The sequence below is a fragment of the Ruditapes philippinarum genome, unplaced genomic scaffold (assembly GCF_026571515.1).
Source record: "Ruditapes philippinarum isolate M1 unplaced genomic scaffold, ASM2657151v2 ctg6274_1_1_1_1, whole genome shotgun sequence".
Taxonomy (NCBI): domain Eukaryota; kingdom Metazoa; phylum Mollusca; class Bivalvia; order Venerida; family Veneridae; genus Ruditapes; species Ruditapes philippinarum.
In genome coordinates, this window is record NW_026863885.1 from 630 (window position 1) to 61577 (window position 60948).

At 33.9% G+C, this 60948-nt stretch overlaps 3 protein-coding genes across 3 annotated transcripts; 1 reads left to right on the top strand and 2 right to left on the bottom strand.

The window, feature by feature from the left end:
- Positions 1 to 5893: 5893 nt before the first annotated feature.
- Positions 5894 to 7552, top strand: LOC132723650 (uncharacterized). Its single transcript, XM_060708410.1, has 3 exons — positions 5894 to 6375; positions 6859 to 6865; positions 7209 to 7552. The coding sequence occupies exons 1-3, from the start codon at positions 6067 to 6069 to the stop codon at positions 7301 to 7303; spliced, it is 411 nt and encodes a 136-aa protein (XP_060564393.1). The 5' UTR covers positions 5894 to 6066; the 3' UTR covers positions 7304 to 7552.
- Positions 7553 to 22799: 15247 nt separating this feature from the next.
- On the bottom strand, positions 22800 to 37729 carry LOC132723651 (uncharacterized). The gene is made up of 3 exons (XM_060708411.1): positions 37436 to 37729; positions 32515 to 32622; positions 22800 to 27983 (listed from the first exon to the last, which is right to left on the bottom strand). Exon 3 carries the CDS (start codon positions 27831 to 27833, stop codon positions 26076 to 26078), a length of 1758 nt encoding a protein of 585 aa, XP_060564394.1. The 5' UTR covers positions 27834 to 27983; positions 32515 to 32622; positions 37436 to 37729; the 3' UTR covers positions 22800 to 26075.
- A 13231-nt stretch (positions 37730 to 50960) lies between these two features.
- Positions 50961 to 59544, bottom strand: LOC132723654 (eukaryotic translation initiation factor 5B-like). Its single transcript, XM_060708415.1, has 8 exons — positions 59403 to 59544; positions 55987 to 56088; positions 55338 to 55449; positions 54105 to 54205; positions 53267 to 53423; positions 52850 to 52966; positions 51763 to 51913; positions 50961 to 51113 (listed from the first exon to the last, which is right to left on the bottom strand). The coding sequence occupies exons 1-8, from the start codon at positions 59438 to 59440 to the stop codon at positions 51007 to 51009; spliced, it is 885 nt and encodes a 294-aa protein (XP_060564398.1). The 5' UTR covers positions 59441 to 59544; the 3' UTR covers positions 50961 to 51006.
- Positions 59545 to 60948: the final 1404 nt, after the last annotated feature.

Genomic DNA, 60948 nt, shown 5'->3' on the forward strand with positions numbered 1-60948 from the left:
ACATCGTCTTAATATGGTGATAATTTCTGTGAAAATAGAGTTTTAAAATCTGACTTCAAATAAAGAAGTTATGGACCGGACACGATTTTGATGCAAGGTCATGCTGTGACCTTGACCTTTCAAGGTAGTGACCAAATGTTGCGCGCGACACGTCGTCTCAATATGGTGATCATTTCTGTGAATAGTTTTAAAAAAATCCGATTCAAATAAAGAAGTTATGGACGGGACACGATTTTGATGCAGGTCATGCTGTGACCATTTGACCTTCAAGGTAGCGACCCAAATTTGCGCGCCAACCGTCGTCTCAAATGGTCGATCATTTCTGTGAAATAGTTTTAAAATCCGACTTCAAATAACTAAGTTATGGGCCAGACACGAGATGGGACGTACGGACAGATGGACGTACCAACTTTTGATATTTAAGAGGTAAATCAGCTCATAAACTACACCTGGACCAAAGTCCATAAGCAAAATCAGCTCATAAAATCAAAAAAATAGCTCTTAATTTGAATTTTATGAGCTTTTGTTCTTTATTTAACTACGGAATGAAGCTCATAAATATCAAATGTTTGCTCGGACGGACGGACGGACGGACGGACAACCCGACGACTATATGCTCCCCCGAAATTTTTCGGGGAGGATAAAAAAACTTTTTAATGATACAGATGAGGATACTATTTACCACAGTTTCAAGTTTTATTTACCACAGAGTTGTACATTATGGCCTAAAAGCACTATATTTTTCAGGCAACCAAACCAGTGCTCAACCAGGTGGTTTTATCTCTATCAGAACTTTTAATTTTGAAAAACAATATGACTTTTTATGTTTAACAATTCAATTTAAACAAATATTTTGAAACATTTATGTTTTAACGTGGATAGATGCAAATATGAGAGTAAATATGATAAAAAGGAAATGTTATACATTGACAAATATAGTGTTTATCAGAGAATAGGAATTTACAGTTACTAGGGAGTTTGAGATTATAATATTATTTATTATCATATCTTTTAAATAAAATAACTCTGCAAACATAGTTAAGTGTGATATTGATGTAATAACAGTTGGTCTAAGCTTTTAGTGGTGTGTTCCCTATTTGTTACCTGACAGCTGCCATATGAGCCGTGTCATGACAAAACCAACATAATGGGTTTGCGACCAGAATGGATCCAGACCAGCTTGCGCATCCACGCAGTCTGATCAGGATCCACGCTGTTCGCTATCAGTTTCTCTACTTGTAATAGGGTTTGTAAGCCAACAGCATGGATCCTGATCAGACTGCGCGGATGTGCAGGCTGGTCTGGATCCATGCTGGTCGCAAACGCACTCTGTTGGTTTTGTCGTGACACGGCTCATATTTGTTTACATGTTCATAGCCCTTGCCGTGTATGGAAAGCCTGGTTTTGATAATTTTTGCGTGCCTTTCCTATGGAAATCAATTGGAAGCATAAGAGTAAAGGCAATTTAACAAAGTATTGTCCAAATTTGCCCTAGATTATCATTATTTCAGTGCTTTAAATAGTTTTTACTACTACTTTTATTACAGAAGTGTAGGTTTGTACTGATTAATATCGTCTGCAAAATGGCCAAGCTTCTACCAAACTTGAAGGAAATTGTACGCAAATAGAAGTAGAGAGCCTATTGCCGTATTGGTCAACCACTAGTCTGTTCGAGCACAGGTACGGGCGGCAGAGATGTAGATCATTAAAAAATAGACAATATTGCCATTTGGATTGGAATGTAAACTACCCTGTAGCACAGAATTTACCATGTCATGTTAAACAGACCGTTTACTGGGGTCTGTTAAAGGCTATGGATGCAAGTGGAGTTCTTAAAACAAAGGGGAAGAACTCGCGATGTATCACTTCAAAACCTTAAATGAAATCTTTATGACAGTTTATAATTTAAAGAGCCTACACTTAATTAATATTAGTTACTCAACTTACTGTACTGCATGGCAGATATTTTTAAATTTTTAAGGTATGCACACTTTCAGCCGAAGTTTCTCATGTAAGGTATACGTGTATAACATTATGACCTCTCTTTATCCAAAGAAATTTGCAAGATCCTGACAGGGCCAAAGATCGATCAAATACAGTCTTTATTTATATAGGCCTATGTTTTAGTTATTAAATTCCAAAACGACATACTATAAGTGATTAGCTAATCTCTTATATAAACATGAAAATCAACTGATAACAGGGGTAGAGAACAAGTTATGATGTAAGTTATGGAACGTCAAACTGATATAAATTCAAATATTTGAACCTATCTCTTTGCGAAACGAAGTCCAGCTCGTGCATCTATATAAATAGTTAAATAACGGAGCTGAGATTAAAACAATTAAGGGGGTGCGATGGGATGTAAATTCACAAACAGCTTAACGAATATGTTTTTAACGAACATTTAAATTTTACACATTGGCAGTATTAATAATTTCAGAGTGGCCAAAATTCGATAATTTTTCAAGGAGCCTTAAAATTCTGCACTCGGTAGCTACAATAATGTTTCCGAACGCAATTAATGAGACAGTGATGTTATCTAATAGAAACCCACCATCATTTAATTCATTTGTATTTTAAGTCGAAGACTTTGCAAATAATGCTCGATTTCTTTTTTTTATTTTACCTATATTTAGTTATATCTCTTTTAAATTTAAAGTGACATTATGTCATGGTGGGGTGAAAGGGTCAAAGTTAAAAAAAAAACTTGAGATTTTTCCATTATAAGTTTCAATTTTAATGTAGATAATAGTCCAAGTGTATAATCAATAACCCACATGAATCACAATAAATTCGAAAGATATCCTTCAGAATATTCGTTACGTTAAAGTTACATTTCATAAATTTCATAAAAAACTAAATAGCAACATTTCATTAATAAATTGGGTTTTATATCGACTCCAGGTCTTATTTTGGTGTCCAAACAACAAAAATGAGTTTTATTAGCATAGAAATAGGTAACCTCATTGTGGCGAAATGGGAAATACAATTTCTGTTTGCATGAGAAACTCCGCCTTCGGATCATCCGTACATCAATATTAAATCAACAAACATGACTATAAGTGACAGTCCTAATTTAACGGTATATTTCCGCATTGTAACGGATATTTTCATACAAATTTAATCTTTTTACGAGATTATTACTTTTACTGAACCCCAGGTTGAGTGCACCGTGAAGCTTAAACGGTTAAAGTGTGTTTGCACAAGAAAATATCACATTTGCTGTGTTCCGGATAGCAACTATAAAACTGTGACGTAGCGCATACACGAGCTCATTATAGTCTTCATTTGCATGTTAAAATTCGTATACGAACTTTAGTGGTACCGTGGGGTTTCCCGTTTAAAATCCTATTTTATGAACAATATTTGATGGGATTTACAACAATACTATTAAACAGGTTAATGAAACTGTAGAATGTTTGATTTTTAGGCCGACGGCAAAATATTTTACATATTTATTTAATGTAACTTTAAGGTCCCTTTGATTAAAAGAGTGGAGCAAGCCTTTTATATTTCAGGCAATTTATCATATTTATCCTTGACATTTTTCATAATCATTATTGTTCAATCGCCTTTATAATAGTCAATCTTTTTAAATATTTAGTCAATTAAACTCAACACCACAGCGAAAATAATGAGCATTATGTAACTTTAAAACAGCGAAGAGTGAAATAATAAATTTCTGCGCATAAATTTCTGCGCAAACTATTTAATTTTCAGACACGCGCAAGTACGTATATAGAGAGGGAGCCCAGTTTGAATATCTCTCCAATTTATTTATTTCAGATTCTATTGAAAATAACCACTGTTGTACAGCGTTCACCGGAAATAGCCCCAAACGAAAGTAAAAAGGTGAACGTCGAGTTCACTTGAGGTAATGTTTCAACTTATTTCTCCATCATAACTTAATCATTTTTTTCCAAACAAAATACTTTTGTGAAGCTGAATATATCTGGTTTTAGAGCAGTATTTGCTTTTTTCTGCAAATTGAATACTTTTTATTAAATTGGCGATATATAAATTGTTGCGTATTTGTTGACAATAGCAAATGATGTTGATATTTACAACTAAATCAAGCCCAATTAAAACGCATTTTCTGTATAAAAATCCGTCTGTAAAACAAAATGAGCCGTGTCACGACAAAACCAACATAATGGGTTTGCGATCAGCATGGATCCAGACTAGCCTGCGCATCCGCGCAGTCTGATCAGGATCCATGCTGTTCGCTTACAAACCCTATTACAAGTAGAGAAACTGATTAGTCATGACACGGCTCAAATATAAATTTACCTCTACTTGTATTTGAGTGGTCACCCATCAACTCGAGCTGCTTTTGGCAAAATTTGCGGAAAACAGTTTTGCCTCGTGTACAGAGTCTAGCAAGAAAAACAAACTTAAATGAACGGGTGTAATATTTTAATGTACAGGGTTAAGTAGATAGATAGAGTGTGTACGGTGTCTGGCAGTCACATAATTTTAAAGTTTATAGTCTTTGATGAGCCTCCAATCATTCTGATGAAAGGAATGACACAAGGTCATGAATGTTAACTTAAATAATAACTTATATTCATACTATAACACGAGAATGTGTCATTCCATGTAGCCACTTGCTTTCTTACAAAAACAGTAATCAAATCTAGTGAATTCATGTATTTTTCATAATGTGTTTTTTTTTATATTATATTATATTTGTGAGTGGAGGCTAGCAAATAACTTGAGATTTGACACTTCCAGTGGAACACAAACGTATGTCTTCATATTATTACCTAACAAATTAAACCTGACCAATATGAGTCAACACAATGCTGGACAAACTAAAGCCAATAATTACGGTGATAACACAACACCCTTATAACACAGCACCCTTATAACACCCCCTTATGAGCCATAAAATATAGACACGCTCACACCAATGTCCTTCTTATAAAGAAAAATAGTCTTATGAGTTAGTATCTCAAGATATCTGTGGAGAATGATATATAGGAGGAAGTCAGGCCAACTATGGATCTGTTCAATATCATTTGCTGAATCTAACACTCTAACTTTTTAAACGTAATTTGTTGTAATGTGTATTATATCTTTTTATTTGGAAAATAAAGGCAAATCGCCAGCAAAATTGCTCTTAGGGTGGATCGTGTTTGAAGTGTACTGACATGCACAGCTCTTAGACTATACTTATCATTGTTTAAGACAAATTATACAAACCTACTGTAAAGTTCTACCAATCTGTAATATAATAAGGTCTACTGAGTTTTATATTTTCCTATAAACTCAAAGTCTCATATAAAAAGTTGGCGAGCGCAAGAAAACGGCTTACTTGCTTACGTATATTTAATTAAATGTTTCTTTTTTATCCTTTGAAAAATATTAAAAAAATTCACTTTCCGATCCTGCTCCCTACATCGATTGTTATTCCTTCATCAACGTACGTGCATTTTCATTCATTTACCTACTACAACCCGTACACTCGCTAGCAGATTTCCATCTACACCATGTACACAACCGTGCTAGGTAAGACTGTTTTTCAAAAGCAGCTCGAGTTGATGGGTGGTCGCTCAAATACAAGTAGAGGGAAGTCTTTATTTTGTACCAAAGACAGATTTTGACAGAGAAAATGCGTTTTGGGCTTGATTTAGTGTTAAATATCGACATCGTTCGCAAATGTCAACAAATACGCTAGAATTTATCGCCAATTTAACAAAAAATATTCAATTTGCAGAAAAATTGCATATTCGATCAGCTTCACAAAATTGTTTGGTTTGGTTTGGAAAAATCGATTAAATTATGATAGGGAAATAATATAAAACATTAACACGTACACATTTTTACTTTGTTTTCGATGTTTTGAGGGGCTATTTCCGGTGAACGCTGTACAACAGTGATAACTGTAGAGTAGTTCAAGTAGTTTAAGTAAATACACATTAGGCGTTCCATAAACACAGGCCACTTTAGGTGTCCAGCGTAGATTAAGTTCTGATTATTGAACCGTTTAACTGACAACGATATTACAGGAATTTAGTTAACATTAGTTTATCGGGACTGGAAAATACAAACTGACAAAAAATGGCGAACACAAAGGCAATCGTTGAAGGTAAAATCGCTGGGAAGAAAGTGATGGTGTTTTCAAAATCGTATTGCCCATACTGCAAGCTTGGAAAGAAAACACTCGAGGCTTACTTGGGAAAGGAGTTAAATTCAGATGATTATGAAGTATGGGAGATTGAGAATGAAAGTAATTGTGGAGAAATACAGAGTGTACTTGGTAGCATTACCGGAGGCCAAACTGTGAGTATAGCCGCTTTCCTTTATTTCCTTATGTTGGTTCGAAGTATTTCTTTATTAGTATTTTTTGGTATTGGTATTTTTTTATTAGTATTTTTGTAAGCGGTATTACGCTGACTTTAAAAACGTAAATTATTCTGCATACCACTTCATTTATGGATTTAGAAAATGCATGGGGGTGCATATGGAAAGACGAAAACTTAAATAAGACGGTTCAGAAATTAAATTAACTTGTTGCATTATGCGTGAATATGAATATTAATTCTGGTGTGTCAAACCAAATGTACATTTGAGCCGTGTCACGACAAAACCAACATAATGGCTTTGCGACCAGAATGGATCCAGACCAGCCTGCGCATCCGCGCAGTCTGATCAGGATCCATGCTGTTCGCTATCAGTTTCTCTACTTGTAATAGAATTGGTAAGCGAACAGCATGGATCCTGATCAGACTGCGCGGATGCGCAGGCTGGTCTGGATCCATGCTGGTCGCAAACCCATTATGTTGTTTTGTCGTGACGTGTCTCATTTGTATTTGTAAGATTGTACATTTCATATACATTACTTACATAAAGAAAAAATGTTACAATTCCTTTGTGCAAATTAACATGCTTTGACCAACTACATGTGATCTTCTACCAGACATAATTGTTGATGAAATTATATTATATTTAGATTATTTTAATTTTACAATTTCGTGTTTCATGACACTTTCAACGCTGGATAACTTAATTTAGTTCGGTGGTAACGACGAAACTAAAATAACCGACTTTAACAAAATTGATACTGAATTTATTGACATAAACATCTTAAATACAAGTGTAAGAAGGTTATAAAATATTGTAATCGGATTATATATGTGCTTGTAAAGGTTAGGATTAGAACACTTATTGATTGTACGTTAAAATCTATTTTTTAAACACAGGTGCCCGGATTTTCATTAACGGCAAATTTGTTGGCGGCGGATCAGAGGTTCAAGCTTTGGATCAAAGTGGGGGACTACGAAAACTGTTGTCATAGTAACAGATGGGCAACGTGCAAAGTCAAGGGGAGAAACAGAAATAATAGAACTTTCGAAAATGAACTGTTAAAAGTGTGTAATTGTAGTTAGATAAATGTATTTATATGTACGTATGTGTTAAACAAATTATAATTGCAATTGTCATTTTTTATTTAGTTACTTTAGCATTTATTTGTTCCAAAATGTTATCTCTTGATTATGTTTTATTTCATTTCATTATTTCACATAAATTAAAATGATGCAGTATATTTGTTTGGACTTTTGAAAGAGCCATTTTCCTCTATATATAAATGCATTCCTATACTCGTACATGTATGTATGCGTGAAGTTACTAGGTATATTGTATTTGAATGATTGACACTCTTTTTTTGCAATGAATAATGCGGTTTCATTATAACTACAGGATGTATAATTTGAGACCAAATGATACCCTAAATCACCAGCGATTTTCCAAATTTAGTAACGAATGCTTTTTCTTGCCTATGGGACTGAAGCTTGTATAAGCCATGGAGCTTGTAAGCCACGAACCTTGTAAGCCACGAACCTGTAAGTCCTGAAACTTGTAAGCCATTAAATTGTAAGCCATTAAACTTGTAAGCCATGAAGCGTGTAAGCCATGAAGCTTTTAAGCTTGAACCTTGAAAGCCCTTTAACTTGTAAGCCATGAAACTTGTAAACCATGAAGCGTGTAAGCCATGAAGCTTTTAAGCTTGAACCTTGAAAGCCCTTTAACTTGTAAGCCATGAAGCGTGTAAGCCATGGAGCTTTTAAGCTTGAACTTTGAAAGCCCTTTAACTTGTAAGCCACGAAACTTAGGAACCATGAAGCGTGTAAGCCATGACGCTTAAAAGCCATGGAACTTGTCAGCCATGACACTTTTGAAAGCCATGAAGCTTCAATGCCATACTTTCTTCCTGTTAAATGTTGTGCAGATTCCTAATAATAGTTTTTGGCCAAATTTCGGGTTATCGGCGAGGTGTTCCGAAATCAAAATAGCATTCAACGATCAAATAAATATTTACTTAATCAATTGCTCTTGCATGCTATATGTGATAAAGATTAAACTTTACCCATTTAAATGTAAGGTCAGTTTTCACAATGTTATATCTTGTTTTACAGATAATTTTGCATAGTATCCTTCTATCCATATACACAGTGATAGAGGTACAAATATAAAAATAATGAGAGGCTTCTGATTTGAAATAAAATCTACGCGGGTATTTGCTGATTGATGGCATCTGGTTTTCACCTTTAACCTGCTTAAATAATTTTATTATGATATATATATATAATAATGGATTTGTTTTGTTTATAATTTTGAATAGCCCTTTAAAAATTTAAGAGGTATTATTATCAAAATACAAAAAATGAACTGCCAAAACAATCTTTATTTTTGTCAAACTGTCTGGACTAGCTATATAGCGTTGGCAACGACTTTAGGGTTAAGTGCACAAATTAACGTCCTTAATTACGGGAATCAGTCGAGTACTGGTTAGTCCAGAAATGGTATATATAAGCTTACAGTAATCATTACTATTAGCTAAAGATTAATTGAGCCGTGTCACGACAAAACCAACATAATGCGTTTGCGACCAGCATGGATCCAGACTAGCTTGCGCATCCGCGCAGTCTGATCAGGATCCATGCTGTTCGCTATCAGTTTCTCTACTAGTTGTAATAGGGTTGGTAAGCGAACAGCATGGATCCTGATCAGACTGCGCGGATGCGCAGGTTGGTCTGAATCCATGCTGGTCGTAAACGCACTACGTTGGTTTTGTCGTGACACGGCTCAATTAATTTAATCTCAAACTGGAATCAAAATGTATCTTTAGATCTAAATATCTTGTTCTAGCACGTGCAAGAACGTCCAATTCTTAAATATCATCATCATTGTTAATCCTAACTGAGAGGCTAATCGTAAAATAACAAAAAAATATATGAGCTAGCTTAAAAAGTAGGACCTAAGATTTTAAGAAGAATAAGATAGCAAAGCCTAATATTTCATGCGTACGTCATGGTATACAATAATGGTAATGGTAATACATTAACCTGGTACCAGCCACATATGTGACCTCTGTCTATTATAAAGGTGACACGTTTGGGGTTTTTAAATGTAATCGTACAGTGATTCTGTATTTCGTAAAAACTTTCTACACAACATGCCTTATTTTTAGCAGAATCTATCATACATATGTTGATACTTTAAAATCGCGTTAGCTTTAATGCCATATTTCAGAAATAATATATCCCAAACAGTGATTTTATCGCTCAATAAAATCACTGTTTGGAGTTCGGATGCGAGGGCTGTGCAGTTAAATACCAGATGGTATTTGGAACGATCATAAAGAATGGGTTACACCTTCACATACTTGTTCGCTATGATTATCTAACATGATAAGAACAGGTCCAATAACTCTGAGTTACCCTTTTAATAGATGGAGTTATGCCCCTTTCTAATTGTCAAGCAGAGAATAGTCGAGCGTGATGTCTTACGGACAGCTCTTGTTGATTACTCAAGGTTGTCAAAAATCGAGGAATAAATGTACAATGTTTGATCAAATACATAATGTAATGTAGCAAAACAAAACAAAATACTAGAACATTTTCAATACAACTTTGTTTAAACTATTAACGCAATATACCCGTGTGTTACAACAAAACTTTCGGTATATACTCACCACATGCTATAATTCCTATTACATAGATCAGATCTTTACATTTTAATTCCATCATATAGAGAATAAAGATGTATTTGTTTTCACCATAAACAGTAATGGTAGTTTCTCATTACATAATGATATATAATATATACATGCGAAATACCAGTTACAGCATTTTGACCGCGACAAACTTAAATCCAGTACAATTTTCTTTAATCATTTGTGAGGCCAGGTTGAACCAAAGTAAATAAATACAAATATTTATATTGTTTTTAACGGATTATTCATTTTTCCATATTTTTAAATAGCAATGGCAGGGTATGAAAATATGACGATATTTTTCTGTTTCTGATTAAAATGTAGATTTAATGTTAAGGGGTAAAAGTGAAAAGGAAATATATGTTTTGCACAAAAGTGACCCCCTATCCAATCCTCAATTCAAATTTTATCACATATAAGATAATGTTTATATACATGACGAAGTACGTACCCATACCGGCTTGTACATTATATGATAACAGAATTTACCTTAAATACTACCATTTCTTTTGGATTTGAGATTATGATAATTATCGAGTCCTCTTAATCATGTACACACTGTATCATGTTGTACGAATAAAGGCGTGTTACATATAATTGTGTCTTGCTCACGAGTTTATCATAATAAAAAAAATAATTTCATGATCACCTTTGTTAATGAAAAAATTTTCCTCTTAAGATTTTTTGTTGTTGATATTTTGATAAATTTGTTGAAGCAAAACCAGAACGAATGGGAGATAACCCGCACTTGAATGCTCCTGAGAAAAAAAAACTTACTGAACATCTCTTGACATGATTTAGCAAAATTCAAAAAGAATATGACCCACTTTTGAACGCCTTTGAAATCACACATACAAAAACTTTGACACACATATATTATATATATATATATATATATATATATATATATATATATATATATATATATATATATATATATATATATATATATATATATATATATTTGAAAACTGGATGTTAGACACCAATCTGAAGTAAATCTGGCCAGTATACATGTAGTTTCAGTGAAGATGAATGTTGATGGAAGGGAAACAATGATGGAGCATCCCATACTTATAGCTTTCCCTGAACCGTTGGTACTCAGGTAAACTAAGAATTATGGAGGAATAAGGATTATACTACACTGTAAAACAAGAGGGCCATGATGGCCCTGAGGTCGCTCACCTGTATATAGGCCCCCGGAGCGAGGCCAGTTTAAAAACCAGGGCTTTTATTTGAACAAACTTGGAAGACACCCATTAGAAGATGTTTCATGATGTTAAATTTTTACTACACACATATAATGAAAAACCCCGGCAGGGCCAATTTTAACCCAAGGGCTTTTATTTGTACAAACTTGGTAGACAACTATAAGAAGATGTTTCATGCTTAACATCAAAGCTCTAGCTCATTGGTTTTTTTTAAGAACATGTTTACACATATAGTTAAAAACAATGATACCCCTGGGGCGGGGCCAGTTTTGACCCCAGGGCTTTTATTTGAACAAACTTTGTAGACACTTACTAGAAGATGTTTCGTGCTTAATATCTAAACTGTAGCTAGTTGGGTTTTATCAAAGAAGATTTTTAAATTTTTGCTATACACGTATAAGGAAAATTAAAGACCCCCGGAGCGGGGCCAATTTTGACCCCAGGGCTTTTATTTGAACAAACTTTGTAGACACTCACTAGAAGATGTTTCACGCTTAATATCTAAACTCTAGCTATTTGAGTTCTTTTCAAAGAAGATTTTTTTAAGTTTTTGCTATACACATATAAGGAAAATCAATGACCACGGGGCGGGGCCAATTTTGACCCAAGGGCTTTTATTTGAACAAACTTGGTAGACACCCATTAGAACATGTTTCATGCTAAATATCTTCGCTCTAGCTCTTTGAGTTCTTTAAAAGAAGATTTTTTAAGTTTTAACCATATGCATATAGGGGAAATCAATGACCCCCTGGGGCGGGGCCAATTTTGACCCCAGGGCTTTAATTTGAACAAACTTGGTAGACACTCACTAGAAGATGTTTCATGCTAAATATCTAAGCTCTAGCCTTTTTGGTTCTTTAAAAGAAGATCTTTTAAGTTTTTACTATATGCATATTGAGAATTCAATTACCCCCTGGGGCGGGGTCAATTTTGACCCCAGGGCTTTTATTTGAACAAACTTGGTAGACACTCACTTGAAGATGTTTCATGCCAAATATCTAAGCTCTAGATCTTTGGGTTTTAAAAGAAGATATTTAAAGCTTTTTCTTTTGGTTGCCATGGCAACCAGAGTTCTGCATGGAATTAAAATCTTTGAACAATTTTTAAAGGTGACCACCGAAGGAACATTCCTGTGAAGTTTAGATGAAATTGGCTTAGCTGTTTATGAGGAGATGTCGTTTAAAGTAAAAGTTTACAGACGGACGACGGACGGACGCCGGACGAAAAGCGATCACAAAAGCTCACCCTGTCACTTTGTGACAGGTGAGCTAAAAACAAGATGGCCTTAGATCGCTCATCTGACCCATCGAATTCACCCGACAAGCATCCTGACCAAGTTTGATGACAATTAAATAAAAAATGTGACCTCTAGAGTGTCAACAATGTTTTTCCATATTTGGGCAGTGTGACTTAGTTTTTTACCCCAGGTGACCCATATTCGAACTTAACCTCAAAATTATCAAAACAAACTTGCAGACCAATTTCCAGGATATGAGGATAACAACAGTAGCCACTAGACAGTTAAAAGTATTTTTCTTTTTTAGCTCCTGTAACCTAGTTTTTCATCAGAGATGACCAACGAACTCCTCCAAGCAATTAATTAGACAAGCATTCTGACCAAGTTTGATAACAATTGAGTCAAAGATGTTACCAAGTGTCAACAAGTAGTTTTTTTCCATATTTGGGCAGTGTGACCTAGTTTTTGACCCCAGGTGACCCATCTTCGAACTTGACCTAGAAATCATCAGAACCAGCTTTCAGACTAGAGTGTTAACATGATTTTTCTATTTTTTGCTCCTTTGACCAGAGACGATTTATATTCGAACTTGACCTAGAAATCATCAACGCAACCTTTCTGACAAATTTCCAGGATATTTGGATCAAAACTGCAGCCAATAGAGTGTTAACAAGATTTTTTATTTTTAGCTCCTGTGACCTAGTTTTTGATCGGAGATGATCCATATTCGAATTTGATTTAGAAATTATCAAAACAACCCTCCTGATCAATTTCCAGAATAATTGGATCAAAACTGCAGCCACTATAGTGTTTAAAAAAGATTTTTTCTATTTTAGCTCATAGATGAGATGAGATGAGATGAGATGAGGTGAGGTGAGGTGAGGTGAGGTGAGAGGTGAGGTGAGGTGAGGTGAGATAAGACAGACAGACAGACAGACAGACAGACAGACAGATAGATAGATAGATAGATTTCGGCATAGGAAGCATATACATAGTTCACAACATAACATAGGATAAAATAATGAGCATTATTAAATACTATATCACATACGAGAAAACTATGACATGCTCACCAACACCAAGGATAACACAAAAAAGGACAAGTCCTTATTTCCATTGTGGTCCTTAGTATTGGCGACATGACATAGAGAGGCAGACGTAAATATAATCATGTTAAAAATTACTAATTAAGACATAAAAATGTATATCACAGTCAAATCTTGATTGAATGACACTCTTGTTTACAGCTATGATTTTAAACACATTACTAAAATTGTAAAAAGATATTAGCAAACAATTTAAAATCCTGAGCCGAAATATGTAAAAACATAGTAATTAAAATAAATACTGTTCATAAGATGACTTTTGATGGCAACCTTAATTAAAACTTTGTAACCTGTTGATCTCCGTTTACTCTACAGGTAAATCATTTCATTATTTAATTCCAGAGAAAGCCAAGGATTTTGACCTTAGGTAGACAATACCCACTCTTTTGATTAAGTCTTGTACTACAATTATGTACGGAATCTTGCGAACTAAAGTGTTCGCCCATGTAATCTGGAGACAGGCCATTTTTTTATCTTAAAAACATGACACAACATTATCTGTTCAACTCTTTTGTGGACCTGTAACCAGCTAAGGGACTTAAAGTGGGATGGGTCAATATTGGCTCTGGAATCCAAGTCAAGTACAAATCTCATTATTTCATTTTGACAAGTTTGTAACTTATTTTTTTAAAGACTGTGTCAAGCTATTGTACCAAACAGAGCATGCCAAATCATACTGACACTGAATTAGAGACATAACCAGAAGTTTCTTGGTATGCTGAGTACGAAACTCTTTCTTGCGGTAAAGAAATTTTAACCGAGAGTTGGCCTTCTTAAGAACAGTCTCGGTCATGAAGCAAAATGACAGATTTTGGTCTGTAGTAATCCCAAGATACTTGATAGATGAAGTTGATTCAATGGATGTACCAGAACAGGTTCTATGCAGGTTAGATTGTGACCTAAGCTTTTGCCTGGACCCAAATAAAATTGACTCGGTTTTACCCAAGTGCAATGACAACTTATTGTCCAATAACCATTGGCTGCCCAATTCCATATCATCTGTCAACGCCTTTTCAACAACAGATAAACTTTTACGAGATCATCAAAACAACTTTCCAGACCAATTTCAAAAATATTTTGATCAAAACTGCAGCCATTTATTTGTTAACAAGATTTTATATTTTTAGCTCCTGTGACCTAGTTTTTGACCTGAGATAACCCATATTCGTACTTGACCTGTATTTCTTTGAGACAAACATTCTGACAAAGTTTGATTATGATTCAATGATTCTTATCAAAACTGTGACTGCTAGAATGTAAACAACGCAAAGGTGGACGACGAATGACGCAAGACGACGGACACCAGACATAGCCCAATTATTATACCTCACCCTGACCTCTTTGTGGTCAGGTGAGTTAAAAAATGTTTTGGCAATTCAAGAAACGGGTTCAGAGGTTTTATAACTGACATTATATAATATAAAAAGATTAGATATTTATTACTCGTATAATCCACAGACACTTAAGGTGTGGAACACAAAACGCATTAAAATTCCAAATAAAATGTATATTTGATGCACTTATCATATATATCAAACAAACTTAATATAAGCCACTTTGAAAAAAGGTCATATTTCAACATCTGTTTTTATGGAATTCAATTGCGTTTTGAGCTACATGTACACATCCCTATGTCTGTGGTACAATTGCGGCTTCATTCTGGAATAGACCCGGGTATAATTATATAAGATTCGTTCTGCTTCTTTATTTCCTTTTATACAATTTTTACTCGTGAGACATACATAGGTGTCAATCTTATCTTAGAAGATTGCCACAATCATAACAGTTGATAATAAGTACTATACATCACATAGCATAATGTGACGGCACATGGTATTATTTAGATCTATCACCCTGTAAATGAATATCACTCGGTCAATACCTTTTTGCAACATTTCCTAGGAGCGAGTGACCTATATAATCAGGTGCTATTACCCTGAGAGATATGTGTTATTTTTATAATGTAAGATAATGAGCCAAGGGAAATAATACATACATTTTCTAAATTGGTTAAATATAATTTTGGGAGATGCATAACCCCAGGTACGTACCTGATAACCCTTAAGAACACAAGATTGATTAATTATATAGCTCTTTCTTTGCTTTTAAAGAAAATGTGTGCATGTTCTTATTTCTATGTTTAGAAATATTTTTTTAAATTCATTTTTATAAAATAAGAACATAACCACTACAGATATAAAGAACAAAATATTGTGTAAAGACTTTTTTCAAAACATCAATTTTATGCTGTACAACCTGGTGACAATATTTAGTACTTAACATCTTAATGAAAATATTTAGTACTAAGCAACCTGGTGACAATATTTAGTACTGTACAACCCAGTCACAATATCAAGTACTGTACAACCAGGTGACAATATTTAGTACTGTACAGTCTGTGGACAATATCTAGTACTTTACATTCTAATGACAATAGTTTGTACTGTACAACCCAGTAACAATATTTAGTACTGTACAACCATGTGACAATATTTAATACTGTGCAACCTAGTAACAATATTTAGTACTGAACAACCTGACGACAATGTTTAGTACTTAACATTCTAATAAAAATATTTAGTACTGTTCAACCAGGTGAAAATATTTAGTTATGTGCAAATCAAGAAACAATTTTAAGTACTGTACAACCTGGCGCCAATATTAAGTCTTTACATCCTAATGAAAATATTTAGTACTGTACAACCTGGTGACCATTTTTAGTACTGTACAACCATGTGACAATATTTAGTACTGTACAACCTTGTTAAAATATTTAGTATCGTTCAACCTCATGACAATTTTTAGTACTGTACAACCAGATGACAATATTTTAGTACTGTAAAATCTGGTGATAATATTTAGGTCAGACGCTCACATTGATATTTCCATAGACGTACATTATAAGAAATGGCCTAATCCTACCTTAAAATTTGAGTTTTCATGCTAAAAAAGAGCTAATTTTTCTAAGCAGATATGAAAATGATGAACACATAAAAAAATGTTCCTGTTATATACGTGGTAGCCAACCAAATTTTTTGCAAAAAATGACTTCAAAAAAGGATTACCCCCCCATTTCATTGAAATTTTCTGCTGATCACAGGACTGACATAAGAAGACTCATGAAAATATTTCATTTTCTTCAGAAAAACAATGTAGTGGTTACTTTTAAAATTAGTTTTTTAAATACTTAAAAATACCCCATTCTCATCCAAATCACCTCATGTATAAACGTGGATTCATACGGTTTTCCCTGCAACTTTTATTCAGGCCAATCGCTGGTCATGTACAATGCGATTCCCTGACCTTTAGGTCAGACACTCACATTGATATTTCCATGAGACCTTATCATTATAAGAAATGGTTCTCTAATCCTACCTTAAAATTGAGTTTTCATGCTAAAGAGCGTAATTTTTTCTAAGCAGAATGAAATGCCTGACACATAAAAATGTTCCTGTTATTAGGGGTAGCCACCATTTTTTTGCAAAAATGACTTCAAAGAGGATTACCACCCCCATTTTTATTGAAAATTTTCTGCTGATCACAGGACTGACATTTACACTTTTTAATAAAAAATGCCAAATATCCAAGTCAAAATTTTTATCACAGAGGACTCATAAATAGTTTCAATTTTTTTCTTCAGAAAACATTGTTAAGTGTACTTTTTAAATTATTAGTTTTTACACTTAAAAAATACCCCACTTTCATCCAATCGCCTAATGTATAAACTGAAATCATACGGTTTTCCCTGCACCTTCCCTTACAATGCGATACCCTGACCTAAAGTACTACAACCAAACAGTATGTACAGTTATTTCATATGTTATTTGGGAACGATCAAAATGTTGTCCCTTGATGTCAGGGAGAATGTTTCCAACTGTTGCCCAAGGCCGTAAGACTTCAAAACACTATACCCTCCACCTCGGGCCAAAAGTTTGACTGTTCCCAAATAACATATGAAATAACTGTATACTGTTTGGCATCTGTTGGTTCAGCAGATGTTGAAAGGGTTTTCTATGTTTAGCTCTGGTGACACCTCAAATGAGACAATCATTATTGATATATGAACTAACTGATCTTTGACTGTCATAAGGATGTTACACACAAAATCTGGCCAGTAGTTTCAGAGAAGATTGAATGTAACTAGGAAGACATTTTTTTAATGCCTTTTCATGAAATAACAACAAAAACGTTATTGATATAAAGCTTTAATTTTTCTAGCATGATTGTCAACACATTGTAACTTAAGAATCAAAAATGTATGTTGATCTTAATGTCATAATATATAAATATTTTCGTTGTGATTGTCTATGTATTGGAACATTAAAAATAATGAAAACAAAATGGGCATACATGATCATTACACAATATCTTGTTTCAATGTTCAATATATAAAAAAAATTTTAGTTTATTCATTATGATCAGTGTTCATTGTTCCAGGTTAAACAATATTGGTGAAAAGTTTGTTCAATTGTTAGTTAAACATAATTGGTAAAAAGTTTGTTTTCATTGTTCCAGTTAAACATAATTGGTAAAAAAGTTTGTTCATTGTTCCAGTTTAAACATAATTGGGTAAGAAGTATTGGTAACATTGTTCCAAGTTAAACATATTGGTAAAAAGTTTGTTTCATTGTTCCAGTTAAACCATATAATTGGTAAAAAGTTTGTTCAATTGTTCCAGTTAAAACATAATTGGTAAAAAGTTTGTTCATTGTTCCAGTTAAACATAATTGGTAAAAAAATTTGTTCATTGTTCCAGTTTAAACATAATTGGTGAAAAGTTTGTACATTGTTCCCAGTTAAACAAATTGGGTGAAAAGTTTGGTAAAGCATTGGTTCAGTTAAACATAATTGGTGAAAGTTTGTTCATTGTTTCCAAGTTAAACATAAATTGGTAAAAAAGTTTGTTCATTGTTCCAGTTAAACATAATTGGTAAAAAGTTTGTTCATTGTTACCAGTTAAACATAAATTGGTAAAAAGTTTGTTCATTGTTCCAGTTAAACATAACTTGGTAAATAAGTTTGTTCTTTGTTCCAGTTAAACATAATTGGTAAAAAGTTTGTACATTGTTCCAGTTAAACATAATTGGTAAAAAGTTGGTTCATTGTTCCAGTTAAACATAATTGGTAAAAAGTTCCAGTTAAACATAATTGGTAAAAAGTTGGTTCATTGTTCCAGTTAAACATAATTGGTAAAAAGTTGGTTCATTGTTCCAGTTAAACATAATTGGTAAAAAGTTGGTTCATTGTTCCAGTTAAACATAATTGGTAAAAAGTTGGTTCATTGTTCCAGCTAAACATAATTGGTAAAAGTGAACCTTTATTACATGTATCTTTTTTGGGTTTTTTTTGTTGTTGTTTTTTAATAAAAGTAAAAAAATGAATGATATCTACATAGAAACAAAATGAAGTCATTTAGTACCCATCCTAACAGATCTTATCAGTTAAAATGATAAAAGGTATCTCTCAACACAGCAATTTAAAGCAGCACAACTCTAGATTTATTAATTTTTAAGAAATATTTTAAAAGTAAAATATTGTGAAGTGAACAAATAAAATAATTTACACATTGCAAACAGCACTTGAAGTCCATGTAAATTAACAAAATGTGGTCAAAATACGCAAAAGTTAGCATTTACTGCGTTAGTTACGCAGTAGAAATGTAAGGATAAATGCTGCAAAATCAGTCCTTAATCACACATGGCATGTAAATTATTACTTGAATGTTAAATCTTTTTAATTTTCTTAAAATCTTAAGTACATTTTTACCCAGTTTAACCCAGTAACAATATTTAGTACTGTACAACCATGTGACAATATTTAATACTGTGCAACCTAGTAACAATATTTAGTACTGAACAACCTGACGACAATGTTTAGTACTTTACATTCCTAGATAAAATATTTTTAAGTTAAAATTTGTTTTTTTCAACCAGGGGGTAGGGTGGTTAGAAAATTTAAGTTATGGTGCAAATCAAGAACAATTTTAAGTACTGGTACACACCTTGGCGGCCAAATTAAAGTCCCTTTACAATCCTAATGAAAATATTAGTACTGTACAACCTGGTGACCATTTTTAGTACTGTACAACCATGTGACAATATTTAGTACTGTACAACCTTGTTAAAATATTTAGTATCGTTCAACCTCATGACAATTTTTAGTACTGTACAACCAGATGACAATATTTTAGTACTGTAAAATCTGGTGATAATATTTAGGTCAGACGCTCACATTGATATTTCCATAGACGTACATTATAAGAAATGGTCCCTAATCCTACCTTAAAATTGAGTTTTCATGCTAAAGAGCTAATTTTTTCTAGCAGAAATGAAATCCGTGACACAATAAAAATGTTTCCTGTTATATAGTGGTAGCCAACCAAATTTTTTTGGCAAAATTGACTTCAAAAAGATTACCCCCATTTCATTGAATTTTCTGCTGATCACAGGACTGGAATAGAGACCATGAAAATATTTCATTTTTCTTCAAGAAAACAATGTAGTGTTACTTTTAAAATTAGTTTTATACTTAAAAAATACCCCAGTTCTCATTCCCAAAATCACCTCATTATAAAGTGATTCAAATAACGGTTTTCCTGCACTTTTATTCAGCCAAGTCGCTTGGTCATGTTACAAATTGCCCGCCCCCGATTTTCCCCTGAACCTTTTAGGGTCAGCCACTCACATTGAATATTTCCATAGATACATTATAAGAAATGGTGCTCTAACCTACCTTAAAATGAGTTTTCATGCTAAAGAGCTAATTTTTTCTAAGCAAGAATGAAATGCCTGAACACATAAAAATGTTCCTGTTATCATAGGGTAGCCAAACATTTTTTTTGCAAAAATGACTTCAAAGAGGATACCCCCCCATTTTATTGAAATTTTTCTGCTGATCACAAGGACTGACATACACTTTTTATAAAATGCAAATATCCAAGTCAAAATTATCACAGAGACTCATGAAATATTTCATTTTCTTCAGAAAACATTGTAGTGTTACTTTTTAAATTAGTTTTTACACTTAAAAATACCCCACTTTCATCCAATCGCCTCATGTATAAACTGAATCATACGGTTTTCCCTGCACCTTCCCTTACAATGCGATACCCTGACCTAAAGTACTACAACCAAACAGTATACAGTTATTTCATATGTCATTTGGGAACAGTCAAAATGTTGTCCCTTGATGTCAGGGAGAATGTTTCCAACTGTTGCCCAAGGCCATAACACTTCAAAACACTATACCCTCCACCTCAGGCCAAAAGTTTGACTGTTCCCAAATAACATATGAAATAACTGTATACTGTTTGGCATCTGTTGGTTCAGCAGATGTTGAAAGGGTTTCTATGTTTAGCTCTGGTGACACCTCAAATGAGACAATAATTATTGATATACATGTATGAACTAAATGATCTTTGCCTGTCATAAGGATGTTATACACAAAATCTGGCCAGTAGTTTCAGAGAAGATTGAATGTTAGGAAGACTTTTTTGATTGCCTTTTCATGAAATAACAACAAAACCTTTATAGATATAAAGTTTTATTTTTCTAGAATGATGTAACTTTAGAATTAAAAATTGGTCCAAATAAAAATGTATGTTGATCTTACTGTCATAATATATAAATAATTTGTTGTGATTGTCTATGTATTGGAACATTAAAAATAGTGAAATCAAAATGGGCATACATGATCATTATATCTTGTTCAATGTTTCAATATATAAAAATAATTTAGTTATTCATCATGATCGTTTGTTCATTGTTCCAGTTAAACATAATTGGTGAAAAGTTTGTTCATTGTTCCAGTTAAACATAATTGGTAAAAAGTTTGTTCATTGTTCCAGTTAAACATAATTGGTAAAAAGTTTGTTCATTGTTCCAGTTAAACATAATTGGTAAAAAGTTTGTTCATTGTTCCAGTTAAACATAATTGGTAAAAAGTTTGTTCATTGTTCCAGTTAAACATAATTGGTAAAAAGTTTGTTCATTGTTCCAGTTAAACATAATTGGTAAAAAGTTTGTTCATTGTTCCAGTTTAAAACATAATTGGTAAAAAAATTTGTTCATTGTTTCCAGTTAAACATAATTGTGAAAAAGTTTGTACATTGTTCCAGTTAAACATAATTGGTGAAAAGTTTGTACATTGTTCCAGTTAAACATAATTGGTGAAAAAGTTTGTTCATTGTTCCAGTTAAACATAATTGGTAAAAAGTTTGTTCATTGTTCCAGTTAAACATATTTGGTAAAAAAGTTTTTTCATTTGTTCCAAGTTAAACATAATTGGTAAAAAGTTTGTTCATTGTTTCCAGTTAAACATAATTGGTAAAAAGTTTGTTCTTTGTTCCAGTTAAACATAATTGCGTAAAAAAGTTTGTACATTGTTCCAGTTAAACATAATTGGTAAAAAGTTGGTTCATTGTTCCAGTTAAACATAATTGGTAAAAAAGTTCCAGGGTTAAACATAAATTGGTAAAAAGTTGGTTCATTGTTCCAGTTAAACATAATTGGTAAAAAGTTGGTTCATTGTTCCAGTTAAACATAATTGGTAAAAAGTTGGTTCATTGTTCCAGTTAAACATAATTGGTAAAAAGTTGTTCATTGTTCCAGTTAAAACATAATTGGGTAAAAAAGTTGGTTCATTGTTTCCAGCTAAAACATAATTGGTAAAAGTGAACCTTTATTACATGTATCTTTTTTGGGTTTTTTTGTTGTTGTTTTTTTAATAAAAGTAAAAAAATGAATGATATCTACATAGAAAACAAAAATGAAGTCATTTAGTTACCCATCCCTAACAGATCTTATCAGTTAAAATGATAAAAGGTATCTCTCAACACAGGCAATTTAAAGCAGCACAACTCTAGATTTATTAATTTTTAAGAAATATTTTAAAAAGTTAAAATATTGTGAAGTGAACAAATAAAATAATTTACACATTGCAAACAGCACTTGAAGTCCATGTAAATTAACAAAATGTGGGGTCAAAATACGCAAAAGTTAGCATTTACTGCGTTAGTTACGCAGTAGAAATGTAAGGATAAATGCTGCAAAATCAGTCCTTAATCACACATGGCATGTAAATTATTACTTGAATGTTAAATCTTTTTAATTTTCTTAAAATCTTAAGTACATTTTTACCCAGTTTAATTTTCTTGAAATATTTTGGCTCACCTGGAGGCATGCAACTTTAAAAATATCAGGATATGATTGTCACACACATGTGACAATATATTTCAAAAGATCTTTACAAAAATCACTTATTCTTCATACAAAAAAGAAACAAACCAAAAAACATTTACTCTTCAAACAAAAAAACAACAACACAAGAACACTAAAAGAAAAACCAAAGGTAAAAAAATATTCATCATTGGATTTTGAGTGATGAATGTATAAATTAATATCCTTCAAAAATGTTTCATTATCTTAAATAATGTACATATATAATGATAATAATCATAAGAGAACAGCCGAGATCATTGGTATATTCGCTGCCATTTTTGCTTTTCACAAAGTAAACAATTTTTAAAATGTTGTGAGAATTGACATGAATCTGGAGGTATGATTCTTAAATACATTTTATAATGCATATTTTGTAATATACAAAAGAACAGAGTATGTTTCTTAAATACCATTTTATAATGCATTTTTTGTAATAAACAAAAGAACAGAGTATGTTTCTTAAATACCATTTTATAATGCATTTTTTTTGTAATAAACAAAAGAACAGAGTATGATTCTAAAATACCATTTTATAATGCATTTTTTGTAATATACAAAAGAACAGAGTATGTTTCTTAAATACCATTTTATAATGCATTTTTTTTGTAATATACAGAAGAGCAGAGTATGTTTCTTAAATACAATTTTATAATGCATTTTTTTTGTAATATACAAAAGAACAGAGTATGATTCTAAAATACCATTTTATAATGCTTTTTTTTTGTAATATACAGAAGAGCAGAGTATGTTTCTTAAATACAATTTTATAATGCATTTTTTTGTAATATACAAAAGAACAGAGTATGAATCTAAAATACCATTTTATAATGCATTTTTTGTAATATACAAAAGAACAGAGTATGTTTCTTAAATACCATTTTATAATGCTTTTTTTTGTAATATACAAAAGAACAGAGTATGTTTCTTAAATACAATTTTATAATGCATTTTTTTGTAATAAACAAAAGAACAGAGCATGTTTCTTAAATACAATTTTATAATGCATATTTTGTAATATACAAAAGAACAGAGTATGTTTCTTAAATACCATTTTATAATGCATTTTTTTGTAATATACAAAAGAACAGAGCATGTTTCTTAAATACCATTTTATAATGCATTTTTTTGTAATATACAAAAGAACAGAGCATGATTCTTAAATACAATTTTATAATGCATATTTTGTAATATACAAAAGAACAGAGTATGATTCTTAAATACCATTTTATAATGCATCTTTTTTGTAATATACAAAAGAACAGAGTATGTTTCTTAAATACCATTTTATAATGCATTTTTTTGTAATATACAAAAGAACAGAGCATGATTCTTAAATACCATTTTATAATGCATTTTTTTGTAATATACAAAAGAACAGAGTATGTTCCTTAAATACCATTTTATAATGCATTTTTTTGTAATATACAAAAGAACAGAGTGTAAAATATCCCAATGTTTAGTATTATTTAAGCTGGTGAAATTATTTAGTACTGTACAACCTAGTGCTAATATTTAGTACTGTACAACCAGGTGATATTTAGTACTGCACAACCAGTATAATGTATTTTTTGTGTAAAGCAGTGTAAAACATTCCAATTTGTACTCATTAACAATTCATCTGGAACTTGATACTAGTATTCTTTCAATAGTATGCTTATATCAGCCCAATTACAATAGCCCATTTCACTACGATTTCTCACGTAAATTAGCGAAGTGCTACGATCAGATTCCGAGCAAATAATCAACTGACCAATCAAATGCTGGTGGATGCATGTACAATATATTACTAATAATAGTAACATAAAAGTAAACAAACAAAATTTACATGGCGGATTCTTGTCACAAAGTTGAAATATTTCGAGAAATATGCCGTTATACTGCATAGTTAACTCATTGACGATATTAATGCATCAGTTTTAACTTCTCTCCTATACCTAACGCCACGATAACGAGTCGATATCGACTTTACACCTGTCCTGTTTACTTCCCGGTCGCCACGTTGTAGCGTCGTAAATCATTGGTTGTTTTCAAGGTATTCCCCGAGAATATTTAAATATTAGCCTATCAGAAATCGTCAGTATTTGAGCTTACATTTGAGACCGATGCGGAGGATAATCCATTGGATTCTGATAATGAAATGTTTAATTTTGACATCAGAAAGTAGTTTAAAAAATGAAAGTAGGGATTTTGACTGAAGGGGATTATGTCTGTACACCAAAATGAAAGTGTTTGTATGGGTTTTCCAGAAGAATAAGCATTTTTTAATTCAATAAACACTCGCTCGTCAGCCGCTGAATATCGTAAATGTAAACAATACATGTACACTCGAGAACCAGTATTTCATTGGTCAAACATATTAGCACTTTACCTCCCACGTGATGCGTGTCTACGAATGTTTCCGATAAATTACGAAGGGCTGGTGAAATGGGCTATTGCATACCCAATAGTCATGATAGACACAAATTCTCTGGCTCAAATTCTTGAGCTTTAACCTTGACCTGAATATGGACTTATTAATCAACCCAAGTATTAATATTTCTCAAGACATCTACATGACAAAAAAACATTCAAACCAAATATATAGAAGTTTTCTAGCAAATCTAAAATTTAAGAGCAAACATATTCTTGTAATTTAAAACCTTTGACCTTTATTTTCAGACCTTGACCCTATACCCCCAATGATGAGGTTTAACCCATGATTTATTTCAATAAGATAAATGTTTAACCCATATATCAATTATATTGTATTAATAATTCAAAAAGATGTACAGCAGAAACAAAATTTAATGGTTTAAACCTTTAACCTTTGACATTGACCTAAAAGTTGGACATCTCAAATCTTGGTGTAGCATTGTGTTTCAGTTGGATGAACATTTGGCCAAAGTACAAATGTAAAATGAAATATCCTTCAAGGGCCTCAAAATGTAGAGCAAAAATATAAGAATAATGAAAACACAATGGAAATTATAAAGTATATGCAAATATAAATAGAAAAAGATTTCTCTTTCAATTCACACAGCCGTATCAGTATCTTTTACATAACTTTTGTCATTACAAAACAATTTCACCAACATCAATCAAAAGTTTATCATATATGATATACAATTTAGTTATTTTCTGGCTTTTTCACTTGAATTAAAATTATTAAAACAGGATGGCAATTTTTTTTAACTAGGTGATATTCTACAAAAAAGATTCATAATCATAAGAAAATGACCAGATCTTTCAGAAACAGAAACTGTATGTCTAAAAATTAGTATGTAAAATATTACAGATAAAAAATTGAGTACATTCAGCTTCTCAGACCATGTCTACTTCCCTACACAAGTCAGAATACAGTTTTTGTTGCACATCTTTATCCTGCTCTCCAAGACATAATTTAAAATGGCCTAATTCATAGTTCAGACCATTAGCCTGAAGAATATGAAGAATATCCTTTATTGGTGTAACATAAGAGACTCCTAAGGTTGCATTATTACCTGTAAGAATACCCACTGCAGTCAATTCGCCTGTTTCTTTGTTAACATGAAACACAGCAGCCCCAGAATCCCCCTCTTTTGAAAAAGGAAAACCAAGAGGATCCCATTCAACCTTGTACTGGTTTTTAAGGGATACTGGCTTTGGTGGTTCAGATTTAGTAGGCTTTTGTTGTTCAGATTTAGTAAAAATAAATTTTAAAGTATCAAAAAATGTTTTCTTTTTGTCTACTGAAAGATTATAGAATTCAAAAGTGCAACCCGTTTGTATTATTTTTCCCTTAACTAGACCAGTTACTGCTCCAAGAATGTATACTTCTAAATCTATTACATTACCTACCATTTTATTCCCTTCGAAATACAAACGATTCGGAAGGTCATGACATTTCAATTGATAATATCGTTGACCAATAGGAGGAAAGATACTACCATCTATTACAGGTGTATATAGATATGTACCTTCTATATTAGAATCAGTATCAAAAGAAGCTGGCCTTGTACTACCCATTTTAATTGTATCAAACTGAGGCAAGTCTGAACCTGTGGCACCCGTCACAGGTGTATCAAACTGAGGTAAGCCTGAACCTGTGGCACCCACAGATTTATCAAACAGAGGGTGGACTGAACCCTTACTTTTTGTTTGTCGTGGAGGAACAGGAACAGTATGATGGGCAGTAGGATCAGAAGAACTGTTTGATGGAACATAGAGAACGGAACTAGTGTCAACTAAAACAATTTCTACCCCAGCAGACTGACTATCTCCTTTTGAATACACCCCTTTTCTAATGACAGCATTCCCAATTCCTTCAATTTTACATTGATTTTCTATATCTAGAACTTGGTTTAGCGATGTATTCATTTTTTTGAATAATGTTCCATCGACCAAAATATGCAAACTTGTTATGTGATAAATGTTTTTATCTTTACAAAATGCATATCCTAAACTTCCCTCACCACCATTTTCACTTCTGACCTTTCGCCCCACTAAATACTTATTATCTAGATAATACATGTATTTAACACAAAAGTAATCTACAGATTTCTTTCTTCTAACTGCAGTAATACCAATTTTGTTGATATACTTTTCCCATTCACGTATGTCAACATTAATCTTACTTAACATTAGAAATTTACGGCAATATTGCTTAAAATTTAAAGATTTGGCATAGCTTACTAAATTTTGTTTTTTAAGGAAGGAAAAGAACTTTTTGTCTTCTTTTAATGTTTCTGGAAGCTCAGATACATTATTAATGTCATCTCTAAGTTCCTTCAGCTCATTGCTGATAAGATCATTTGCTTGAAATCTGTCATCTTCACAATCATTATGTGGCATTGACAGAGCAGACCAGAAGGTGTCAAAATCTTGAAACTTTTTGAAAATGGATGACATGACTTTGTAAACATCATCTTCCTTTTCTTTGAGTTTCTCATTTAACAAACTGTTAACCACACATAGCCAGTGGATATCAACCAGGTTATTCAAACGAGAAACTAAGTCCCTAAGAGTAAAATCAAATGGTGATCTTTCATTCCCCTTCAGTTTCTCCCTTGCAGCTGCAAAGTGTTTAATAACATGTCTCATTGCCTCCTTCTCAGGTACTTCAATCTTCTTGCTGTTGTTGTCTGTAGCAATCGTCAAGTACAATAATATCCAGTTGATACCCAAGACATTGATTAATGTCTGTAAATCATTTTTTGACGGTATATTTAAACCACTTTCTTCTCTTGTACACTGAAAATAAGAAAAACAAATCTAATATGAAAGGTTCAGACTCACTTTGATAAAATTCTCTAGACATGATAGATTCAAAGTGTTCTGAATTAAATTTTTGATATTTTAGATGTGTTGTTATAGAACAAAATAGATATATTTAGAGCTACAAAACTTTTCTGAGTGATTGGTAGTTGAGCAGCATTGATATAATCAATGTATCTATCATTATCCATTTGCAATAATTTATAAACCACTACAATATGTTTGATCAATATTGTGATCATGCAATGAACCGTCAAGTCTTTTGTTTTGTTTTGGGTTTTACGTCACATCGACACAGTATAGGTCATATCGCGACGTTCCAGCTTTACTGGTGGAGGAAGACCTCAGGTGCCCTTCCGTGCATTATTTCAGGCACGAACGGGCACCTGAGTAGAACCACCGACGTTCCGTAAGCTAGCTGGATAGCTTCCTCACATGAAATAATCCAAAGTCCCTGTCGGGATTCGAACCCACAGCGGTGAGGGGCAAGTGGTTTGAAGTAAATGACCTTAACCACTCGGCCACGGACGCCCCACCATCAAGTCTATTAAAGGCATTCATGCATCTATTTGAAAAAGATATTTTGGATTGCTCACCTGATTTTCAAGATTTTAATTTATAATTAAAAGCAGATAAAATTTCACAAACTTAAAATGATATCATAACGTTATATTATATAGTGCAAATGTAAACAAGGTTTTTCAATATATGCCCACCTAGTCTTATTACCCCAGATGACCTTTATTTGACCTTAAAGCCGCTATCCCACATATTGTAGTTTGGGCATTTTTGAAATGTCATCAAAAGATTAAAGTTTTTGCTGTATTTACAATGCTGTAACTTCCAGGATATTTGGGCTAAAAATGTAATCTCTAGAAAGATAACAAAGTTTTTCCATTTTTGGTCTGTGTGAACGGATGACCCATGTTCAAAGCTGAGCAAGAAAAACATCAAAACAAGCAAATTCGTTGAATTTATATCCCCCGCCGAGTACTGGTTATTATTAACACAACAACCGAAGACATAAGGCTTTATTTATATATTAATCATGGCATAAACAGTAATATTCTTTGAACTTGATAAATATTCAGGGAAATAACAGAGCCATAACTTTGTGTTAAATAGTAAAATCTGGAAATGCCAATGAGATGTATGCATACTACATAACTAATCAAGGGCCATAAATCTGAGTTATAAGTATCTGACTGGAACAAGGCGACTATATGCACATCTCCTCTTAGTATCCCATAAAGTTTCATTGAATTCCAGCCGGTGGTAGCAGAGAAGTAGCGAGGAAACAAATATTTTTCTATATGGATACTGCATAACTAATCAAGGGCCATAACTCTGAGTTAAAGTGTCTGACCGGAACAAGCCGATGATATGTGCATCTCCTCTTGGTATTGAAGGTTCCCATAAAGTTTTGTTGAATTCCAGCCAGTAAGTTGCAGAGAAGTAGTGCGGAAACGATTTTTACTCTATATGCATACTACATAACTAATCAAGGGCCATAACTCTGAGTTAAAGGGTCTGACCGGAAAAAGCCAACGATATGCGCATCTCCTCTTGATATTGATAATTCCCATAAAGTTTCGTTGAATTCCAGCCAGTAGTTGCAGAGAACTACTCCAGAAATGATTTTTACTCCATATGCATATTGCATAACTAATCAAGGGCCATAACTCTGAGTTAAAGTGTCTGACCCAAACAAGCCGACGACATGCGCAACTCCTCTTGGTATTGAAGGTTCCCATAAAGTTTCGTTGAATTCCAGCCAGTAGTTGCAGAGAAGTAGCGCGGAAACGATTTTTACTCCATATGCATACTGCATAACTAATCAAGGGCCATAACTCTGAGTTAAAGTGTCTGACCGGAACAAGCCGATGATATGCGCATCTCCTCTTGGTATTGATGATTCCCATAAAGTTTCGTTGAATTCCAGCCAGTAATTGCAGAGAAGTTAGCGCGGAAACGATTTTTACTCTATATGCATACTACATAACTAATCAAGGGCAATAACTCTGAGTTAAAGTGTCTGACCGGAACAAGCCGACAATATGCGCATCTCCTCTTGATATTGATGATTCCCATAAAGTTTCGTTGAATTCCAGCCAGTTGTTGCAGAGAACTACTCCGGAAACGAAATTTCGGACGGACGGACAGACGGATGGAAGGACGGACGAACGGACGGTCAGATGCGCATCTCCTCTTGATATTGATGATTCCCATAAAGTTTCATTGAATTCCAGCCAGTAGTTGCAGAGAACTACTCCGGAAACGAAATTCGGACAGACGGATGGAGGGACGGACAACGCCAAAACTATATCCCCCTCCCGATTCCATCGGCGGGGGATAACAAACTTTCTGACAAATTTTCAGGATATTTGGGATGAAAATATTACCTCTACAATATAAACAATATTTTTCCATAATTTGGGTTGTGTAACCTAGTTTTTGACCCCAGATGACCCATATTCAAACATCCACTAAAAACGATCTAAACAACCTTTTCTGACTAATTTCCAGGATATCTGGACCTACATGTACACCGTATCCTCTACAGTGTTCAGGCCTTTTTCCCCCTATCCCATGGGTACGAATATGGGCCCCATTCCCCATCCAAATTATGTTTTTCTTTCCCAATCCAAAAAAAATATTCCCAATCTAGAAGTCGGCAATTTGAAAGAAAAAGTACCACATTTTCAATTTTGGTGTCGTGAAATAACGTCACGGAATATATTCAGGTTTAGTGAATTAAAAACAGGATTTTTAATTGGTATCAGTTAACATTTGTACACTTTTTAGCCTGTCCTTGTATTTTTTATATGACAGAAAAAGCTGAACAGTTTAAGTAAGATTTATTTTAACTATTGTAACACCTTGAATGCTAGTATATTTTTCCAAATTGGCAAATTTCATGATAACTTTTCCAAATTTGCCATGTGGCGTTTTCCCAAAATAGAGGAAAAAGGGCCTGGTGTTAGCAAGGTTAATCCATATTTGGGCTGTGTAACCTAGTTTTTCACCATAGACGAACAATCTCTGAACTTCAGCTAGATAGAAATAATACTTAGCACCCTTTTTGTCAAATTTCCAGGATATCTGGACCAAAAAAGTAGCCTTTTAAATTTTAACGAGGTTTTTCGATATTTGGGCTGTATGACCTTCTTTTTGACCCAAGATGATCCATATTCAAACTTGGGCTAGAAATCATCTTAACAACCAATTTCAAGGATATTTGAACCAAATCAGTAGCCCCCAGTGTTAACAAGGTTTTAATATTTGGGCTGTTGACCTAGTTTTTGACCCCAGATAACCTATATTTGAAACTGCCCTAGAAATCAGCAGAACAACCTTTCTTACCAATTTCCATGATATTTTGACTGAAACAGTAGTCTCTGGTGTTTCTCCATACTGGAAATCTATGCCCCCCCCCCCCCCCCTGTTGGGCCAATTTTGACAGTAGAGAAAAGCTTAAACTTTGATCAACTGAGGACATAAAGATGGTATCAGTTACCAAATACCAAAGCTAGAAGCTAGACTAAGCCTTATATCTTCAGAAAAGAAGGATTTTTAAGAATTTACAATACACTGGAGCCGCGATATAGCGCTCATGTTGGGGTCCATGATCTCAAGACAGCGTTGTAACGAGTAACTTTTTATAACGCTCATTGTGTAATTATTGCGAAAATATCGCATTACCCCACCCACCGCCGAAACATATAACGCTTGTTAGTGGATTACCTTCCAATGGATATCAGTCCAAGCTTTTTTATATATTATTATTAATTATTTTGTAAAGCATTACTGAATATTTTTAATATAAACATGAAATTTACGAATTAAAAATATAAACCACGAATGTACAATTGTTTATAAATTTCCAGTAAAACAGCGGTGTTAACGTGTGTTATGTGTGGTCATGAAAATTGATACCTAGTGGATGGGACTAAATTAATCGTCTTTCCTGCTGTCACTTGTGAAAATATCAGTCATCCTCAACAACTTTTTTGCCGATAGATGGAAAGTGCATGCTTTTTAAAATTAATTGTACGCTTGTGTGATTTACTTAACTCTTTGGTGTTTGCATGTTTTAGCTAACAGTTTGATACCTGACTGATCAACAGTTCAAAATGAACAAAAGAGCGGATTAACGCTTACCTGTGTATGACTTCACACCTTCTTATCATGAGTGACGTAATTATGACTGTTAATTGCACTCGACTGACACATTGAACAAGCGTTATAGTGGATAAGGTGCGGTATTGATATACATGAAAAAGAAATTATAATCAGCGAAAAATACGATTTTTTTTTTGGGAGCCAAGGCATATGAGCATTCTACTGAGATTAGCGCTATACCGAAGAGCGCTATATCGCGGCTCCAGTGTATGTACATACTGAAAATCAATGCTCCCCGGACAGGGCCAATTTTGACCCCCAGACTATAATTTGAACAATCTGGGTAGAGGTCTAACTTGCTTTTAAGTCTGATCACTGCACTTACCGTTTGAGATGTCTGAAATCCATCAAATCCTGTCCCTGTTGCAGCCGGTTGACCAGATGTGGTAGTCCCTGTTGTTGGTTGTGTAGTTGTTGTCGTACCAAATGATGGCTGGAATACAGATAAACAATTTTAGTGAGTGAAACCAAAGACAAGTAACAAAACAATATTTTAAATATCAGTTGGTGTCTAAAAAAAGGCCAACAAAAACCCCAACTAGAAATGTGTCATCATGCCATGGATGCAACCAAAATTTCAGATGACATAATACTTTGTTACAAATTTGTTTGCACAAATTTTTTTTTTTCATTTTAAGTTCAAAGCCCTTAAAACCATTAAATGTTAACACAAACCATTTTTATACAAAGTTCAAGGCACTGAAACTATTCAGTGTTAACCTTTTGTAAATTGCATATGATGCATATTTGTAGCCAAAATAATGGGTACATACATACCACAAAAGTATGAGTGCTGAAACTGAAAATTCAAAATTTTTCCAGCATTCAAGAAAGATAACTTTGTCCAAAATCATTGAACCACAACCAAATTCAAACTTGAACTGCTTATTCCTAAGATGTATCTATATGTCAAATTTGAGTTGAATGTGTACAACCATTATGTAAACTTAAAATTTCTGATTTTTTTTCAAAGTTCAAGAGGGATAACTCTGTCAGCAATCATCAAACCATGACCAAATTCAAACTTGATCAATGCATTCTTATGACATATCCATATCTTTAATTTGTTGTTGAATATGTACAACTGTTGGGGAGACAATGAATGTGAACTGAAAAGTTCCTTTTTTCAAAGTAAAAGGGGCGTAACTCTTGGGGTGATAATGAATGGATACTTAAAATTTCATATAATTTTCAAAGTAAAAGGGGCATAACTCTGCCAAAAATCATCAAACCATGACCAAATTCGAACTTGACCTGTATTTGCTTATGACATATCCATTTGTCAAGTTTGAGTTGAATGTCTAATACCTTTGGGAAGATAATGAACGGAAACTGAAAATTTCATATTATTTTCAAAGTAAAAGGGGCATAACTCTGCCAAAAATCATCGAACCATGACCAAATTTGAACTTGACCTGTATTTTCTCATGACATATCCATATGCCAAATTTTGAGTCGAATGTGTTCAACTGTTACTAAGATAACTAGAACTGCCACTATCATGGCATGAATACCCCCGCATACCACTTTGTCAGAATCAACAGTGGCCATTTAGAGCTCAAGGACAACGTCCCTGCCAAATCTGATATTACTAAGCCAGTGCATTGCTAAGTTATGTATTCTACATGCTTCAAATGTGAAAATGTCAAAATCAAAACATTGCAGACAGGACATTCTTTAGCAAATAAGAAGAAAAGCTTTTTTTTTCAAGGTCCCTGTGACCTTGACCTTTGACCCAGTGACCTCAAAATCAATAGGGGTCACCTTAAAGTCATGATCAACATCCATGCCAAATATGAAGACTGTGGGTCAAAGGAATCTTAAGTTAATGGGTTGACAAACTTTTTGAAGTCAAAGTCCCTATGACCTTGACCTTTGATCCAGTGACTTTAAAATCATAAGGGGTCATCTACTAATCATGATCAACATCCATGCCAAGTATGAAGACTGTGGGTCAAAGGAAACTAAAGTTATTGGGCAGACAAACTTTTTGAAGTCAAAGTCCCTGTGACCTTGACCTTTGACCTGGTGACCTCAAAATCAATAGGGGTCATCTACTAATCACGACTAACCTCCATGCCAAATATGAAGACTGTGGGTCAAAGGAATCTTAAGTTATAGGGCGGACAAGCTTTTGAAGTCAAGGCCCCTGTGACCTTGACCTTTGACCTGGTGACCTCAAAGTCAATAGGGGTCATCTACTAATCATGACTTGCCTCCATGCCAAATATGAAGACTGTGGGTCAAAGGAATCTTAAGTTATTGGGCGGACAAGCTTTTTGAAGTCAAGGCCCCTGTGACCATGACCTTTGACCTGGTGACCTCAAAATCAATAGGGGTCATCTACTAATCATGACTTACCTCCATGCCAAATATGAAGACTGTGGGTCAAAGGAATCTTAAGTTATTGGGCGGACAAGCTTTTTGAAGTCAAGGCCCCTGTGACCTTGACCTTTGACCTAGTGACCTCAAAATCAATAGGGGTCATATACTTATTATGACTAACCTCCATGCCAAATATGACTACTGTAGGTCAAAGGAATTGTCGGTTAGGGTATTATACTACGATAATAAAGTACAACACGTTGTGTCTGGTTTATACGTCTATTCAAACTACTAACGTTATATATTACAAAACATAGGAAGTGACGTACTCTAACGTCACGCATACGTTGGCGTCATTTAACGGCACATGATTATGAGCGCAATTCCCGACATTCTGGGGGCCGCAAAATGATAAATTATTAAAATTAATATCAGTTAATTTCAACAAATCTTAGATATAGATTCTAACTCCTTTCTAAAAGACATTTAAATAAAAAGTCATTGTTTTGAAATAACACAAATGTCTCTCAATTAATAATTCATTATCTTATAAATGTTTATAGTCTGTGTTCGTGAAATTTCAATAATAACTAACTCCTTCTCGTTCTCTACGTGTCGTAATCTATGAACGCTTCATGTGCGGTGCTTGATTGTAAAGTTGCAGTCTGTGCTTGATTTGTGGGTTGATATTCGGTTGAAGATTGGGTTGACTCGCTAGCACCGGTATTTAGATTTGGATCTGGATTACTTTCACATATACTAGTGTGATGTTTTCTTCTACATTTAAAGCACCTGTAGTTTGATGGACAGTTAATGACTTGGTGGTGAATATTCAAGCAATTAAAACATAAATGTTTATTTCTTATAATGTCTTTTCTAGCTCTCACATCAGTTACTTTTGTACAGTTTTTGGTATTGTGAAATTCGTTACAAAATATACACAGTTCCTGGTCATCAAACGTTTCGCGTGCGGAATTCTGTGTCACGTGACTTCCGGTTCCTGTTTTCTGTCTCGCGCCCGTGAAAAACGACGCTGTAGTTCTATAACATGTTAAATCATCTGTAGTCTGCCCGGCCTCCATGATATTCAGTTCACGGTATAACGCTCTTCGTAAAGTTTCTAATAACCACTCATCGCTGCCATTTTCTCGTGCTAAACTCTTTCGTATTTCTGCCGGAAGTTTGTCTATAATGACTGGTACTAAAAGCGTTCCATATGTATTTTGATTTTGGCCTAGGGACTCCAATCCACGGATATAAGCTTCTAATTTGTCGATATAATTTCTCATACTGTGTAGAGTATTGCTCGGGGCTGGCAGGTTTAGTAACGCCTGTATATACGCATGAATGATTTTATGAGTCTGTCCGAACCTCTCCTTCAGTAAATCGACTGCTTGTATGTAATTTGCATGCGTAAGTGCAAATCCTTGAATAACTTGAGCCGCACTGCCTTCTAGTTGCGTCTTCAAATAATTAAATTTTTGAACTTCTGTAAGATTCGGGTTTTGATGAACAGATGAATCAAAAGCATCCCAAAAACTTTGCCATTCGAGAATGTCACCACTAAAGACAGGCAGTGATAATTTCGGCAGTCTGTGATAAAGCGACGTGTTTGAATGAAATGTACTCACATTTTGCAAAGAACTGTTACCATTATTCACGTTATTATTTTCGATCAGGGAACCACTTCCGTCTTGGTTCTGGTTTTGCGGGTTAGATGGTTCGCTATAAGCATTCTGTTGTTCTTCAGTGTTGCTTTTTCTGTTTTCGCTATAAGCTCGAAGTTCTCTCACCTTTATCTCCAACGTTAATCCATATTCTTCACTATTTACTACCTCCTCCTCGATGTCGATTACTTCCGTTAGTTCTAAAATCTTTTCGTTTAAAAATTTGATCGTCTCTGCTTTTCTGACAATGGCCTCGAGAATTGCGTTAAATTCTATCATCGATGAATTCTCTTTCCCCCGTTCAATTCGTTCAAGCTGAATTTCTACACATCTTCGTTGACCTTCTCTCACTGATCGCAATTTATCTATCTTCATAATGTTTTGGTCACGGCACCAATGTCGGATAGGGTGAAAAACGACGCTGTAATAATGTACAACACGTTGTGTCTGGTTTATACGTCTATTCAAACTACTAACGTTATATATTACAAAACATAGGAAGTGACGTACTCTAACGTCACGCATACGTTGGCGTCATTTAACGGCACATGATTATGAGCGCAATTCCCGACAGGAATCTTACGTTATTGGGCGGACAAGCTTTTTGAAGTCAAGGCCCCTGTGACCTTGACCTTTGACATAGTGACCTCAAAATCAATAGGGGTCATCTACTAATCATGACTAACCTCCATGCCAAATATGAAGACTAAGGGTCAAAGGAATCTTAAGTTATTGGGCGGAGAAGAAAAAACCGACGGACGGACGGCCGGACGGACGGACAGCCGGACGGACAAGCTGATTCCAGTATACCCCCCTTACAACTTTGTTGTGCGGGGGTATAATGAACGGAAACTGATGATGACGGAATGACAGAATGATGGAATTACGGAACAGGGTAACACTATATGCCCCAGCCATTATATGGCGGGGCATAAAAATTCACAAAAAGACAACCAAATGTTCATTCTATTTTAGACAACACTCTTTTTTATGTTCACATTATAAGAAATTCATTTTAATATTGATGGTATAGTTCACTTTATTTTGTTTTTTCTAATTACTTCTGGTCACTTTTTCCTAGTCAATCTTTTTTTCAACAGTGATGAAATATCATTCCAAATATGAGAAAAGGTTTAATTTAAAATGATCTTGATATAACATGATGTTGAAGATTTACACATTGTGTAACAGATAGATACATAAAGCTGATTACTGTTTCCACACATGTTTAATTAAATATGAAACAATGTCTACCTTATCCTTTTGAGCCTGGTCAAAGAGCCCACCAGCTCCTGTACTGGTGTAAGTTTCAAATCCAAACCCACTTTGGGTGGTGGTGGTTGCGGCACCAAACGTCTGACCAAACAGACCTCCGGTAGATGCCTGGGCTGAAGGCTGACCAAACTGGCTGCCTCCGGTAGATTCCTGGGCTGTAAGCTGACCAAACAGACTGCCTCCGGTAGATTCCTGGGCTGTAAGCTGACCAAACAGGCTGCTTCCACCTGTAGATGTATTAGCTCCAAACCCAGCTGTAAAGTATAATAACTTATGTTAAGTATAAATTTATCTTTAAGACTGTAAGTGAAAACATCTGTCTAACCAAGTTTATGAACTTTAAACATCAATTGTCTAGAAACCAGTCTTCAAAATAATTTAATAAAGATATAAGCTGAAAACTTATATCCCTTAAATTATTTGACCAAAGTGAAGGAGCAAAGCAACAAGAGCTGTCGGTAGGACAGCAACGCTCGACAATTCTTAGTGCTTGATAGTAAAAAAATTTTCTAAGGAAAGAAAAAGGCAAAATTTTTCTTTAAGTCCATATAACAGTTATAGGCCTTGGAGAGAGTCCTATTATGCTCTCAAATAAGAGTATAAAATTTCAACATGTTTCAAAGCCTTATGTCAATGAACTTTGAAAATATTTGAGGTATTACAAAAACTTTAACGTAAATTCTATGTCGAAAAAGGGGCATAATTCTGTCAAAATGCTTGATAGAGTTACCTCCTCCTGTCTACACGTTGGGGTCATGATAATGAACAAGTGTGCAAAGTTTCAAAGCCATATGTCAATGGACTTTGAAAATATTTGAGGTATTACAAAAACTTTAACCTAAATTCTAAGTCAAAAAAGGGGCATAATTCTGTCAAAATGCTTGATAGAGTTACCTCCTCCTGTCTACATGTTGGGGTCATGATGGTGAACAAGTGTGCAAAGTTTCAAAGCCATATGTCAATGGACTTTGAAAATATTTGAGGTATTCCAAAAACTTTAACGTAAATTCTATGTCGAAAAAGGGGCATAATTCTGTCAAAATGCTTGATAGAGTTACCTCCTCCTGTCTACATGTTGGGGTCATGATGGTGAACAAGTGTGCAAAGTTTCAAAGCCATATGTCAATGGACTTTGAAAATATTTGAGGTATTACAAAAACTTTAACATAAATTCTAAGTAGAAAAAGGGGCATTATTCTGTCAAAATGCTTGATAGAGTTACCTCCCCCTGTCTACATGTTGGGGTCCAAACTCCTCACAGTGATTACCTCCTTTCGCAGAATTGTAATCACTGCCTTCAAAGACGTCACATGATGATGAAAGTCACATGACGTAACGTCGAAATTCAAATGTAAATATCGACCGTTACATAGAAAATCTAAAGTCATTTTTCTCTTTCTGTTTTATTTTTAACTTTAAGTGCCTACATTAGATATAGTTTATCAAAAAATTATCAAAGGTATACAAAACAACGAAAAATAAATTCGAAAGCTAAAAAATATAAAATATCAAAATATTTTCTCGTACAAAATTTTCACATAATTTTTAAAATTATTTCTAAATATTCATATTATTTATTTATTTATTTATTCATAAACATTGTTAAATAAATGAGAAAGAACTTATCTAATAGATAAAAGCAGTAGATAAAACAATTTTTAAAAAAATATAGTATATCAGAAATTCTGATATATCGGGACCTTGGTGGCAGAGATCTACGCCGAGGAATTAAGGGGAGATCACTGCATGGAGATTGGTTGGGGTCATGATGGTGAACAAATGTGCAAAGTTTCAAAGCCATATGTCAATGGACCTTGAAAATATTTGAGGTATTACAAAAACTTTAACGCAAATTCTAAGTCGAAAAAGGGGCATAATTCTATCAAAATGCTTGATAGAGTTACCTCCTCCTGTCTACATGATGGGGTCATGATGGTGAACTAGTGTGCAAAGTTTCAAAGCCATATGTCAATCAAGTTTGAAAATATTTGAGGTATTACAAAAACTTTAACATAAGTGATTACGCTGACGCCGATGCCAACACCGAGGCTCGGGTGACTACAAATTAGCTCTACTTATTCTTATCGAATAGTCGAGCTAAAAATGCTGTTCCTTATTACACATGTACTAGTAGAACATATCATATTAACATTTATATTTCTAACAAACTCTGACCACTATAATATTTAAAACAAGAGCTGTCACAGGAGACAGCCAAGCTCGACTAATAAAATACTGGACGCAGTAAGGAGGACAAAACAATGAAAGAAAAATCAATTATGTATTAAGTTATAGTAAAACAAGATTGCATTTGAGAAAAATGCTATGCCACCGCATTAAACAATTTTGAAGATTGTCATAATGCATAGATCCCTGACCTATCTTATTCCTATTATCAGATTAGTGGTTAAATCTGTTGTTAACTCAATAAAAGATCAGAGTAGGAATATATCAATGCACTGGAGTCTAGTGAATTTGGTGGTGAAGGTCATATTTTACACAGACTAAATTTCATGACTACATCAAAGGACAACACAGTAAGACACTTTGTCAAAATCTAGGTCAGCTGAAATCAAAGTTCACTTTACATCTTAATCTGTGCACATGGTTCAAATTTCATAGCTGTACATCAAAGGACAAGAAAGTAAGTCACATCATCAAAATCTAGGTCACCTGATATCAAAGTTCAATTTTACAACTAAAACTGTGCACATGGTCAAAATTTCATTGCTGTACATCAAAGGACAAGAAAGTAGGTCACTGTCCCCTTGGGCAAGGCAAAATTTTGGACCCAACGGTTTAAATCAAAACAATCTTGATACAAGTCCACCAAACAACATTTCAAGTCAAATATCTAAGCTGTAGCTTTCTCCCATTCAAAAAACATTTGTTTTATTTTCTGTTTTTACTATGTGTACATAATGAGAATCAATGCCCCCGGCCAGGGCCAATTTTGACACCAGGGGAAAAATTTGAACAACTTTGGTAGAGGACCTATAGATATTATTATATAGCAAACATCAAAGCTCTATGCCTTGTACCTTCAGACAAAATATTTTTTTATTTTTTTACTATATGTACATAATAAAGATCAATGACGCCCTGGGCAGAACCAATTTTGACCCCAGGGCTATAATTTGAACAATCTTGGTAAAGGTTCACTTCTCAAAGTCTCGTGCCATATATTTAACCTCTAGCCTTTGTCAATTCAGGGAAGAAGATTTTTTTCAATTCAGAGAAGAAGTTTTTTCAAGTTTTTACTTTATACATATAAGAAAAACTATCGCCTCTGGGGCAGGGCAATTTTAACACTAGGGGCATAATTAAAACAACTTTAGTAGAGGACCCATAGATAATATTATATACCAAATATCAAAGCTCTAAGCCTTGTACCTTCAGACAAGAATATTTATTACTTTTTTACTATATGTACATAGTGAAAATCAATGACCCCTGGGGGTGGGGCCAATTTTGACTCCAGGGCTATAATTTGTACAATATTGCTAGAGGTTCACTACATAATGTTTCATGCAAAATATCTTAACTCTAGTCTTTGTAAATTTAAAGAAGATAATTTTTTAAGTTTTTACTATATGCATATGAGGAAAACCTATGGCCCCCGGGGCGGGGCTAATTATGACACTAGAGGCAAAATTTGAACAACTTTGGTAGAGTTCCTATAGATGATATTATTTAACAAATATTAAAGTTCTAAGCCTTGTACCTTCAGACAATAAGCTTTTTTACTATATGTATATATTGAAAATCAATGATCCCCGGGGCGGGGGCAATTTTGACCCCAGGGCTATAATTTGAACAATCTTGTTAGAAGTTCACTTCACAATGTTTCATTCAAATCACTAACCTCTAGCATTTGTCAATTGCTAGAAGAAATATTTTTAAGTTTTTACTATAAATTTTTACTATATACATATAAGGAAAATCAAGATCCCCCCCCCCCCCCCCGATTTTAACCCCAGGGCTATAATTTGAACAATCTGGGTAGAGGTTTACCAAACAATGCCTTATGTAAAATATCTAAGCTCTAGGCCATTTGGCTCTTTAAAAGAAGGTATTTTAAAGTTTTACTGTATGAACATATAGTAAAAATCAATGACCCCCGGACGGGGCAAATTTTGACCCCAGGGCTATAATTTGAACAATCTTGGTAAGGGTCTGCCAGACAATGCCTTATGCAAAATATCTAAGCTCTAGGCCTTTTTGGTCTTTATAAGAAGGTATTTTAAGTTTTTACTATATGTATATATAGTGAAAATCAATGACCCCCGGGGCGGGGCCGATTTTAATCCCAGGGCTATAATTTGAACAATCTTGGTAGAGGTCTACCAGACAATGCATTATGCAAAATATCTAAGCTCTAGGCCTTTTGGGTCTTTACAAGAAGATTTTTTAATTTATTCTTATGATTCCTTTTGGTTGCCATGGTAACCAGATTTCTGCATGGAATGAAATTCTTTGAACAACTTTGGAACCCCTTCACCCAAGGATCAATCCTGCCAAGTTTGGTTGAAATTGGACTAGTGGTTTTTCACAAGAAGATTTTTTTAAGTTCACTATATAATCTATATAACACACACACACACACGCACGCACGCACGCACGCACGCACGCACGCACGCACACACACACACACACACAGGTGAATCACTATATGCCATCGCATCGCAGATGCTGCGGTGGCATAAAAATAACATTTGTTAACATAAATTCCAAGATCAAGGGAAATAATTCTAGAAATAGTCACGCTAGAGTTATGAACCTTGTCATACAACATGTGTGTTATGATAAGAAATATTATATATTTAAAGTTTGAAGTAGATACCTTAAAAAGTAAAGAAGTTAATAATATTTCTTAAAGAAAATCCTAAGTTCAAGGAGAGATAAATCTGTGAAAATTGCTTCAAGAGTTATGAACATTGTCACATAAAATGTAATTGATGATAAGGTATAAGTATTTGAAGTAAGAGGTAGATACCTTTAACACTAAAAAAGTTATAGTAAAAAATAATATTTTTCTAGTAAAACTAGAACTGCCACTATCATGGCGTGAATACCCCCGCATACCACTTTGTCAGAATCAACAGTGGCCATTTAGAGCTCAATGACAACCTCCCTGCCAAATCTGAGCTTACTAAGCCAGTGCATTGCTAAGTTATGTATTCTACATGCTTCAAATGTGAAAATGTCAAAATCAATACATTGCGGACAGGACATTCTTTAGCAATTGAGAAGAAAAGTTTTTTTTTGTCAAGGTCCCTGTGACCTGACCTTTGACCCAGTGACCTCAAAATCAATAGGGGTCACCTAATAGTCATGATCAACATCAATGCCAAATATGAAGACTGTGGGTCAAAGGAATCTTAAGTTAATGGGTGGACAAACTTTTTGAAGTCAAAGTCCCTATGACCTTGACCTTTGATCCAGTGACCTCAAAATCAAAAGGGGTCATCTACTAATCATGACTAACCTCCATTCCAAATATGAAGACTGGGTCATAGGAATCTTAAGTTATAGGACGGACAAGCTTTTTGAAGTCAAGGCCCCTGTGACCTTGACCTTTGACCTGGTGACCTCAAAATCAATAAGGGTCATCTACTAATCATGACTAACCTCCATGCCAAATATGAAGACTGTGGGTCAAAGGAATCTTAAGTTATAGGGAGGACAAGCTTTTTTAAGTCAAGGCCCCTGTGACCTTGACCTTTGACCTGGTGACCTCAAAGTCAATAGGGGTCATCTACTAATCATGACTTACCTCCATGCCAAATATGAAGACTGTGGGTCAAAGGAATCTTAAGTTATTGGGCAGACAAGCTTTTTGAAGTCAAGGCCCATGACCTTGACCTTTGACCTGGTGATCTCAAAGTCAATAGGGGTCATCTACTAATCATGACTAGCCTCTATGCCAAATATGAAGACTATGGGTCAAAGGAATCTTAAGTTATTTGGCGGACAAGCTTTTGAAGTCAAGGCCCCTGTGACCTTGACCTTTGACCTGGTGACCTCAAAATCAATAGGGGTCATCTACTAATCATGACTAACCTCCATGCCAAATATGACGACTGTGGGTCAAAGGAATCTTAAGTTATTTGGCAGACAAGCTTTTTGAAGTCAAGGCCCATGACCTTGACCTTTGACCTGGTGATCTCAAAGTCAATAGGGGTCATCTACTAATCATGACTAACCTCCATGCCAAATATGAAGACTGTGGGTCAAAGGAATCTTAAGTTATTTGGCGGACAAGCTTTTTGAAGTCAAGGCCACTGTGACCTTGACCTTTGACCTAGTGACCTCAAACTCAATAGGGGTCATCTACTAATCATGACTAACCTCCATGCCAAATATGAAGACTAAGGGTCAAAGGAATCTTAAGTTATTGGGCGGACAAGAAAAAACCGATGGACGGCCGGACAGCCGGACTGGCAAGCTGATTCCAGTATACCCCCCTTACAACTTTGTTGTGCGGGGGTATAAAAATCTAAGTTTATGGGGAGATCATTCTTGCAATATTAGTGCTAGAGATATGAACCTTGTTGCATAAGATATGGATGATAATATGGTACATATATTTTAAGTATGAAGTTGATCCCTTTGGAAATAAATAAGTTACAGTAAACAAGAGGGCCATGATGGCCCTGAGGTCGCTCACCTGTATAAAGGCACCCAGAGTGGGGCCAGTTTAAACCCCAGGGCTTTTATTTGAACAAACTGTGAAGACACCCATTAGAAGATGTTTCACAATGTTAAGTTTTTACTACACACATATAATTAAAAACAATGATCTACTCCCTCCCCCCCCCCCCTGTCAGGGCCAATTTTAATCCAGGGGCTTTTATTTGAACAAACTTTGTAGACACCAATAAGAAGATGTTTCATGCTAAACATCTAAGCTCTAGGTCATTGGGTTTTTTAAAAGAAGATTTTTTAAGTTTGTACTATACACATATAGTTAAAAACAATGACACCCCTGGGGCGGGGCCAGTTTTGACCCCAGTGCTTTTATTTGAACAAACTTTGTAGACACTTACTAGAAAATGTTTCATGCTTAATATCTAAACTCTAGCTATTTGGGTTTTTTCAAAGAAGATTTTTAAGTTTTTGCTATACACATATTAGGAAAATCAATGACCCCCAGGGCGGGCCAATTTTGACCCCAGGGCTTTTATTTGAACAAACTTTGTAGGCACTCACTAGAAGATGTTTCATGCTTAATATCTAAACTCTAGCTATTTGGATTTTTTCAAAGAAGATTTTTAAGTTTTTGCTATACACATATAAGGAAAATCAATGACCCCCGGGGCGGGGCCAATTTTAACCCCATGGCTTTTATTTGAACAAACTTGGTAGACACCTATTAGAACATGTTTCATGCTAAATATCTTAGCTCTAGCTCTTTGAGTTCTTTAAAAGAAGATTTTTAAGTTTTTCCTATTGGTTGCCATGGCAACCAGAGTTTTTAATGGAATTTAAATTTTTGAACAACTTTGAAAGGGGTCAACCTAAGGATCATTTCTGTAAAGTTTGGTTGCAATTGGCCTAGTGGTTTAGGAGGAGATGTTGTTTGAAAAGTTTGACGCCATTTTTTGAAGGACGCACAACGCACACCGCACGACGGACACAGAGTGATGACAAAAGCTCACCCTTGAGCACTTTGTGCTCAGGTGAGCTAAAAATAATATTTTTTAAGGAAAATTCTAAGTTCAGGGGGAGATAAATCTGAAAATACTGGTGCTAGAGTTATGAACCTTGTCACATAAGATGGAGATGGTGATAAGGTACATATATTTGAAGTATGAGGGTGAGACTAATCACAAATATTGTTATATTTGCCATGTTTTAAGCCTATTTGTTGCCATGGCAACCATTTATTTCAAAATCTCCAAGACTGCCACCTACCCATATGTCAAGTTTCATAAAAATATTTCCAGTACTTTTTTAGTTATAACTGGACTCAGTCTATGTGTAAAATTTGCCATATTTTCAGTCTATATGTTGCCATAGCAACCAGCCTTTCAACCTAGGAAGAAAAGAAAAAGACGTGCATAATCTCCAGACTGCCATCTACCCTAATATCAAGTCACATAAAAATATAAACTGTAAAGTTTGGATAAAATTGCACCAGTTGTTTATGAGGAGTAGTCCGGACAAGTCCGGACAAGCTTTTGTGTATCTGGCAACACACAGAAAAAAACACCTTTTTATCAAAGGGCCATAACTCTGCCAAAAATCATTCAACCAGAAAACCCTTGCAATATGCGAAAGGACTTGTGCTACAGATCAATCCTATAAAGTTTCATTGAAATTGCATTAGTGGTATAAGAGAAGTAGTCCGGACAAACTTTAAAAATAAAAATTATTAAAGGGCCATAACTCTGACAAAAATCATTGAACCGGAACATGCTGACAATATGCACAACTAGACTTGGTACTGATCAGTCCTGTAAAGTTTGGATGAAATTGCACCAGTAGTTTATGAGGAGTAGTCGGGACAAGCTTTTGTGTATCTGGCAACACACAGAACAAGAGCTGTCACAGGAGACAGCGAAGCTCGACTAATAAAATACTGGACGCAGTAAGGAGGACAAAACTATGAAAGAAAAATCCATTATGTATAATTATGTATTAAGTTATAGAAAAAAAATAACATTTGTTAACATTAATTCCAAGATCAAGGGGAATAATTCTAGAAATAGTCATGCTAGAGTTATGGACCTTGTCACACAACATTTGTGTAATGATAAGAAATATATATTTGAAGTTTGAAGTAGATACCTTAACAAGAGCTGTCCGTAAGACAGCGCGCTCGACTTTTTTATTGCTTGCCAATAAAAAAAGTTTTTGCAGTAAAAGGCAATACAAGAATCTCTGTATTTTTAAAGTGAACAATGGCCATGAGCATTAAGATATTTAGTGAAGAATTATTTTATTATGACATAATTTATGGTAAAGTGAACAAGTGGATAGGAATGAATTTTTTTAGATTTTTTAAGTTTTTTAGTGCTTGCCTATAATACAAAACATTGACAGTTAAGGGCCATAATTCAAATAAAATCTTTGACAGAATTACCTTCTCCTGGACATGTTTGGGAATCATGATTGTAAACAAGTATTCCAACTTTCAAATTAATATCTCAAACAGTTCAGTCAAAAAGTGGACTGGTACTAAAAACTTAACCAAGATTCTAAGTCGATAAAAGGCCTTAATTTTTAAAACAAATCCTTGACAGAGTTACCTTCTCTTGCGTACAGATGGGGGTAATGATGTGAAATAGCATTAAAAGTTTCAAAGCAATATCTCAAAGGGTTAAGGCAATAAGTGGATTTTACCCATATTCAATGTATTTTCTAAGTCAAAAAGGGGCATAATTCTGTCAAAAACCTTGACAGAGTTATGTCCTCTTGTCTGTTGATGAAGGTCGTGATGGTAAACAAGTATGGTCAGTTTCAAAGCAATACCTCCAATGGTTTTGAAATAAAGTGAGGTGGTACAAAAAACTTAACCAAGCTCAATACACTTTCTAAGTCAAAAAAGGGCCATAATTCTGTCAAAAACCTTGACAGAGTTATGTACTCTTGTCTGTAGATGGAGGTTATGATGGTGAACAAGTATGGTAAGTTTCAAAGCCATACTTGTAATACTTCTGAAATAAAGTGGGGTGGTACGAAAAACTTAACCAAGGTGTGACGCCAACGCCGACGCCGGGGCGAGTAGGATAGCTCCCCTTTTCATAGAAAAGTCGAGCTAAAAAGTAAAGAAGTTATTATATTTCTTAAAGAAAATCTTAAGTTCAAAGACAGATAAATCTGTAAATATTGCTTCAAGAGTTATGAACATTGTCACATAAAATGTAATTGATGATAAGGAATAAGTATTTGAAGTTTGAGGTAGATACCTTTAAAAATAAAAAAGTTATAATAAAAAATAACATTTTTCTAGTAAAAAAATCTTAGTTTATGGAGAGATAATTCTTGCAATATTGGTGCTAGAGTTATGAACCTTGTCACATAAGATGTGGATGATGATAACGTAAATATATTTGAAGTATGAAGTTGATCCCTTTAGAAATAAATAAGTAAGAGTAAAAAATAATATTTTTTATGGAAAATTCTAAGTTCAAAGGGAGATAAATCTAAAAATATTGGTGCTAGAGTTATGAACCTTGTCACATAAGATGGGGATGATGATAACGTAAATATATTTGAAGTATGAGGTTGATCCCTTAAGAAATAAAGAAGAAACAGTAAGAAATAGTATTTTTTGAGGAAAATTCTAAGTTCAAGGGGAGATAAATCTGAAAATATTGGTGCTAGAGTTATGAACCTTGTCACATAAGATGGGGATGATGATAAGGTACATATATTTGAAGTATGAGGTTGATCCCTTAAGAAATAAAGAAGTAACAGTAAAAAATAGTATTTTTCAAGGAAAATTCTAAGTTCAAGGGGAGATAAATCTGAAAAATTGGTGCTAGAGTTATGAACCTTATCACATAAGATGTGGTTGATGATAAGGAACATATATTTGAAGTTTGAAGTTGATACCTTAAGAAATGACAAAGTTATAGTGAAAAATATTTTACTGCACCAAAACTTTAATCTAAAATCTGGGGCGAGTAGGACAGCTCTCCATATACAATGTACTTCGTATAGTCGAGCTAAAAAAACACCTTTTTATCAAAGGGCAATAACTCGGACAAAAATCATTCAACCGGAAAAACCGTGCAATATGCGCAAGGACTTGAGCTACAGATCAATCCTGTAAAGTTTCACTGAAATTGCATTAGTGGTATAAGAGAAGTAGTCCGGACAAACTTTAAAATTAAAAATTATGAAAGGGCCATAACTCTGACAAAAATCATTGAACCGGAAAATGCTGACAATATGCACAACTAGACTTGGTACTGATCATTCCTGTAAAGTTTAGATGAAATTGCACAAGTAGTTTATGAGGAGTAGTCCGGACAAGTTTTGTGACGGACGGACAGACAGGCAGACAGACAGACAAGAGAAGTGATCCCTATATGTCGCCACTACTCTGTAGAGGCGACACAAAAAAGGCGTGCATAATCTCCAGACTGCCATCTACCCATATTTCAAGTTTCATAAAAATATTTTCAGTACTTTTTGCGTTATCACTGGATCCAGTTTATGTGTAAAATTTGCCATATTTTCAGTCTATTTGTTGCCATAGCAACCAGAATTTTCAACATAGGAAGAAAAGAAAAAGATGTGCATAATCTCCATATTGCCATCTATCTATATATCAAGTTTCATAAAAATATTTTCGGTACTTTTTGCGTTATTGCGGGATCCAGTTTTGTGGACGAATGGACAGACAGATGGAAGGACCAAGGGTAAACCTAAAGTCCCCTCCAGTAAACTGGTAGGGGACTAACAAGACTATCATGAGGCATCTTGGATGCTTTTATCAAAATAAATAGAGGATATTCAAGTTTTGTCTATAAATACATGATTTATTTTCATCGAGTGGAATGAAAATAAATATTTCATGAGTGGCGGTAGCCACGAGTGAAATATGGTACTGCGAATTCACTTAAATTCGTGGGCATGAAATTTCGTGGTTTTATCAAAAAGGGCATTTTCGTGGGTTCTTAAATTCGTGGATTTTCGTTTTCTTGTTAAAAAAAATTCAGTTACCTAGCTAATGCAAAGTAATCTTAAACTTAATCGCCGAACATTTTTACTTACAACATGTACATATCTTTACTTGTCACACAGCGCTTGTCAATAAATTTAATCCTTGCCTCTGGGCATAACTAATATAGCACAGTTATTGCCGATAATTGACTGCAATTAACACATTTATGTGACATGATATACACACTGCCCTTGTAATTCGCCGATGTAAACATCGCAAAATTTATACTACACCCGACAGGTTTTAACCAGCGAGTAAGTTTACACCCTTAATTGGTCTTAACATATTTGACAGTACTTAACTACACGCAACGTCACAGCGACTGTGTTAATTTACATGCATAAAAATTAATCTCGGTAAATAACACGAGTATGTGTGGATCTTGTATTTTTTTTTATATCTTGTAAAAATCGGTGGCGTCTTTGATGTTGACGGCATAGCATTCGCACAAATACAGATTAAAATTCATATAAACTTGATCATTTAAAACGACAAAAGAATGTACAATAAGTCTGTTTTAGCGATCGCATTTTTTTTATAGTTTAGTGAATTCATTTTAGTTTGATTGTGTAGGAACCTAGAAGCTAAAAGTCACACTCAAGGAAACAACAACTTGCCCCTGTCAGGGTTCAAACCCACACCACTGCTCCTGCCAGTAGCAATTCTAGCATGATTTGAAGCACAAGTTAATTGGACTACTGCGAATTCACTTATATTCGTGGGCTTGAAATTTCGTGGTTTTATCAAAAAAGGCATTTTCGTGGGTTCTTAAATTCGTGGATTTTCGTTTTCTTGTTAAAAAAAATTCAGTAACCTAATGCAAAGTAATCTTAAACTTAATCGCCAAACATTTTTACTTACAACATGTACATATCTTTACTTGTCACACAGCGCTTGTCAATAAATTTAATCCTTGCCTCTGGGCATAACTCTAATATAGCACAGTTACTGCCGATAATTGACTGCAATTAACACATTTATGTGACATGATATGCACCTCCACTGCCCATGTTATTCGCCGATGTAAACATCGCATAATTTATACGACACCTGGCAGGTTTTAACCAGCGAGTTTAAAAGTTTACACACTGAATTGGTCTTAACATATTTGACAGTAACTACACGCAACGTCACAGCGACTGTGTAAATTTACATGCATATAAATTAATCTCGGTACAGTATGTGGATCTTGTAAAAAGCGGTGGCGTCTTTGATGTTTACGGAATAGCATTCGCACAAATACAGATTAAAATTCATATAGACTGGATCATTTAAAAACGACAAAAGAATGTACAATAAATCTGTTTTAGCGATCGTATTTTTTATAGTTTTGTGTACTTACGACATTAATGTCAAAGACTTTTTTTAAATAAATAAGAGCAAACGGACAATTTTGATTAGCGCTAATTATTGCACTGCCTGGGTTCTCATATTTACTCGATGTCAAATATTCTTGTTAACACAATCAAGTCCTAGTAAACTACAACGATCAAGTATGTATATGCGACATTTGTGACAGTAAATTGAGGACATAAAATCGATTTTTCTTTCAAGTTTCTTAAATATTGTAAACGGATTTAATATGTTACTAACCTGATTATCTGTCTATATTTACATCCATTTCATGAAATATCGACCGGAAAAGAGCCGACGCATGTTTGTAATATATAGGACAGAGACTGGGCAAGAAGTATTTGTTGGGATAAAAGTTCGTCGGATCTTAAATTCGTGGATTGACCTACCCACGAAAACCACGAAAATTCGTGCCCCACGAATAATAATGATTTTACAGTATATGGACCAAAACAAGACATGGGGGTGGAAAATTTAAAAAAAATTTGTGTACATTTATAAAACTGAAAGATAAAAATTATTCACCATCTTGTTTTTGTTGTGGCTTCTTCTTTTTCTTCTCGTATATAGGTCTCTTTTTCTTCCCCTCTACCACTTCCTCCTCTTTTGTTTTAATCTCTAAACCTGGTATTAAAACAGAAATTAATCTTGAAAGTCCCTGTACATCATATAATCTAACAGATACAAATGTAGTATTAAAGGAAAATATGACTGTCAAGAATAACAAAATAGAGGAACATATAAGTAGAACAGACACATAAAAGATCTTTTGACAACTTTCTTGCTGTACTGGTGCAGCGAGATCTTATTTGCCACAAATAAGTCAACAGTGATGGCTGAAAATGTTGTCATTAAATCTATTGACCAATACAAGTCGAAAACCTAATGTCTCGAGGATTTTACACAAGTCCCTTCAACCTTGACTTACCATAGCTCCACTGTATGTTTGCTTGTACAAACAAATTGATAACCGGAGCAATAACATTATATGTTTGAAATTCTTTTCTTTTGAGCGTATAATAAATCAGCAGTAGAGGACAAACAAACTGCTTAACAATCAGTAACAACTGTGACTAGCTGGTGTCATATATATGGAAATATATGTACTTCAATACTGTATTCAGTTTATACAATTTTTTTAGTTTGATTATGTTGGAAGCTGTAAGCTTATTGAAACACTCTCGAATCCGTTCATGGAACCAACAAGTACTAAGCAATGAATGATATACTGTATTTATCAAAATGTTGTCTAAGAACAGCATCAATAACAAACCTTGAGCTTTCATACTCTCTAACATCTGTTGTTGTCGAAGTTTCTCCTGTTTCTGTTGTGCAGTCAGTAATTTACCCTCGGCTTTCAACCTTTCTTTCCTCTCCTTCTCTTTCTGCTTCTTCAATTTCTTTTTCTCCTCTTCCAGTCTTTTCTGTCAAAAACAAACCAAGTAAGAACTTTATTGAAACTCCTAAAAATATAGCTAAGGATAATGCCCTTTGTCTTATGGCTGAGCATTGTCAAGATAATAAAATATTCCAAGTTTCATGTTAATTTGTTACTTAGTTTTAGACCTTTAAAATCTTTAAATAAGAAAGGGGCAAAATCCGAACATATACCTTTCAGAATTATGCCCCTTGTCTTACAAATGCACCTTGTCATGATAAACAACTATTCAAAGTTTCATGTTGATACCTTTCCAAAATGTTTGTATGATGGGCTTCATTAAAGTTTTTTCAAGACCACAAAAACAACAAAGACTACAATGATACAGCAATCATAATAGCTCAACTTTCTCTTTTTTGAAACTGACAATTTAACTAGAACTGTGTCCAAAGGACACGGATGCCCCCACTGTGCAGATGTGCTCGTCTGCATGTCTGTATGTAAGATTTTTATGTGGAACATTTTATTACAATCTGCCATCCGGTTTAAGAGGAGTTGCATTCACAAAATTTCTATATGGTATATAGTGAAAAAATCAACAAATGGCCATAATTCTGTTAAATTTGGGCGCAGCAAAAATTCCTTCCTTTACTTCGATCTACACATTAAAATTGTTCATCCCTGAAAGTTTAAGCAAAATCTGCCATCCGGTTTAAGAGGAGTTGCGTTTCATAAATTTCTATATGGTATATAGAGAAAAAAATCAACAAAGGGCCATAATTCTGATAATTTGGTCGCAGCAAAATTTCTTCCACACATTAAGGTTGTTCATCCCTGGAAGTTTAAGTAAAATCTGCCATCCTGTTTAAGAGGAGTTGCGTTCACAAGATTTTGGGACGTATGGACAGACGTATGTATGGACAAGTGCAACGCTATATGATCCCCACTTTGTGGGGGCATAAAAATGAGGTAAAGTATTTACCTTTTCTATAGCAGCAGCTATTGCCTCTTCCTCCTTCCTTATTCTTTCTTCCTCCTCTTGTCTTAATCTCTCTTCTTCCTCTTTTTGTCTCTTTAATAATTCTTTAATAGCTGCCACCTGCAATTAAATAATTCTTTACAGTTAAGCTGTTTAAATTTACACTTAGTTTTAATAATATTTTGTTGTTACTTAGTCTTCTTTCTTAAAAGTGTTGATAAAATGCTTTTCAATAAAATAAAATTAGTATGGAAATTGTCAATCATAAGTACTTATTTGTATTCTTTCTCTTTTCTTAATACTTAATAATGAGTGTCTTTAACTCACTCGAATATATTAAACATAATTTAATGAAAATCATATTCAATGAAAATCAAACATACAAAAAACAGTCAAAAACAAGAAAAACTTGAGACTTACAGGAGCTTTAGACTTTTTAGGTTTTTCTTCTTTCTCTCCCTTTTTCTTTTTCTTCTTTTTCTTACCATCATCTTCTTCTTCCTTTCCTTCATCTCCTGATGCTACTTTCTCTACACAAACAAAGTATATACATGTAATTATATAGGACAGATATACACTCTATTTTCTTTTAACTCAGTAAGTGACCATGATTCTTCATTGCAATAATGTTAAAATCAGTATAAAATTGCTCATTCCACATTGCTATACAATGTATGTAAAAGATTTTTCTCTTTTGATTAGGTTTAACATCACACCAATACAGTATTGGTCATGGCGACTTTCTAGCTTAACTGGTGAAGGAAGACCTCAGGTACCCTACTGTGCATTTTTTCAGGCACTAACAGACCCCTGAGAAGAACCACCTACTTCCGTAAGCTAACTGGATTGCTTTCTCACATTAAAGAATCCAAAGTCCCTGTTGGGATTCAAACCTCCAGTGAAGAGCAAGTAATTAGAAGTCAACGACCTAAACCACTCATCCACAGACACCTCTTTAAGTTTCAAAATGGGATTAAACTATAAATCATTTTCAAACATATGCTATTGGTAAAACTGATTACACACCATCAAAATCAGACAGATCTTTATTATTTAGTTTTACCATCGGAATATTTTCCACATCACATCTTCTTAGTGTAAGAATATAAATCCTAAGCCTCCTGGCAGGCAGCTATAGAAACCAATGAGAAACAGATCTGACAAGAGTTACAAATTTTTTTTATCACTAGTGACATTTTAACATGTTCTTTTTAAAACTTGAAATTTCATAAATACTGCAATATGTCATAAAATTTGCAAGACAATACCTTCGGCTGCAGCTTGATCTTCTGTTTTTTCCTCTGATTTCGGTTCATCAACCTTTCCATCTTTCTTTAATGCTTGTTTCTTCTGCTGTTCCTAAAACAGTAACATCAAACTTTCAAAACCATTCATCTGAGACCAACTCCTACCTGTTCTATATTTTCTGAATCATTCAATTGTAGTTCAACTACATATAATTGTAGTTCAACTAAATACTATTATAATTATAGAACTGTTTCTCTGAGACATGCATGAGAAAGCCTTTACTCCTTTTTGAAAAAAAAACAAAAAAAGTTGTTTTTTGTCACAACAAGAAACAACCATTATAACAGCTTATAAAAATATTATTCAAAATATTAATACAGACAAGAATAACTCATATGTATTGAAGCAGTAGCATTTAGACTAGTAGGAGTGTCATTCGGAGTCCAGATATCTGAACGTTCGGATCACGATTCGGTGTCCGGAGCCAATTTTCTGATCCGGATGTTTTAGAATATTGAGAAAATGTGATAAATACATGCGTTGAGATTATCGTAGACATGGTGTTGACACCATATTGTATATTGTACAATAGTTTGACAATACAGACCAGTCTGAGCATCCGCGCAGTCTGATCAGGATCCATGCTGTTCACCTACCAATTCTATCACAAGTAGAGAAACTGATGGCGAACAGCATGGATTTTGATCAGACTGCGTGGATGCGAAGGCTGGTCTGGATCCATGCTCGTCGCAAACGCACTATGTTGGTTTTGTCATGAGGCGGCTCATTTGCTTTTAAATTTACACACTTATTCGAGATTATAAAAGGAGTCACAAACTAAAGACCTTATCTCAAGCATTCTTAGTTAACCATGTTAACCATGATGTTAAGCAGTTGCAAGTAAAACTTTTTGAAATGTAATGCAAATGTAGACCCCCAAAATGAGTAGAACAGCCATTCTTTGAACTGTCAAATTCTTAGTGAAAACCTTCAGCCCTTTACCCTTACCACATAAATTTCAAGACTTTAGGAGCCATTCCTTCAAATGTTGCGTTGCTTCAAAAAAAAATATCAGCAGATATAAAATACCTTTCCAAAGATTCTAACACTATTAATCAAACATGTATTTAATGAACAGCTTGTAATATCAATATGTGTTAACATACTACTTTTTTTGTTAATAGAAAACTACAAACTGCACACAGATGTAATGACATTGAATTATTGGTCAATTTTCAGATACCTTTTCTTTTTTCTTCACAGGTGCTCTTTCTTCCTCGACACTATTTTCTTCCTTTCTTCCTTTATTGGCTTCCAGTGATAAGGACTGCAGTTCGTTTGCAACGTCGTCTTCCCTATAATGTGAAAAATTTTCAAATTGCAAAAATTTTTTTTTTAAAACATGAATAAACTGTAAACTATATTGGCTGTCACACACTTTACCTATTTGCAATAATCATAAACAGTTTTCACTGATCATACATAAATACGAAGGGAGAGGTGGCCTAGTGGTCCACTAGGCCACCTCTCCCTTCGTATTTATGTATGATCAGTGACTGGTTTAAGGTGTCTCCCTGTCACCTCTAGTCATCATGGGTTCCATCTAAAGCTCAACTGCCTAATCAACAGAACATGTACCTGACTGCTAGTCCTCCGACATTGATCAGTTCTAAATTGTATACTATGACACAATCATGCCTTAATTATACTTTGCAGTCACTGAAACTTTATCTAAATATAGAGGTATTCACCTAAAGTCTAATGTTAAACAGTATAAACATATGATTAGTTCTACGTAATATTAATATCCTGCACACTCAATAAAGATTTACTCAAATGAACATCTTTGTATATAGTAATTTCATTTATTGAACACATTACAAATATTTTACCAATCATCATCCTTTTTCTTCTTCTTCTTGTCTTTCTTTGACTGCTTGCCCACAGGTTTAGCTTCAGTGGCTTCAGATTCTGCAATATCTACGTCAGAATCTCTAAAAGTAGAACATACTTTGTCAGTTATTTCTTTCACACTCTCACTAGTTATTACGAGATCACTTTTGTCACATCATAATTTGTCTTTTTCATACACGTGAACTTTTTTTCAATGATCAAGTGGGAGATTTTTCTTCAAAAAGAGGAGGATTTTAGAATTTGCAATAAATAAAGAACAAAGTTCTGACATCAAAATAGGGAGATTTCTTTAATTTGTGAAAATACCCCTTATTTTAGGAGAAATCTTTGAAAATATGGCTGCAGAAAGTGGGAATCTCCCGCTTAAAGTGGGAGAGTTCACATGTATGCTTTTTAAAACAATCCACATGCCTTTAAAGGCTGACCTGAGGCTGGCCGTCAGAAAACTGATATTTCTATTTCATAGAAAGATTCCTGTTCAGTCAGTGGATACTAGTATTCACTTTTGGTGGAATCAATCTTTAGCATTTATTTTGAATTTTTACAAGATAATGGCAGAAGAAAATAATTTCACGAACTTCCTGCCAGTCTGACATTTTTAAGCTTTTGAATGTTGTTTGTTGTTTTAAATTATTATGTCAAACTTTGACATTATAGGATCAGCATATCAAACTATTATGTGGCTTCATTTTGCACTTTTCTAATGAGTATTTTGCTTGAACTGAAACATATGCAACTTGTGGCGTAAAATCTGTGTGCCCTGACTTTGTGTTACTTTAGTTATGGAATCACATGACCTGCCTGCATTTTTAAATAAATATATAACTTTTTATCTTCCATGTTACAATTTACTTTTATATAATAGTTTACTAAATTTAAACCACATGTTTCAGCAACAGCAGTTCTAAGTCTACTTTATTTTTGGATCATCCCTCATAAAATGAAATGCTATCATTTTTATTTCTCAAAAATTCATAATATTATGAACAGAAAATATATTTTACTGAAATAATTTAAATGGGAATGAAACTGAATAATAGGCAAGTAATTATGAGTACTGAGTAATTATAGATATATCAGTGTATCGGCACAGTATCGCAGATATTTGTCATATTGACTACATGGCCAAAGTGATATTAATTACATGGCCAAAATTGGGTTTTCAGCTGGAATTAGGGGCTCAAAACTGGAATTTTTATCAACTCAAATTTCAAAGCGCGTTTGGCGAATTTGGTAAAAGAATTCCTGTAAACACATGACTCAAATTTAATATTTACAGGTCTATATCGGTAAATTTGGCTTTTTTTAATTACATTTTGTTTATACATTTGTAATACTTTTCATACTTTTAATGTATAATCTTCGACATAGTCTGTATACTTATTTTATTCAAGTTTTAATGCAATCAGCTACTTAATCGGCCTGATGGCAAAGTGTAAAATATTACCGAATGCGTATGTATAAAACATTGTTGTATGCTACTGTTGTTATGATAAGGGGAGGCGTTAATCAATTCATCATTCGGTAAAGTTTTATACTTAGCCATGAGGTCCATTTCCGGTTTTCTTTGACATGTATTACGTTTTAAAAGGCTTCTACAGTTATAAATTATAAATATTAGGAGAAACATCATTTGAATCTGGAGAGGGCGAGTTTGATCAAATTTTTACTTGCCTAACTCAAACTTTCACTCACAAATGCAAGCGGGCAAGTGGATTTGTTAAGGCCTGAATATATCATGCTATAAAGTGCTTGCAGGGATTTTTTGGGCTTATCTTATAGCCGATATTTGGTCATATTCCCAATTGAAATATTATACTATATTATTTTCCCAATCCACAGACAAAATTCCCAATAAAAAAGTTGCAAAATAAAAATATTGAATTACAGATTCTAAAATCTTAGAAAATAAGGGCTTCTTCACTATTATGGTGCTTAATTGTTTGAAGATGCCATCCTAGAGAGTGATTCATACATTTTTTCCCAATTTTTAACAAAATATCGCTGAAATTCCCAATTCCATAGGTATGGACCATCTTCCCAAAATCCTGGAAAAAAAACCTGGCTTGACAAGTCATTTCTCCTTATATCAAAAGTAAAGCTATTGAAAACATGCTAGAATACTATATATTAACTTTGATTCAACAGTCAAATAGGCTAACACAAAAATAAAAATAAAATCATTTTTTAAAAACAAACGGAATTTTTTTTCCGTTAATTAAAACCACACTTGGCCTAAACAATTGTGTAATTCTTAAACAAAACAGAAAATTAACAGACTACTGGTAGATAAAACAGTTTAATTGTACATATTTCTCCCAATCAGGTTTTTAAATGGGAAGTGGCTAGCCGTACGGGCCCGTACGGCTAGCCAAAGGTTCTAGCCGTACGTGAGTCACGTACGACTAGCCAGGACTCACTGTATTGTCTAGCCGTACGGCACTTTTCAAAATTACCTATATGGAAGTCAAACATGCATATGTTATTTTGTGCCTCATGATTATGATTTGTTGTTTTATTTGTATGAAACAGAAAGTCGAATTTTTGTGAATCGAATAAATAATGATCGGAGTCACGGATTTATATTTTATTGTAATATAAATCCGTGTCGGAGTGGAATAAATAAAAAGATTTAGTGATGCACAAACTTCTTTACCGTCGGTAATTGACGCAATTATCAGAGCCCAACAACAATAATTTTCGTGTTGGTTTTTTTGTTTTATTTTAAAGGTGTCGAAAATTGAACTTAATGAAACAAAAAAGGATTATCATCAAAATTTTGTAAACTATTTCAATTGATGTTATTTAACTGCGAGCAAACGCTATTTTTTTCTCAACGTGTTGAGATTACAAGGAAACATATATTCGTACTTTTTTTACTGTACATAGCCAACAAGGCGATTAATCTCTAAAAAGTAAACATACATGTACGAAGACAATTGCTGTTTCTTGCTTAAAATCCTCGTTTAAAGTCGTAAAATAACATATGCATTTTCGACTTCCATATAATTTTGAAAATGCCGTACGGCTAGCCAATACAGCGTGTCCTTGCTAGTCGTACTTGACTCACGTTCGGCTAGAACTTTTGGCTAGCTAGCCGTACGGGCCCGTACGGCTAGCCACTTCCTTTTAAATGATTCAGTCTAAAAATGCGTCACTAGTCAAAGAAAATCAAAGGCAGTGCCAACTATTATGCGCCAATATATGCATGAGAAATTTTACAAGGTCACTGTGATGTAGCATGTAGTAGCTACTGCCAAATAAAAATTAATATTCAAATAGTTCTACGTCTTCCTTTTTTTCTATTCTTTCTTCATAATTTTCTGACAAAACATATTTTCACTCTTTCAACAGTGTTCATTTTTTTTAACGAAAGTAATACCCCGATACTTACACGTCCTTATCCTTTGCTTTGTTTTTTGGTTTGCCCATGTTTTACGAATTTTTGTTTATTTTTAGACCTTATTTTTCAAATTTCACAACAAATAGTGAAATTTAAGCTTTTTACCACAGCAACAATGATGACCTCAAACAATCACTTCCGTGTTATCATTATTTAATGTATTTACGAATGATATCATGTCGTTTTCGTCTATAACTTTTTGCACGGATATATACACCTCTCAGACCGATGTTATTTCGATTCTAACACGATGAAATAAGGAAAATCACTTATGTTATTTTTCATTTATTGGCAGTTTAACACCAGTTTTTTTCTTCTTTGTCTATATATAGTGACAAAATCACGTGAGTGTTAGAATTGAAAATAATCGTATTATAATGCCACATAGTTCAGTGTTTTATACATAGTCTTTCAAAAAGAAAGATTCTGTTTTATAGGATATTTAACCTAGGACAAAAATATTTTTGTCGTTCCAGATTAAATTAAAGTTAATAGAAAAGATACCCTTTGTGACATGTCAGTTACACCATAATTTGTAAAGCAAATGTCCATTCGGTGAGCGAAACTCCATTTCGTGGCCGAAAACTCCATTTTTAGAGGCCATATTATTTTCGTTTCAGTGTACGTAACAGTAAACAAAACTTATTTAGCAAAAGGTGTTGAGTTTTGCATATATAATAGTTTACATAATTACAAACATATAGCAATGAAACTGGTGACAGATATGAATATAAACTGTCCAAAATACATAGATAACTAAGTGATTGAAGCAGTTTACCGAAAATATAGCATATTACATGTACGATTTTAGTATTACTGGTAACAATGATTCGCCGAATGAGTAAGATAATATAACATCTGAGAAGACCATATTTGTCAGCCTTGTCCGAAAAACGAAAGCGACAAGATTGACATATGGTAAAACAAATAGTTGCTTAACAATATCGTGTATACATTAAAATAAAAAAATATATTTACTAATTTCATTTTACAATTGCTTAAGTCGTACAGTTGACAAAGTTTACTTAATTACCTTAATAACGTTGAATGAAAATAGTGTTGTTCCTAACATTAAAAGCTTTTTCAATATAACATGCAAGACGTTTTATAATAGTATCATTATCAGAGTTCATAAGAGCAATGAATTTTATCATATTTTGGTATCTCCAATAATATGGCGATATAAACTGCTTTCTTAGGTTAATATATCTATTACATTGTAAAACAAAGTGAAACTCGTCCTCTAAAACAATACATTCAGAACATTTGCGACCATCATAAGGAATAGCCCTTGGCTGGTGCCATCTACCTGTTTCAACATATAATCTGTGTGATGACATACGTAATCGTGACAAAGATATACGAAACTTTTTAAAATTTAAAATATTTAAGTACGGTTGAAAGCAAAAATTGCTTATGTTTCTAAAAAAGATTGCTCTAGTGGAGCTGTTTAGTCTATCATTCCATTTTTGAACAAACTGGTCTTTTATTCTTTGTTTGACATTTAACAAAAACAGATCAACATCACCAACTGTTT

Excerpts from the sequence above, each read along its gene's own strand:
- LOC132723650 (XM_060708410.1), top strand. The coding sequence starts at position 6,067 with ATGGCGAACACAAAGGCAATCGTTGAAGGTAAAATCGCTGGGAAGAAA.
- LOC132723651 (XM_060708411.1), bottom strand. The coding sequence starts at position 27,833 with ATGAGACATGTTATTAAACACTTTGCAGCTGCAAGGGAGAAACTGAAG.
- LOC132723654 (XM_060708415.1), bottom strand. The coding sequence starts at position 59,440 with ATGGGCAAACCAAAAAACAAAGCAAAGGATAAGGACGT. Across the intron at positions 56,089-59,402 it reads AAAGCAAAGGATAAGGACGT|AGATTCTGACGTAGATATTG; the intron begins GTAAGTATCGGG and ends TTCTACTTTTAG. Across the intron at positions 55,450-55,986 it reads AAGAAAAAGGATGATGATTG|GGAAGACGACGTTGCAAACG; the intron begins GTAAAATATTTG and ends TTCACATTATAG.